The sequence below is a fragment of the Cricetulus griseus genome, unplaced genomic scaffold (genome assembly GCF_003668045.3).
Source record: "Cricetulus griseus strain 17A/GY unplaced genomic scaffold, alternate assembly CriGri-PICRH-1.0 unplaced_scaffold_56, whole genome shotgun sequence".
NCBI lineage: Eukaryota > Metazoa > Chordata > Mammalia > Rodentia > Cricetidae > Cricetulus > Cricetulus griseus.
Genome location: NW_023277319.1, coordinates 72,735 through 144,823, shown reverse-complemented (window position 1 = coordinate 144,823; position 72,089 = coordinate 72,735). Strand labels below are relative to the sequence as shown.

The 72,089-nt window shown below is 41.4% G+C and overlaps 8 gene segments (V, D, J or C); all 8 read right to left on the bottom strand.

The window, feature by feature from the left end:
* Positions 1 to 5,519: 5,519 nt before the first annotated feature.
* Positions 5,520 to 6,043, bottom strand: LOC100751409. The segment is given in 2 exon segments: positions 5,520 to 5,863; positions 5,968 to 6,043. Coding segments are annotated over 2 exon segments (390 nt in total).
* Positions 6,044 to 13,629: 7,586 nt separating this feature from the next.
* LOC103164449 lies at positions 13,630 to 14,205 on the bottom strand. The segment is given in 2 exon segments: positions 13,630 to 14,078; positions 14,160 to 14,205. Coding segments are annotated over 2 exon segments (495 nt in total).
* Positions 14,206 to 20,000: 5,795 nt separating this feature from the next.
* LOC103163292 lies at positions 20,001 to 20,570 on the bottom strand. The segment is given in 2 exon segments: positions 20,001 to 20,419; positions 20,525 to 20,570. Coding segments are annotated over 2 exon segments (465 nt in total).
* A 12,344-nt stretch (positions 20,571 to 32,914) lies between these two features.
* Positions 32,915 to 33,479, bottom strand: LOC103164450. The segment is given in 2 exon segments: positions 32,915 to 33,336; positions 33,434 to 33,479. Coding segments are annotated over 2 exon segments (468 nt in total).
* Positions 33,480 to 48,057: 14,578 nt separating this feature from the next.
* LOC103164452 lies at positions 48,058 to 48,525 on the bottom strand. The segment is given in 2 exon segments: positions 48,058 to 48,398; positions 48,480 to 48,525. Coding segments are annotated over 2 exon segments (387 nt in total).
* Positions 48,526 to 51,864: 3,339 nt separating this feature from the next.
* LOC100757836 lies at positions 51,865 to 52,276 on the bottom strand. The segment is given in 2 exon segments: positions 51,865 to 52,124; positions 52,231 to 52,276. Coding segments are annotated over 2 exon segments (306 nt in total).
* Positions 52,277 to 55,478: 3,202 nt separating this feature from the next.
* LOC103164453 lies at positions 55,479 to 58,680 on the bottom strand. The segment is given in 3 exon segments: positions 55,479 to 55,672; positions 58,159 to 58,515; positions 58,635 to 58,680. Coding segments are annotated over 3 exon segments (597 nt in total).
* A 3,358-nt stretch (positions 58,681 to 62,038) lies between these two features.
* On the bottom strand, positions 62,039 to 62,662 carry LOC113838568. The segment is given in 2 exon segments: positions 62,039 to 62,535; positions 62,617 to 62,662. Coding segments are annotated over 2 exon segments (543 nt in total).
* Between the last annotated feature and the right edge of the window lie 9,427 nt (positions 62,663 to 72,089).

The following is a 72,089-nucleotide window of genomic DNA, read 5'->3' as shown; positions in this document are numbered from 1 at the left end:
GGGAGTGGACACCTGTGGGGACAAAGGCAGAGTGGATGTCACTGTCACCTGACTGCATGGCCCCTCCTCAAGAATGGAACTTGGAGCCCTTACCTGTAGATGCTGTCACCAGGAAGAGGATGATCCAGCTCCATACCATGGTGAGGACCTGTGTGCTCAGTGACTGTGGAGAGGACACTGATCATATGTTGTTGGTGGTGTGGACATCCCTGTATTTACCAGCATAGACTCACATGATTTGCATATTCATGAGCAGGGTGCTTCTTAGATAAGGACCTTGTCCAGCTGGAGAAGGAGGAGGTGGAGGACACCTGGGTCAGTCAGCAGGATGCTGAGGTCCAAATCCTCATCCTGTCTGAGGAAGCAGTCATTCCTGAGACCTGTGTAGACATTGTGGTTATAAAATCATGGCCTAATCCCTCCATTCACAATAGAATCCCACCAGATTCATTAGTTCCTTTTCATGAAAAAATAGATACACAGGTGGTGATAGCAATGATGAGAATTGTCCATGGGAATTTAATCAATTCCTAAATGGTAGAATTTTCACTCTTCTTTCATATATAAGCTATTTATATTTTTCTGTTTCACCATATTTTAGGTGTATGCTCCTGGTGGCTTTTTTTTTCTTTTTGTTAATCCTTTTGTATTTGTTCATTAATTTCCTTTCTATTGAGAAAAAGAAAAGTTGTGGGTTTCTTGTAGGAATATGGAAAACAGCTAAGAGGAATTGGACATGGAATCTCATCAGAATACAATGTATGAAAAAGTTTTACGAAAATAAAAAATACATAGATATTTTAAAATTAAGGGAGAAAAATGTATATAATATTTAACATTGATTGTTTTCTCTGTGTGAAAATTGTAGACTTCACATATCAACTGTAGCAGATGTTGTTCAGCTAAGACTTTAAGAAGGGAGTGCACAGAGGCTCTGGAGTTCCCTGCAATCCTCCAATCCTCAGCAGATTTCCATCTGATTTCCTCTGATTAATGGCTCTATTGTGCCCCCTGCTGTCCTTACAATTTTTATATTCTTATCATCCTGAGTTCAATAATTTGGATTGCTAGCAATTAACTTGTAAAAACTTCAGTCTTGTTTGGTTCCCTCCATCCTGGCCTGTTTGAAATTTAGTTCTTGACAGTTTTTGGCAAAGAAGCTAAATTTATGCAATGGAAAAACAGAAAGCATCTTCAACAAATGGTGCTGGCATAACTGGATTTGGCCATTAGAAGATTGCAGATCGATCCATATCTATCACCATGCACAAAATTTAATTCCAAATGGATCAAAGATCTCAACATAAATCCAACCACAGTGAACACATTAGAAGAGAAAGTGGGAGATACCCTTTAACAAATTGGTACAGGAGACTACTTCCTGAACCTAACACCAGAAAACAGACATTGAGAAAGATAATTAATAAATTTCTCTCCTGAAACTAAGAAGATTCTGTAAGGCAAAGGACACAGTTATCAAGACAAAACCACAGCCCATGGAATGGGAAAAATATCTTCACCAACCCCTGATGGGGAATGTACTGTATATGTTTATCTTATTGATTGTTAAATAAAATTCTGTTTGGCTAATGAAACGGCAAGTTAGGCAGGACTAGGAGTCAAAGAAGATTCTGGGAAATGTAGTAGAGAAGTGCTGATCCAGGCAGGAAGTGACATGGCAAGGAGACTCATATTTAAGCTAAGGAGAAACAGGAGGGGACTTTTTCCCCCTCCACTCCTCCTCCAGTGGCAGGATGTAATCCACCTTCAAGGAGGGACGCCAATAAGGCGTCCAATAAGATAAGTCTTATAAAATATATAGATTTATGATAATTGAGACTGAACTAACAGATGAGAATCCTAGTCATTGGCCAAGCAGCTTTGAACCTAATACAAGTTTCTGTGTATTCATTTGGGCTTAACTCGGGCAGGCAGCTGGCGTAAAACTCACACGTGACAGTGGGGCTCAGGCGACATTTGGCAGAAAGATTTATCGTAACAAATCCCACATCTGAGATGGCTGATTTCCAAAATATACAGTGAACTCAAGATGCTAGCCACCAAAACATCAAACAATGAAATTAATAAGTAGGGTGCAGAACTAAATAGATATTTCTCAACGGAGGAATCTAAAGTCACTGAAATAGACTTAAGAAAGTGCTCAACATCTTAGCCACCAGGGAAATGCAACTCAAAACAACTCTGAGATACCATCTTACACTGGCCAGAATGGCTAAAATCAAAAACACCAATGATAGTCTATACTGGAGAGGATATGGAGAAAAAGGAACACTGCTCCACTGCTGGTGAGAGTGCAAACTTGTAAGACCACTTTGGAAATCAGTATGGTGGTTTCTCAGGAAAATTGGAATCAGTCTACCCAAGATCCAGCAATTTCCCTCTTGGGCATATACCCAAATAATGCACATTCATACAACAAGGACATATGTTCATCTATGTTCATAACAGCATTGTTTGTAATAGCCAGAACCTGCAAGCAACCTAGGTGCCCCTCATCGGAAGAATGGATACAGAAAATGTGGTAGATTTTCACAATGGAGTACCACTCAGCAGAAAAAGAGAAATGGAACCTTGATATTCCCAGGCAAATGAATGGAACTAGAAGAAACCATCCTGAGTGAGGTAACCCAGTCACAAAAAGAAAAACATAATATGTACTTACTCATATATGAATTTTAGACAGAGCAAAGGATTACCAAGCTACAATCCACACTGACAGAGAAGCTAGGACACAAGGAGGACTGTAAGAGAAGAATGAATGCCCCACCCCCACGCCCTACCCCTCACCCCCAGAAAAGGGGAAGGGGATAGAATTTCCTGAGCTAATTGGGAGCATGAGGGTAGGGGAGAGGAAGCTTGGAGATTGAGTGAGAGAGAGAGTAGAGGAGGGGAGTGGAGGAAATGGGGGAGCAGGCAGGTTAAGTTGTGGGAAGAATAGAGGAGAGCATGATGAGAGATACCATAGCATAGGGAGCCATTAGAGTTTCAAGGAGAGATCTGGCACTCGGGAAATTTCCGGAGATCAACAAGGACAACACCAATTGACAATCTAAGCAATAGTGGAAAGGCTACCCTAAATTCCCTTCTGCTATAATGAGACTGATAACTATCTCATATGCTATCCTAGAGCCTTCATCAGTGGCTGATGGAAGCAGAGGCAGACATCCACCGCTAAACACTGAACCACACTTCTGGAATCCAGTTGCTGAGAGGGAGGAGTAAAGAGCAAAGGGGACAAGACCAGGCTGGTGGAACCCACAGAAACAGCCGACCTGAACAAGGGGGACCCCATGGACCCCAGACTAATGTCTGGGAGGCCAGCACAGGACTGACCCAGACCCCTGAACATGGATGTCAATGAGGAGGCCTATGAACTCTGTGGGGCCTCTGGCAGTGGATCAGGATTTATCCTGTTGTGAGAAAGGACTTTAGGAGCCCATTCTACATGGAGGGATGCTCTCTCAGCCTGGACACAAGGGGACAGATGGGGCGGGGCTAGCCACTGCCCAGGATGACATGACAGACTTTGGGGATCACCCATGGAGGGCCTCTTCCTCCCTGGGGAGCATATGGGGGTGAGTTTTGAGAGGAGTTGAGGAAGAGGGAGAGGGATTGACTGTGAAGCAGGCTTGTTTCTAATTTGAATTAATAAAAAAATTCTTTGAAAAATATATTAATACATTGTCTCAAATTGCATTGATTCCTTATTCTGTTAAAAATTTCAACACACACATGAACTGCTTGACCTGCCATCTGTCTATTCTGTCATGTGGAAAGCTTTCACTTGTTATCACCACAGAAATCATATTGTCTTGTAGTATTTTCATTTTGTGTAAGTGACACTTGATTTCTTCTTGTCACTATTTTTAATATAAATGTCTATAACAAACTTTCACAAGTCTCTGGTGGGGCCAGAGTCTACCTCTTCAGAGATCTTTCACAATACCACAAGCCACTAAGCACAATGTGTCTTTGTCAACTGTGTGGCAGAAGCTGAGCTGTCTGCAGGGCACAGGGGGTAGTGCAGAGATTCAAAGGTGTTGAGTCTTTCTCTACTGCAAATGAGAACTCTTCCATCTTTTCACCATGAGCAAGGAGTTACTTAAAGATGGATGTGTGCAGTTTATGAATGGGCTTCCCAGTTGTCCACAGATTCAGGCATGAAATTATGTAGATGTTAAACACATGTTTTGTGAATGAAAGCTCTTCCCACACAAATACTGTTCAGTGAAAATGTTTGATTTCTACTGATAATGAGGTGATGATGGGAAAATAAGAAACTATTTTCTCCTTTTCTGTGAGGTAGGGTTAGTGTGGGGGCTCCTGGAGAGAGGACACCTGGAGCAGAACTTTCCTGAGGCAAGGTTCAGTTGCAGGTGGGCAATTATCAGGAAGAAAGACAACTCACCTCACAGAGACCAGGGCACTGAGTCCTAGAGTTCAGTGCTCAGCAGGAAATCTATCTGTCAGTGTCTGCGAACTGCCTCAAGATGGAGGAACGGAATAAAATCATAAATAGTTCTTCGACAGATTATTAATATTTTGACTTAGCAGACATATCCCCAGTTTAACCAGGACTCTTTTAATTTTTAAGATTCTATGAAAAACACAGAAGAAAAAGTCAGGAAAACTGGGACAGACCATTTTCCTACAACTGTCCCCAATGGGCATGGGAGCTGCAGGCTGAGCCTCAGCTGAGTTTAATGTGAGCGGCTCCCATCAATGCTGAGAACTCAGGTCAGAGGTTGTTCCAGAGGAAACAAACTCTGGTAGGATATATGATGATGATGAACGGTATTCATTAAGTAGCAGATAATGGCTCAGGTCTGTTACTGAGGTGCACAGGTCTCAGGAAAACAGACATATGTGAGACCTGTTAGGGTGTCCAGTCACACAGTGTGCCTTCTCTGAACTCCTGTAGTAACAAACACTGACCTAGTCAGAATATCTTAGGATTTTAGGATTTCCCCTGAATTACACCAGGCAGAAGCCTTAACAACACCCAGGACCTTCACTAACATTTGATCTTGGTGACATCAGCAGCCATTTCTGCAGACAGGGGTGATTTTTAGCATTTAGTTCATTTAGAAATTGTGTGTGTGAGAGAGAGAGAGAGAGAGAGAGAGAGAGAGAGAGAGAGAGAGAGAGGGAGGGAGGGAGGGAGGGAGGGAGGGAGAGAGAGGGAGAGAGGGAGGGAGGGGGGAGGGAGAGAGAGTCCGTGCGTGCATGTGTGCGTGCGTGCGTGTGTGTGTGTGTGTGTGTGTGTGTGTGTGTGTGTGTGTGTGTGTTTATGGAGGGAAAACAGAACTTTGTTTTTTCCTTCCTTACAGACAGCAAGTGCAGAGAGCATTATGGGAAATCATCAGATGGAATGCCAGCTGAGACTGAGAACCCAGGAACACTCAGTTACATCTGCACCTGTTCCTGCAATGTGCTGGTTTTCCATGTGCGCAGTGCGCCCCCTGCTGGTTCTGAGCGCTCCTGCAGGGAGGTTTTTGTCAGTGTTCACACTGAAGTCCTCTCACTGTGTCTGCAGCACAGTAATAAATGGCGGTGTCCTCGGCTCTTAAGCTGTTCATTTGCAGGTAGAGGCTGCTTTTGGAGTCGTCTCTTGAGATGGTGAATCTGCCTTTCACGGACTCCGCATAGACTGTTGCATAATTATTATATTTATGTTTAATTACACAAACCCACTCCAGCCCCTTCCCTGGAGCCTGGCGGACCCAGTGCATGTAGTAACCACTGAAGGTGAATCCAGAGGCTGCACAAGAGAGTTTCAGGGAATTTCCAGGATGCATCAAGCCTCCCCCCGACTCCACCAGCTGCACCTCACATTGGACACCTGCAAACACAGAGAATCCTGTCAATAAACTCTCACAAATATCCATTGTTTCTTTCACTCACAACCACTCACACACTAGGCATCTCTTACTACAAATAAATTACCTTGTAAAAGCGCAACAAGGAAAACCCAGCTCAGTCTCATCTCCATGCTGAGTGTTGACTGCTCAGTGATGACCACAGAATGGGAGGACCTGTGAGTCCAGATCTGGGTACCTCTGTCAGAGCTGTGGGGTCAGGGCTGGTTTTCATGGGCAGAGGAGAACAAAATTTGCATGTCTTCCTGCTCTATCATGAGCTGAGGAATGTGACCTTAGATGACACAATAAATGGTGCAGATGTCTGAGATGACATAAGGGACAACGTGGCATTTATAGCTTAGTGTCACTGATGATTCTGTGGACAGACTCAGTTGGTAGAAAACGTATTTTCAAGGTTGAAGCTCTGTGTTCACCTCCACCATTGCATTTTAAAACAGTTGTGGAAGCAGGAGAATTTTATGCTTGGGTTATGCTTGGGATACATGAAACTGTGTCTAAAAATAGAAAGGTGTTAGGCAAGAACTTTAAATAGTCTTATAGCCACTTGGCAGGTGCCTTTCCAGTAATCAGAGTCCCCTTCCCATTCAATTCTGAGGCCTGAAGAGGAAGATTCCCTGACCTTCTGGTCAACCTCTACTTTCTAGTTGAAGGAAGACAGGAGGATGTCTTATCAACTCACTGGTATTTCAAACACTATTTTAAACTCAATATAGGTTTGCATAATCTTTAACATAGAATTGGCCTAGGGTGTTCACACCAGCCATAATGCATTCCTCACACATTTGCAAACATATTAAACACATGACATTCATATTTGTGATAGGGAGGGAATGTCTGCTAGAGAAACATGTGAAATGAATTATCTGAGATAGAAAAGACACTGAACCCTTGGGATTATCCAGTACCCCAGCATTTATTCAAAACCCAATCAATATGGAATAAATGCAACCAAGCATGAACTGTGAGATGTGATGCTGTGTCAGTGTAGGTCCTTGTTTTGTAAAGGCTGGAGACGGTAGGGAAAGACACTGTGACTGGGATGGATTCACATATGGAGTCCATAGAACACTGTATGATCTCAGAACCTATCTCAGTTAGCATGCACACACACTGAATCCCTATGTGAAGTCTGTGAAAAGTGATTTACTAACACCTTTAACCAACATACAGGAATTATACCTGTAGGGATAAAATGGCCAAGGAAAAAAAAAAAACACCCTCTCAATGGCTTGACACTAAGTAGGTGATCTTCCATGTCTCTGACTATTGATTGTGTTTTTATATATCTTTCATTTGCTGAAAACACTAAAAATGGGTTTGGATAAATCTTAGAAAATGAATATCCAGAATTGTTGAAGAAATCATACAGATATTGTTTGATAAATAATGTTTGTAGTCTGTTTATTATTTGAGTCCGTTGGGGTCTCTAAAAAGGAATCACCCCTGTTAATGTGTGACAAAGATGACCTCATCTCCTCTGTTCATAGACCAAGCTATACCTTCCTTCCATGCCCACTCTGCAGTATTGAGTCTGAGGATTGGCTGTTATTAGAAAATCCTTACCGCTGAGGACAGTCTGTGGGACTGGGATTGCCTTTTTGGGTGGTCATTCACTTCTTCATCTCTGGAAATCCCACATCTGATTCTTTGATTTTTATGAATGACCTTTAGGCTATGGGTTTCCATGGTGGGAACCCATTCTTCTTATCAATGGAGACGCAGTTGTCCAGTGTAGTTTCTGAGGGACTCTGCTTTCTCTGCCACTGTGTGTGATACTACGATGGTTTGGGGGACATTTGATTCAGACATTCTCTCTCATCTTTGGTTTGTTCAAATTTTCCTAATGTTCAGAGAGAATTTGACAAAAATATCACAGAATGCAATATAAGACTTCTTAACTAAAGGTTTGATATGTGACCACTTACACTGCTGATTTTATTTTAATTACATAACTGGGGCACTGTTTTTCATGGTCTCTGTTTGGCTTAGGTTTCCATTCCCATGATTCTGTGGCAGGAGAGCACAAATCACAGGCCAGATCAATCTGATCACATGACTTTCAGTTCTCTTCTATGAAGTCAGAAATGAATTCTCCTCTATTGAATTTAAGGATATTAAGGATCAGTGTGACCACTTGAGTAATTACTTAATATGTTGTTTTCTTCCTATCACCAATTGATATAATTTCTCACACAGAAGAGTCCATCTCTGGGAGGCAGTAACCATCGACAGCCCCACAAAGGTGACACCAGGAAATCCCCGTCTGTGCATTGCATGGTGGGTAATGCAGCTGCAGGTGTGTGGACCCCCTTGTCACACTGTGTCTCATTTCCTAGGCATCTCAGCAACTGCTTTGTGTGAGCAGGCTAGGATGAGCTCTAACATACAGATATCACTGAGAGTGCAGTGTGTGAGTGAGAAATAATGAAATCAGATTTTTATTTGAAAACTATTGCCATGTGTGATCAGCTGAGTTCCAAAAAGTTGTTTTCATCAAAACATTCCTCAACACAGAGAGACTGCTCAGCCTGTAAAGACTCCTAACACATTCAAAATGACAAGAATATTACTGTACACCCTGTCCTGAGACACACAGTGAGACACAAACAAATGTGACTTCACATAAACACAGCATTTCAGCATCAGAGAGAGAAAAGACCCCAAGTCTTCTCCCTGCATGGGGAGTGGGAATCAAAGACAGAGGAAACCAGGTGTTTTTCTTTCCCTGTTCTAAAGACTTAGAGTTCCTGGGCTTCCTTAGGGCTGAGCGCCCCCTGCTGGCCCAGAGCTCCTCTGCAGGGAGGTTTTTGTCTGGGCTCATGCTGAAGTCCCCTCACTGTGTCTCTTGCACAGTAATATGTGGCTGTGTCCTCAGTGGTCACAGAGTTCAGCTGCAGGAAGATCTGGTTCTTGGCTGTGTCTCTGGTGATGGAGATGCGGCTCTTGAGGGATGGGTTGTAGTCAGTGCCACCAGTATAACCTATGAACCCCATCCATTCCAGCTTCTTCCCTGGGAACTGCCTGATCCAGCTCCAGCCGTAATCACTGGTGGTGATGGAGAAACCAGTGACAGAGCAAGTGAGGGACAGCGACTGTGAGGGCTTCACCAGGCCAGGTCCTGACTCCTGAAGCTGGATCTGGGACAGGACACCTGCAGACAGGAAGAGTCAATTCTGTCAATCACATGTTGTCACATCCCCTCATGGACACATGTATGAAATGGTCACACTCACCAGGAAGGGCTGTCACCAGGTACAGAAGACCCAACAGTCTCATCTTCTAGGCTACACCCCCTTTTCTCAGAGGTCAGCCTCCTGTGAGAGAGATGTGAGCTCCCACAGCCCAGGAGGGGATTTAACTTAGAGCTAGAAGATGCATTTGCATGTGGGGAGTCAGCCTTGTCCTTATAAGAGAGGAGGGTGGATACCACTCCATTTCCTCATACAACACAGCCATCACTGTGTCTCATTTTCTATAGTGTGTGTCTGAGGTAAGACAGTTTGGGGACCACAGGGCTCACAGGACACACACACTGGCATGACCCCACCTCCATTTCCTAGACCAATGCCCCCAATCTTCTGCTCCTATGTATATTTTTGCTTTTTTCCATTCATTTGTTTCTTAACATTTGATATATTATTATTCTTTAATTGATTAATTTTATATTCAAATTCCAGTTTCTCGTCCCTCCTCTCCCTGTCCCTCTCCCACTCCCCCCACCTCCCATCTGCTCCTTGTAGAGTATAAGTCCTTCCCTAGGAATCTACTAATTCTGTCCATCATCTCCTTGAGGCTGCACCAAGGTGCCTCTCCACCCCCTGGCACCCCTGTGTCTAGGCTGGGCAGGTTCTCTCTCCATGTAGAATGGGATCCACTAAGTCTGATTGTGCATTAGAGTTAGATCTTGTTCACACCATCAGTGGCCTCATGTATTGTCCCAGCTGCCCCACTGTCACCTATATTAAGGGAGTCTTGTTCAGTCTTATGCAGGTTCCCTGTTAGTCAGACCAGAGTCACTGATCTCTCACTGTCTCAGGTCTGCTGATTCTGTGGAATTCCCCATCATGGTCTTGACCCCTTTGTTCATATCATCCTTCCTCACTTTGATTGCACCCCAGGAGCTTGGCTCATTGGTTAGTTGTGGATTTCTGCATCTGCTTCTCTCTGTTTATGGTAGAGGGTTAAAGCTTCTCTGGGGTTGAGGATTGTAGTCTGTGTATCTTTTGCTTCATTTCTGGTATCCACTTATGATTGAGTACATACTATATTTGATTGTGGGAATGGGTTTCCTCACTCAGGCTGGTTTTTTTTTCTACCTTAGACAATTGTCTGCAGATTTTAGGATGTCTTTGTTTCTTACTGCTGAGTAGTACTCCATTGTGTAAATATATCAGTTTCTTCACCCATTATTTGGTTAACAGGCATCTAAGTTATTACCAAGGTCTGGATTTTATGAATAATGCTGCTATGAACGTAATTGCTGCTTCTGTATTTTTAGGTCTCATGCCAACTCCAATCTACTATTCACACTTGGCTTCCTGAGTTCCTGGTTTCTGATTAGGAAGACCACACTGCTCAAGTTTTTCTTCCGTTTTCCAGCCAAGTAATGTTTTCCCATCTTTCCTAGAAAGTTAGCACACTGTCATGTCATTGTAGCATGGGGTCCATACCTACTTCTGTTATGATAAATCTTTCCGCCAAAAGCCACCAAGCCCCCACCGCCACGTGTGCACTCTACGCCAGCCACCTGCCTGAGTTAGGGCCACGAATAATGCACAGAGACAGTTGTATTAGGTTTGGCCAATGACGAGGATACTCATTGGTTAGCTCAGTCTGAATTATCATAAATCTGTATATTTTATAAGACTTATCGGACAACTTCCATTGGCACCCTACCTTGCCTGTGGATAACAACACTGCTGGAGGAGGCAAAGTGGAAAAAATGGATACTTCCTGTTTCTCCTTGCTTAAATGAGTCTCCTTGCTATGTCACTTCCTGCCTGTATCACCACTTCTCTACTACATTTCCCAGAATCCTCTTTGACTCTTAGTCTAACTGGCTGTCTCATTGGCCACACAGTATTTTATTTATCATCCAGCAAGACAAACACATACACAGAAGCACTTCCCCATCATACTTCTTCCTCCTTCCTGACTGCAGAATGTAGAGGAAACACACATGCTGATGGGAGAAGTTCTTCCCATACTTCCTCCTCCCTCCTCAACTCCAAAGTCCCCCGATCCATATTCACCACCTTGCTGTCTTTTACAAACAAATAGTATTCTAGTGAATAAAATACAATAAAGTAAAAATAGATGAAAATAACACATTTGAACAGGACAAAGCAAACAAAAAACTGAATGACAAGAGTCCAAGAAAAGGCACAAGAAACAGGTGTGGTTGCAGAGACCACCAGATTTATATACTCAGGAATCCCATATAAAGACAAAATGAGAAGCTGTACCATATAGGCAAAGGAAGTCTAGGATAAAATAAGAGATAAATAGATAAATATATAAAAAAGAAATAAGGCCATATGACATCATGACACAGAGAACCTTCCAACGGCATTTCTGTTATTGTACCATTACCAGGCTAGTGACACAGATTCGAGGAACTAACAGATCCTGTATCCTTCTAGGGGAAGGTTCTAACTGCCATAGGAGATGGTCTCCTGGGCCTTGTATGTGGTTAACTGAAAGGAATAAACTCTGAGTAGAGTCAGGAAACACCCTTGCTGGCCTCTCTGCACTTACTCCCCAGGCTCTGCATGATGGCCTCTCTGCACTTACTCCCCAGGCTCTGCATGAATAATTTATTTTGGTTTTCCTTTTTGATGCCTCATAGCAAAAATACTTAGCAATGTTATTCATCATATGGACTTGTTGTTATTTGAAAATCATAATGCACAATATCAGACTGTGTACCTCTGTGTTTTCTTTGACAGAGCATGGTCTTCAATTGATTATTTTCACCCCATGTAGGAATTGCTCTGAAATGTTTGTAGACAGTTTTATTCTCTGTCAGCAATCCTTTATAGGTCAGGAAGGTTGTCTGAAGAGCCTGGTGTTACTGTAATGCAGCAGTGTAGACATAAGATAGAGTTCTGTGGAGAATGGAAGCTTTGACTATTCTTGAGAAATCCAGTCTCTCCCCACAGAAATCAGCCCTATGAACCTTGCATTATTCCAGCAAGTTCACGTCTAACAACAACCCAACCATCATATCACTGTTAGTCTTTCTGCTGAGAGTTCCCAGGGATATACAGATAAGGAATCCTCTTTCCTTTATATCCTGAGGCTGTGGTTTATATCTGAGCAAGAGAGATCATGATGCTGATGAACCTTTATACTGCACATAAACCATTGGGAGGACACTGGACCTTGGAGGAAAAAACTTTTTTGTAATTAAAATTGTCAGCTCGTAGCCATGCTATCAATGGCAGAATTATTTTTTCCTGATATTCAGCTTATGTAGAGCCAAGGAATTGTATTCTCCTAAATAAAACAGAACAGAAACAAAAAGCCCACATAGACAGAATTGCTTAGATACAGATATATGAAAGTTATAACTGAGTCAAAATTAAGAGTGGATATAGCAGTTGTCCTCTGTAGTATAGTGGTGAGTATCCCTGCCTGTCACTCGGGAGACCAGGGTTCGATTCCCCGAGGGGGAGATTATCAGCCTCTTGCAGGGCATTGGAGGCACATGCTTTAACTCCAGCACTCGGGAGGCAGAGGCAGAGGCAGAGGATCTCTGTGAGTTCGAGACCAGCCTGGTCTACAGGAGGTAGTTCCAGGACAGCCTCCAAAGTCACAGAGAAACCAGTCTTGACAAACCAAAAACACACAAGAGAAAGAAAAAGAAAAAGAAAAAATGCATATAAATTGGCATGACACCTATAAAAATAAATATCTCTCAATCTCTCTCTCTCTCTCTCTCTCTCTCTCTCTCTCTGTGTGTGTTTGTGTGTGTGTGTGTGTGTTTGTGCATGTGTTAGTGTGGGGGGTGTGGTTATCATGTGCAATTCACTGTTGTCCAGTCAGTGTCAATCAGTGTGAAAATAAAACTTGTGACAAAGACAATGAAATTGGGGGAAACAGGGGAATGATCAACTGGACTCCTGATGACATCAACACCTTTTACATCACCAGTTTCCAATCCCACTCCTCTGGCCCATGTTATATGAACAGAAGCCCAGAATGTCTCCATAGTGACAGATTCTATATGGAGAGGACTTCACAAAATGGTATTTGGCTCCATCATAATCTCTCAAGTGATACGAAATTTGATTGCTACCAACAAAAGCAATACAGGATTAGACTTACCTATAAATGATTATATAGTGTTTACATTATGAGGAAACATAAAGAGACTCCCACTAATCTATGGAGAAAACTTCCACCAAAGTATTTGGTGAGCTGTTAGATACATTACTGAATTTTTTTGAAAGTTGTTTTGTTTCTTCAGCTATTGTTGACTTTTATTTTCCTAGCAAAATTCATATTATAGTGTATACCCAGATACGCCAATAACAATTCTAGTATCTTAGATTTAAAAGACACACACACACACACACACACACACACACACACACACACCTCATAATGTATTGTCACGGCGTCTTTTTCTCTGTTTTTTAAAGCAGAAGCATGTCAATAGAGGTGGTCACTGATAAAGTTCTCCTCAATGTCTAGTTATTGCAGGACCACATTGCTTACTCAATCAGCACCACAAAATTCTCAGATGGCATTTGCAAAGCACTGTCCCTCCCTCCATGTGCGCAGTGCGCCCCCTGCTGGTCCTGAGCGCTCCTGCAGGTAGGTTTGTGTCAGGTTCACACTGAAGTCCTCTCACTGTGTCTCTAGTGCAGCAATAAATGGCGGTGTCCTCGGCCCTTAAGCTGTTCATTCGCAGGTAGAGGCTGCTTTTGGAGTCGTCTCTTGAGATGGTGAATCTGCCTTTCACAGACTCCGCATATTCTGTTGCATAATTATTATATTTATGTTTAATTACAACAACCCACTCCAGCCCCTTCCCTGGAGCCTGACGGACCCAGTTCATCCAGGCATCACTGAAGGTGAATCCAGAGGCTGCACAGGAGAGTTTCAGGGACTTTCCAGGCTGCACCAGGCCTCCCCCCGACTCCACCAGCTGCACCTCACATTGGACACCTGTGGAAAACTCTCACAAATGTCCACTGTCCCTCTCACTCCTGTCCACACACACATTAGCTCTCCTTATGTATAAATTACCTTTGAACAGAGCCGCAAGGAAAACCCAGCTTAGTCTCATCTCCATGCTGAGTGTTGTGTGTTCAGTGATGACCACAGAATGGGAGGCCCTGTGAGTCCAGAGCTGGGCACCTCTGTCAGAGCTGTAGGGTCAGGGCTCCTTTTCATGTGCAGAGGAGAACGGAATTTGCATGTCGTCCTGCTTTTTCATGAGCTGAGGGATGTGAGTCTTACTTGAGACACAGTTTATGGTACAAATACACGTGATGAAATAAGGACCAAAGTGGCATTTAGAGCATCATTGTGTCACTTACTGTCCTGGGGAGAGATCTCAGTTGGTAGAGTGTTTTGAATGCATGAAGCCCTGTCTTCCCCCCTAGTCCTGCATAGTGGGCAAGGAGTTGGAGGAGGATAATCATAGTTTTGAGTTGTGATTTGTGTATATGAAACTGTGTGTGAGAAAACTGAGTTTATGGTTTTACATTTAAATATAAGTTTTCAGTCTTACTTTATCATGCTTGTATTTTTAAACTCCCTTATGGCCTTTGCATAAATTATTAAATAATTTCATAGGAAATTAACATAAGAAAATTAAAACATAATAAGTTAAGAAATTCTGTATAATGCTCAGTGAATAATGAATGATTACATTAAATTGAATTAACAATATCTGATTGAGAACACAGCTTAGTGCTACAGTATATCCTGCTTAAATCTCTAAGATTGATTCTCAAATCAATGAAAGAATTACTATACAAATATAAATACTAATTTGAGACTATCCTTTGACCAATGATAAAAGTGCCTTTTGAATACCTGTGTTCACGATTTAGCTCCACCAGGACTGACCAACCCCATCTACCATATAGACCAGCTCTTCACCATCACAAAGGTGCAGACAGCTCTTCTGTGACCTCCCTAAAACCCCCAGGGGGCCTCGTTCCTTCCAGCCACTTCCTTCTACTCTCGGGATCCTCAGTGATGTGTCTTTCTCTCACCACCAGCTAGGCCTGTACAGATCAGGATTGTTGTCCTGGGATTCTTGTTTGACTGGGAAGAATCATGGCAGTCATAAGATGGGGTTTTGTGGAGATGGAAGCTTTGTTTCTTCTTGACACATCCAGTCTGTCTCCACAGAAGTCAGCCCTATGCACTTTGCCCGAGTCCCACTAGTTCATATCTAACAACAATCCAGCATTCATGTTACTATTAATTTTTCTGTTGACAGTTCCCCAGAATTCACACCTAAGGGAACCCCTCTTTCCTTTCTATCCTGACTCTGTGGTTTATATCTGAGCAAAAGATTTCATGATGGTGTCCAACCTTTATGCTGCTATAAGACATTGGGAGGACAGTGGGCTTTGGAGGACAAGAAATTTCTGCAATAAAAATTGACAGATTGGAGCCATTCCATCAACGGAAGAATTATTTTTTCCTGAATATTCAGCCCTTGCAGAGCCAAGGTGTGTGGTTCTCCTAATTAAAACAGAACAAAATAAAAAATAGCCTAATAGACAGAATTGCTTATATACAGATATGTAAAAGTCATAGCAGAGTCAAAAATCAGTAGAGGTCATAGGTGTGCTTGACACCTCTAAAAACAAAAATCTCTCTCAGCCTCTCTCTGTGTCTCATTCTCTCTGTCTCTGTGTTTCTCTCTCTCTCTCTCTCTCTCTCTCTCTCTCTCTCTCTCTGTGTGTGTGTGTGTGTATGTTTGTGTGTCTGTGTGTGTGTCTGTATGTGTGTGTGTCTGTGTGTGTGTGTGTCTGTGTGTGTGTCTGTGTGTCTGTGTGTGTGTGTCTGTGTGTGTGTGTCTGTGTGTGTGTGTCTGTGTGTGTGTGTCTGTGTGTCTGTGTGTGTATGTCTGTGTGTGTGTGTGTGTGTGTGTGTGTGTGTGTGTGTGTGTGTGCTGTGTGAGTGTGTGTGTGTTGTATGGAGGTGGTGGAGTTATCCTGTGTCATACACTGACGTCCAGTCATTGTCAGTCAGTGTCAATCTAAACGTGTTGCAGAGACAATCCAATTTCAGGAAACAGGCAATGATCACCCAGGGCTCCTGATGACATCAAGGCCTCTCCCATCATCAGGTCAGGATCCCCTGCTCTGGCCCAGTGTTGTGTGAGCAGGAGCCCAGAATGCTGAGAGAGTAACAGACTCTATACCAGAGGACTTCACAGTGTGACATTCGGGTCATCTTCATCTCTCAATTGATAATAAATGTGATTACTACTAACAAAAGCAATCCAGGATTAGACTCACCTATAAATGATTACTTAGAATTGAAATTATGAGGAAAGGTAAAGGGACTCCCCACAAATCTTTGGTAACAACTTCTACTAAAGTATTCGGTGTGCTGTTAAGTACATCAAACTGAATTTTGACATGTGTTTATGTTTGTTCTGATATTGCTGATCTATTTTCCTAGTCAAATTTTTATTATAATATATTCCCAACTACTTTATCAACAGTTCTAATGTCTTTAATTTAGATCACAAACACACACACACACACACACACACACACACACACACACACACACACACCATAATGTATTGTCACAGCTTTTTATATTTTGTTTCATTAAAGAAGGCGCATATCAATGGAAGTGGTCACTGATAAAGATCTCATCAATTTGTGGTATAATGCAGGGCACACTCAGTCATTTTCAGATGTCATTTGGAAAAACTGACAAACACCTCATAGGACCATTAGGAGGAGGCTGAAACAGGACAGTCAGATTCATTATTTCTTTGTAAGTCTCCAGGCTGCTCTTCTGTGTCATCTCAGTCTCTGCTTCCTGCTCCTCCAGGTTTCCTGACACACTCAGGATATGATTGCAACACTGTGTCTCTCGCACAGTAATAGACTGCAGAGTCCTCAGATGTCAGGCTGCTGAACTCCATGTAGGCTGTGCTGGAGGATGTGTCACTGGTCATGGAGACCCGTCCTTGGAACTTCTGTGCATAGTTTGTGCTACCAGTTCTGGGGTTGAAACTTCCCATCCACTCCAGCCCCTGTCCAGTCTTCTGCTTCACCCAATGCATATAATACTCGATGATGTTGTAGCCTGAAACCTTGCAGGACACCTTCACTGAGGACCCAGGCCTTACCAGCTTAGACCCAGACTCCTGCAATTGGATCTCGCATTGGACACCTGTGGAGAGAAGGAAAACTGGATGCTACTGTCACATGAGCCTCTACTGTCAACCAATAGGCTACAGATGAGAGACAGGAGCGTGTGTTCATGAGAGGTCTACACCAACATCTGCAGCTATTGCAGGGTCATTCCTAGGAGTCAAGATAAGAAAAGGACTTCACTATGAAGCTGAGAGTGTTTTGTTGGGTGTGGGAATTGAGGAGTTAATGGGATGATTGGCTGATCACTATCATCAAAATATGTCATAGATACATAAAATGACTAAGTAACAATACAATAAAATGATTCAGAAGAAATTATTCACAGTATTTGAGGAATAAGCCATTGACAAAGAAAGAATGGCAAGAGAATCTGAGAGAATACTGTGATGTGGTCTTGAGATGAGGAAAACTCTGTCCTGTGTGTGAAACTGAATGGACCTGAGTGAGTTACAGCAAGTGAGATAGTCCAGGGACAGGAAGACAAACGCTGCCTGAACTGAGACACATGGAGAATGTGGAAAAGGTGGAAATCCTGGCATGGACAGCATTGTTTTGATTCCCAGAGGCTGAGGTGAGAAGGGGAGGTGACAAGGAAGAGAAGAAAGTCAGAAAACACACTGGGAATTCACATTACAAAACTGTTTCATGATGTAAACTCAGTATTTGAAACAGAAAGAATGATATGAGATAGTAAGTTCATTGCCCAGGCTTCTGTTTTCACACCAGCTCATAAATTTCATATAAGGCAATGTTATTGATATAGAAATTAGTGATTTGAAGCCTATGACTTTTGAAAACCCTAATTTCAAATACTGGTGATAGTGTACAAATTCCTTGTTGATGTCTACTCTACTCATGATTGTACATGAATAGGACACAAGTATCTAATATAATTACTGCATCCACTGCCTGGGTGTTTGCTTACACACATGCATTTCTCACTTTAAATTAATTCTCTAATTTTTTTCTCCATCCTTAATGTCCTACAGATTTTACAATACCTCCCAACCTACCTTCTTTCATCTTTATTTCTGTCACTTGAAATGAAAAACAGAAATAAAAATTACAAATACAAAAATATTCCATAAAGTCGCTGTTTTGTTGTCAAACATTTCTTCTGAAGTGTGGTTGATGTAACTTGTGTCTCTCTGCTGTGGAAAACTGACTTCCTCCCAGCAGTTGTCAACTGTGAATGGCTTCTTTGCTAAGATTGGGACTTAGTGCCCACTGCCACTACTCCATGGTTGGATTTTGTCTGACTTGTGTTAATGGAGGTCTTAATTGTTATAAATGTTTAAAACCTGGAGTCAAATGTAGAGAAAATGCTGAGCTATTAGAGAGAAGGAGCAAGGCAAAGCCACTTTGACCTCTTTAGCATCCCAGGTAAAACAAGACCACCTTCCTGTTTCTTCCCACTTATATCCACTCTGCCCAGCCACCTCACTTCCTGTCTGTCTGTACAGACTTCCAGACCTGTGGTTAGCTAGTGACATGCTGCATCCTCTCATCTTCAGAAAAGCTTTATTTGTCCAAGCAAGAAGTCACCTCAGGCTTGAGCTTCTCCATGTCTTGTACACAGTGCCCAAGTTCATATGTGTGTCTGCTATAGTGTCCCTAAAAACTGTTTCCTTGATGCTGCCAAACATTGTGATTCTTGCAATCATTCCAGCCACTCTTCTTCATAGGTTCCTGAGCACTGAGGGGAGGGTTGTGACAAAGACATCCCATTTAGGAATGAGCATGCCAAAGGCTCTCCCTCTCTGAAGGTCGTCATGCTGTGGATTTAATGTTGCTCTTCTTAAACACAGCAAGTAGGAAACAGAACTTTGGGGCAGCGAACTGAGCTCTGCAGAGCCTTTCCTGTCCCTAAGATATGACCTCATCATACAACAGCACCTTCCAGTTTTCAAATTAGTAGATTCTTGTGGAACTTTTTAGTACACATTTGTAACATCACATCTGTGGTAAAATCACTTTTCATGGACAGGACTAGGTCTGTACAGGATTCCTGGCCTCAGTTAATGGAATCTGTCATTTTTTGCTTTTCATGACAGGACTGCCAATTTCTCTTCCAAAATCCATGTTGACTGTAGATTACTAACTGCCAATCCCGCATTCCTTTCAGAGAGATTTTCTAGGTCAGTAGATCTCACTTCTCAGGACCATTTCCATGTGATCAGATGCACATGTTCAATACAGTCCTGGTTGTGGAATCCCATATTCACGTCCTGTAGAAGACAATAAACCATCCTTGAAAGGCCATCTCCACACAGACACTGAACTGACTTTACTGAAGGACCAGCTGTTAGAAAACCCACGTATGAACCTGATGTGCACCATTGCCAGGGAGAGGAGGGGAGGTTTGAGCCTTGGTAGGGTTTATGCTCCTATATATGGGCTCCATCTTTCTCTTGATTTACCCTTAAATATAAGTTCTACTCTAATAAAGAAATCTGTACAATGATCTACGTGGATATAAGAAAAAAGACACTGGAACAACCTTGAACTTCCTGCTGTGATTTCAGTGATATAATGGAGATGGTTTTACCCTCAGAGCTGTCACTTTGCATTTTAGTCATCTGAGACTCTGCCTCCTATTCTTAAATAACAGCAGAAACACAAGAGATGTATTGAGTCACCCTCAGCACAAATATTCAGAGAGACTTTCTGGGAACTGTAGGATGAAAGGATCATTAGCTGCTGATGAACGTACACAGTTATGTCTTTATGCTCTCCTGGGACGTTGTGTTCTGTGAGTTGTGTGCGCCCCCTGGAGGCCGTGAGCGGGTTCACAGTGAGGTTTATATCTGGGTTCACACTGAGATCCCCTCACTTTGTTAAGAGTACAGTAATAAGTGGCAGTGTCCTCAGACTTCACACTTTTCATTTGCAGGTACAGAGTGTTCTTGGCATTGTCTCTGGAGATGGTGAACCGGCCCTTCGCGGACGGTGCATAGTTTGTGGTACTGCCATCATAATTAATTTCTCCAACCCACAATAGGCCCTTCCCTGGAGCCTGGCGGACCCAGTGCATCCAGAAGTCACTGAAGGTGAATCCAGAGGCTGCACAGGAGAGTTTCAGGGACCCTCCAGGCTTCACCAGGCCACCCCCAGACTCCACCAGCTGCACCTCACATTGGACACCTGCAAACATAAAAATTCCTGATAACGAAATCATCACACATATCCATTGTCCCTCAGATTAATGTCCACTCACACAGTCAGCATCTACTGCTCTCCATAAATTACCTTTTAAAAGAGCAACAAGGAAAATGCAGCTCAGCCCCAACTCCATGCTGATCCCTGAGTGAAGTCTTGGGATCAACAGCTGAGCTCCTTTCTCTGAGCTGTAAGGTCAGGGCTGGGCTGCTTTTCAGGATCAGAGAGAGGACCCATTTGCATGTCTTCCTGCTTTATAGCAAGCTCTGTAGTGGAGTCCGGAGGTGTCAGGTCCTGGGTTATATGTTAATGTTCTGGAGGAATCTGATAATGAAGTTAATGTTGGGGAAATATTATTAAATTAGATCATTTTCAAATCATCTCCTATTATCCCTTTTTCTATAAAGACTCATTTTAATGTTTATTTCAACTCCCTTCTCCACTTCTGGGATTAAGAGAGCAGTGACATTGCTTTGCAGTGCTCATTTTTATGAAGTCAGCACTATTATGTTGATCTCTTCCCTGATGAATATAAAACTTCTAATATAGCTATAGCTTTGTGTAAAGCTGCTTCCTGAGGTTGGAAACTCCCTTTCTGTATGTAGGTCATGTGACATGCCTGAATTCCAGTGTTTAGCTAATCACATGTAAAAGCCTTTTCCAGATACTGTGTGTATTTCATGTGTTATTGTCTAATTCAGTTTTCCTTTGCTGCATGATTACTTATTTGACCCTAGAAATAGGGAGTGACTGAGAAGCTGAACTTCAAAGCAGAGCTCAGCATTTGACTTCTGTGTCTGCAGGTGGCCCTGTCAGAGGGGCAGACTGTGGCAACTGAAGTTCAGGAGTCAGGCCACCAAGAGGTGAATACATGGGGGATTGAATATCTGATAGGAAAAACCTAGAGTCCACAGACCCCAGAATGTCTTTTGCCTTTGCTGTTCTGTTTCATTTTTGCTGCTGCTATCTTTCTCTGGTACCTGGCATGATGTGAATAGGTCTGGGGAGATCCCCACTGCCTGTAATATAGTGTGTTCTCATGTGGAAACATCCCATTCTTTGGACATTTTTACCTGTGCATTATTGTTAAGATAATTCCATCGCAACACATACTGTCTAATTGATAATAATAATAAAGTTAGTTTAAATCGACTAATGATGTTGAAAAATAATACAAGGGAGCTTCATACAGGGAGGGCCTATGAGTTTCAACTCCACAGCTGCATAAATTGTAGTTCTGGTTAATGAATAGGGAAAACACTTGAGTCCCTGGAATCCAGGCTGTCTCAAATTCTTTCAGTCTTATTGTTGAAAGATGCATTCACAGGTCTCTGTAAAAGATATTGGAATCCAAGTTAGGAATACTTATATTAGGAGATGCTATGAACTCACCCTTTCATTTAAAGCCTTCTCAACAGAAGGAAATCCTGCCTGGTGCTGGAAACCTAGTCAGCTGCCCAGGGATTCTCACATCATAGATGGTGGAGGAAAACATTCAACTGCCACTAACTAGCATGATTTCTAACTACACTCCAACTCTTTGTCTTCAAACTTACAAATATGTGTTGTTATCTCCACTCATCAAGAAAACTTGTCTTGGCAAAAGTTGGAGGCCATTACAGAAAACCACAGCAGATAAAATGCAGAGTAGTTAAACCTAAACCTCACCTGATGCATCTACAACCCATCTCCTGCATCATAGGCTTAGGGATTGTTGTAGAAGAGGAAGTAGAAAGAGTGTGCACCTTAGGAAGGGTAAGCCCGCTCTGAGATTGTGTCTCCTGTACATATTAGAGAAGATGTGTCCATCTAGTCTACCTGACAAGGCTCTTGAAACATGAGTCAAACAAGAATGAAAACAGCAGACACACTAACATGGAATGAGGAGTGTTTACCAGGCCTCAGCTCTACTCAAAATTTTATAGGCACTAAGGAACCCAGAGCAGGAGAAAGAGTCTTCAAGAGAATAGAGTTTACCTCTAGGTTTTCCAATACCACAAAACCCTGAAAACTTATTACATAAACTGAGGTTGAATTTCATTATTTAGAAATACAGAAATCACACACACAGACACACAGAGAGAGAGAGAGACAGAGAGAGAGAGAGAGAGAGAGAGAGAGAGATCAATATTAATAAATTAAAAAAGAAAGAATTTGAAAGAAAACAGGAATCTCCAAAGGAAGGTTGGTAGGGAGAAAAGGGAATAGGAAAATGAAGTATATTATAACCTAAAAAGTATTCATATTAAGTGACAATAAAAACCAAACTCCTTGTTTCCTGAGTTTCTTTAATTGTCAGATAGACATAAACATAGTAGAAAATGCATGAGTGATTGCCTAGTAGGTATAAAAAAAAAGACACACCAGGAATATTCCCTGTCCTGGCACATGCATTAAACCCTAGAATTCTGGGGTGGTATGTTAGGATCAACAACTCTAAAAACTCCTTGTATTTGTAACATTAGTGAGGCAAGCCTGGGACTCATGATGCTGGTTTCCCACAAAATATAATAAAAAAATACTTTTAGAGGTGATTTCACAACACATATTAAAGGAAGAGATAATTGCCGGCACAGGAAACAAATCTTCTGCATGCTCTGCACTTGGTTCATGCACTGTCTTCCAATGTGTTCTCTACAGACTTTGGCAGACTTGGAACCTTCTTCAACCCTCAGCCTCTAGGGAGCCAGGGACACAGTTCTCATCAGGTTGCTTCCTTTGGATCTTCTGTTTGGGCCTCCTCTCTGCTGTTCATCTTCCTGCCCAGTCATGATCAATACATGACTGTCTGCCTGTGTTTTTATGCAAGTTTTCAGTCACTTGAAATTTTGAGAAGATATAAAAATATTAAATTTAATATGTGTGACAATTGCCTTGCAATGCATGAGCTGCAGTGTCATCCAGCCATTAATAGTTGAGTCAGGAAAGAAAGTGAATACCTTAAGAGAGAGAAATCACCATTAATCTCAGGAAGCCAAAATTTTACAAAGCCAACAGTGGAGCTGATTCCTGACCCCTAATAAAATGTTCTGGAAATGAATCTGAACACCAGGACAGGTCAGGTACATACACCTGGGACATCACACCTGACTGAAGGACTCTCATTCTCTAAATACAAGAAAGGACCATGATGAAACTGATCCTGGCTGAGTTCTAGAGTGTTGTGAAGAGATGAAGGTAGCCTGTGCATCAGGATATCACATGAAAAATTTTCAGAACTCATGTGTGAGTCAGAAAAACATTTAATAGGCTATGTATTATCAATTTGACTTAAAAATCTTTCCTTTTAGAAAAATATGCATGGAAAAATGAGACATGGAATCCTAAATGCAGTGAAGAATCATTGTGTTTATCCCCAGCTTTTTTTCTCTCCTTCCCCTGAGTTGAGGGCTGCACAGGGATGTAGGGGAAGCTGTAGCCACGCCTTCTTAGGGGCTGGCTACAGGAGTACCTGAGGGCTTGTGAGGGCGTGGTCAGAGTGACATAGTGGGACTGCGTTTCGATTTCGGTTTCTCTTTGCTTCTTGCTGTACAGACTACCACCGGCTGGCTGGTTCGCTCTGTAAGTAAGGCTTTTCCCTATTAAATACCCTTATATTTCTACCTGACTCCGTATTGGTAATTTCCTACTATATCTGGTTGTCAGAAGTGGGATATTGGAAACCCACACCCCATTTGGGACAGGCTGTGGGTTCCATCGGGCCCGCCGCCTAGGCCCGGAAAGCACCCTCACTCCACAGGCGTTGGCTAGCAGCCGACCCATGGCAGCTGAGCTGCTCAGAGCCATCCACCCAGTTTCTAGCTGCCTAGAGGTGAGTAAGTTTCGGCTTTCAACAGAGGCTTCCCCTTGCCGCTGAACGGGAAAGCCAAAGCTAAAAAGCCGTATACTCTCTAAGATAAGCGCAGGTGCTTTTGTGACCGCTCTCCACTGCTGACCAACTGCTGCCAAACGCCTCGAAATAACTAAAGGCCTGTGCTACCTGCTGGTCAAATATATTTACTGCATCTGGAGTAGAAATCAGGTAAAATCATGGCGGAATATTTATCATTTGCTAAAATTGGTAATGTTTTTGCTTATTACGTGAATTCACTGTTTGAGGAGGATGCTAATTTGCCAATTATTGGCCTATATGCTGTCATGGCAGTTAGCTTGCTGGTACAAATAGTATTACTAGCCAGAGGACTCAGAAACAGGGACAGAAATAACCTCACCACCTGCTTACAGGAAATAAAAGCTTTACGATTAGGTCAGACCACAATTGTGCAACATATGGAACAAAAATTGGATGATAAGCTTGGCTCTGTATCCAATACACTAAAGACAGAGCTGTCTGATGATATACAGCGGATTTATGATAAGATAAACACAGAGAGATCCTCCATGTCTGAGGCCTTAGAGGCTAGGCTGTCAGAAGACCATGACCAGCTAAAGAATATCTGTAGCCAGCTAGAAACTCAGATAGGCAATGTTACTCATCAACTAGATACAACGGTGCAAAATACCCAGCATAGGGTTAAAGAATTGGACAATGCCATTCAATCAGTTATTGAAGCATCCAAGGTAGCAGATCAGAAATTTGAGTCTAGATTTGAATGTTTGGAAGATAATTTACAGTACAGGGCTGACAGATTACATAGGTCCATACGGTCGATTGCTGAGGACTCAAAATCAACAAATCATGACCTGGAATCTAGACTCCAATACTTAGAAGGCAGTTTCCATGCCATCCAGATGCTGTCTAAGGATGATCGTATAAAAGACCTAGAAAAACATGTAGATTAGCAGTTAGAGCAATTTACAGATTCACTAATGTGCTTGGAATCTTTTATGATTAAGGAGATTGAAACTTTTCAAAAGGATATCATTGCTAGGCTTAAAGATCAGTGGGATGCCTCAGAAGCAGAATCACTCCAATCCCAGGCACCTACTCCACCCAGGTATCGTGACTATTCTTCTAAGGTTGTTACTCATACACCATTAGTGTACCCAGCTACCATGGTAGAAAAGCCATCTTCTAAGAAACACCCTCATGGACGAATGGTTTATGAATGGCAACCTATACAGCCGAAGGATCTTAAGAATATTAAAAAATCAGTTGTCTCATATGGTCTCCATAGCCCATACGTAAAACAGCTATTACATTCATGGGCAACCTTTAACACGGTGACACCCACAGATTGGGAATGATTGGTAGCAGCTGTACTTGAGAATTCATGCCAAATCCAGTGGAAGGCATTGGTAAGGGAAGAGGCAAAGCTCCTTGAGTGTCAGGGCATAAAGGAAGGTTTTGAAGCCCCTCTAGATAAGCTTCTTGGTCAGGGTATTTATGCTGACCCACAGGTTCAGGCTGAATATGATGACGATATACTGTCTCTATGCAGGAAAGCAGCATTAAATGCCTGGGATAAGGTTTGTGAGCCAGGAGAATGCCTAGAAGCTTATACCAGAATAGAACAGGGACCTACAGAACAGTTCCAGGACTTCTTACAAAGGTTAACTAGGGCAGTAGAATTACAGGTAACAGATCCAGAAACAAGACAATCAATTATATATACAATAGCTTATGAAAATACAAACCCTATATGCAAAAGAATACTTTTGCCTTTAAAGATCAGATCAGCTCCGTTAGAAGAATGGGTTTTATATGCAGCCAACATTGACTATAATGTGAAAGATACTGGAGCTTGGGTAGGAGAAGCCATCTCCAAAGGTTAAAACGGCAACAGGAAATTAAAAGTTCTAGAGGTGAGGATGTAAGGGCTTGGCAAGGAGAAGCACCTTACAGAGGTTAACATAGGTAGCAAGAGGCTAAAGGTTACTACTACTATAAACCTGAACCCTGGGGAGGAAGATCCTTCCCCTTGAGACCACAAAGGCGCCAGGAACCTAGATGTTTCAACTGTGGTAAAATGGGACATACTAAGAGAAATTGTAAACAAATGAATTCTAACAATGCCTCATATGGAAGGCCACTGCCTTCTGGATTGTGTAGAAGATGTGGTAAGGGTAGACACTGGACCAATGAAATAGATCGACTAGGGACATACAAGGAAACCCCTTAAGGTCGGAAAACCCCGAGGGGGGGTCTCAAGAAGGCCCCCACATCGAGAAAGGTCAGGTCATTCCCAATAGCAGTGGAAGACAATCTCTCACAAGAACAATAGATAGTTCTTTATATATTATAAAAAAAGATATTGCTCTAGATGGTAGTTTAAATAGTGATAAAGAATCAAGTATGAATGGACAAAATGAGAAACACATATTTTGACAAGCTTCTATTAATGATAAAAGGCCTCAGTTAAAAATAAAAATTAATAATAAAGTTATTTCTGGCTTAGTGGACACTGGGGCGGATGTAACTATTATTACTCAAAAGTCTTGGCCTCAAAAATGGCCTCTTAGAGAGGCAAATGTACAATTTTTAGGAATTGGAACTCTATCTAGAGTTCAACAGAGTGTTAACTCAATGGTCTGCATTGGACCGGAAGGACAGAAAGGGATACTAAAACCATACATGGCAGATATAGCTATAAATCTCTGGGGTCATGATCTCTTACAGCAATGGAATACTCAGATTAATAATCCTCCAGTGTCAGATACAAATTATGTACAATCTTTAGAAAGTAGAAAAGATCTGGTAAGACGCTATGGAAAACGGTTACCAACCATCCATGCTGTACAGAAACTAGATACAAATGATGGACCTTCAGAAGAGCCAAAGGCCCTGCCATTAAAGTGGCTTACAGATGAACCAGTTTGGGTAGGACAATGGCCTATGACCTCTGAGAAGCTAGAGGCTTTAGAAAAGTTAATACAGGAACAGCTAGATGCTGGACACATAGAGGAATCTACCAGTCCTTGGAATTCTCCTGTCTTTGTCATCAAAAAGAAGTCAGGTAAGTGGAGAATGCTGACAGACCTGAGAGCTATAAATAAGGTAATTCAACCAATGGGCTCTCTGCAACCTGGAATGCCATTACCTTCCTTAATACCTAAAGGATGGCCTATCATAGTCATTGATCTAAAAGACTGGTTTTTCACAATACCGTTACAGAAAAATGATAGAGAAAAATTTACATTTACTGTACCAACTCTTAATAATTCACAGCCAGTTAGGAGATATCAATGGAGGGTTTTGCCACAAGAAATGCTAAATAGCCCTACTTTGTGTCAACACTTTGTACAGCAACCTTTGGAAATAATTCGAAAGAAATTTTCACAATCTCTTGTTTATCATTACATGGATGATATTCTTTTATCAGATTCTAATAAGGAAACTTTAAAACGTATGTTTAAAATGGTGAAGGAAGTTCTGCCTCATTGGGGATTACAGATTACACCAAAAAAGACACAAAGAGAAAATTCTATTAACTATTTAGGTTACAAGATAGACTTACAAAGAATCAGACCTCAAAAGGTACAAATTAGGAGAGATTGATATCAAACTCTTAATTCTCTTCAGAAATTATTAGGGGAAATTTCTCAATTACAGACAATTATTGGTGTAGGAGGACATGATTTAAAGCATTTAAAAATGGCCCTTAAAGATGATAAGGACCTAAACAGTCCTAGAATATTATCGGATGAGGCAGAAAAAGAGTTACAATGGGTAGAAAACAGAATATTGAATGCACATGTAGATCGGATAAACCTTAATTTAGATTGTATTCTGGTTATCTTGCCATCCAGAGAATACCCTTTTAGAATTCTGATGCAGAGGGAAGACACTATATTGGAATGGATATTTCTGCCACATAAACAAAATAAAAAGTTAAAGACATATATAAAAAAGATTTTTGATTTGATTTTAAAGGGTAAATTAAGACTTCGCCAGCTAACTGGAAAAGATCCAACAGAAATTATAGTACCTTTAACTAATAAAGAAATTTCTTCCTTATGGAAAGATAATGAATATTGGCAAATAGCTCTTACTGGCTGACTTTTTGGGAACAATTAGCAACAACTATCCCAAAACTGACAGAATTAAATTCATAAAAAAGACAGTCTGGATTCTTCCACGTATTGTAAGACAAACTCCCATTTCTGGAGTTCTTACCTTCTACACTGATGCCAACAAATCAGGTAAGGCAGGTTATAAAGCAGGTGAGGTAAGTAAAGTAGTTCAAAGTCCATATACATCTGTACAGAAGGCAGAATTATATGCAATTCTCATGGTACTTAAGGATTTTACAGAACCTCTTAATATAGTTACTGATTCTCAGTATGCAGAGAGAGTCGTGTTACATATTGAGACTGCAGAATTTGTTCCTGATAATACAGAATTAACTTCTCTGTTTTTACAATTACAGGAAACTATCAGAAACAGAAGTAATCCTATGTATATTACACATATCAAATCCCATAGGGGTCTGCCTGGCCCGCTAGCACAAGGCAATGATGAGATTGATCGTTTATTAATTAGAAATGTGCTAGAAGCCTCAGAATTTCATAAGAAACATCATGTAAATAGCAAAGGTTTAAAAAAGGACTTCTCTATCACTTGGCAACAAGCCAAGGAGATAGTGAAAAACTGTCCTACTTGTTCCTTTTATAATCAAACTCCATTGCCAGCAGGTTGTAATCCTAAGGGCATTCGGAGAAATGAGGTTTGGCAGATGGATGTCTTTCACTTTACAGAGTTTGGAAATTTGAAATATGTACATCATACCATAGACACATTCTCAGGGTTCCAATGGGCTACTGCTCTTAACTCTAAAAAAGCTGATTCTGTTATTATACACCTGCTAGAGGTGATAGCAGTTATGGATATACCTACACAAATAAAAACTGACAATGCTCCAGCATATTTCTCTACGAAATTGGAACAATTTTTCAAATATTATAACATAAAGCATGTTACTGGTATACCACACAATCCTACAGGACAAGCAATGGTTGAGCGATCTAATAAAACACTTAAGGAGATGCTCAACAAACAAGCTTGGAAGACTAAACCCCCCAAACATAGGTTACATAATACTTTATTAACACTAAACTTTCTTAATGCCAATGAAAAATGACAAACAGCTACAGAAAGACACTGGACCACGAAAAAAACTGCTAAACTCAATCAGCCAATATACTTCAAAGATGTACTAACCTCTACATGGAAACCAGGACGTGTATTACGTTGGGGTAGGGGTTTTACATTGGTTTCTACAGGAGAAGAAAAACTTTAAATACCATCAAAGTTGATCAAGATTCGACTAAAAAAGGAAAAACCTCTCGACAAGGACAAATGACAGGTATTCTACTAAGGTATATCTTATAAACTAAATAGAAACCTCCCAAAGGAAAGGGAAGTGTTTTGCTTTTATCTTCACAAGAAAACTAATCTTCAGAAGACAAAGGACACTACATGGGTAAATACTTAAGAAGACAAGGTAACTATAACCATCAAATAAAAGGAATGTGCCATACGGTAAACTTTACAGCTATCTCTCAAAAAACTCTATTTCTCTTTATTTCCTAGTCCCTATTCAATTAAACCAATGCTGGATTTAGAGATAGATTTGGCTTTCCTCCTCTAAAATCCAAGCACATTATTTAACTAAGCTTTAATGTTTCTGTGTTATATCAAAAAGCCAATTGATGTAATACAAAATAAAAGAAAAATTTGGGGACTGTCTTTGTCTTTTCTTAGATCTTTCTCTCAAGGTGTACACCCTTTCATAATTGCTATGCTCTCATGGTTACATTCCCTAGCATGTGTACATACACAAGCAAACATTTCTCTGCTAACTGTTCATGTTTGAGTCCCACACAGCCAATAAAGACCTGCCTAACAACAATCCCTGGACACCCTAAAAAGAAAATGGGCCACAGCTCCTCGACTGCACTAGATCCAACTTACTCCATTTCAGCTGACACTCCGGCCAGAGGTTCGGGTACTGACTTCAATCAAGTTGAGGATTTCAAGCGAGATCTTCAATCAAGTAAATCCCATCTAACATGGATGGATACTAACATTTTCTTTCTACAGGACCCCACATGACTATCATCGTCCCATTTCAGCAGGAAGTAACTTGGAGAATGCTACGCCCCCTTTCCCCATTGTTGTCACTTAGGATAGTGTATATACCTTGTTAGGAATAGCTTCCTATTGTTTATGGTTCGGTTTGGAAGGAGGTGTTCAGGCTTGGACACCTCTTTCAGATGACTTTAGGGTTTAGTTAAAATAGATAGTTATCTTCTTATATTTTACCTTTATACTGTTAAGTTTTAATCCTCTTTTAGACTAAAAGGGGAATTGTAGGGGAAGCTGTAGCCACGCCTTCTTAGGGGCTGGCTACAGGAGTACCTGAGGGCTTGTGAGGGCATGGTCAGAGTGAGTAGGGGGACTGCGTTTCGGTTTCGGTTTCTCTTTGCTTCTTGCTGTACAGACTACCACCGGCTGGCTGGTTCGCTCTGTAAGTAAGGCTTTTCCCTATTAAATACCCTTATATTTCTACCTGACTCCGTATTGGTAATTTCCTACTATACAGGGCAGTGTATCACACCTGGGCACAGGTCTCTCACAGCAGAGCTACGTGGAATCAACACTGTGACTGGAGCATCCAAGCCTGAGATCCCAGATCACAGTCAAATATTCCAGCTGAGAAAACCCCTCCCTCAGGGGACAGAAGTTACAGAGAGAATTACAGATGCTGCTGCTGCTGGCTGTGATGACGATGACTGGGTGTCTGACACCTCATGTGTGAAAATGTGTGGCCTTGTTAGATGTATGTCCAATGGGTGTTGACCTTCCTATAAGGTTTCCATGTGTGAACTAAAACATACATGGGCAATATTAATTAACGAATAATTTTTAGTCTACTAAGTTGGAGTCTTATCACATTAACTACATCGAGTGTATCACGTGGTGTCTGCAGTTATTTGAGGTCAGGACAGGAAACCTTAGGGTCCCTGAGGACTTATCACTCTCCAGATGTTTCTCTCACCTACTACATTTTCTTTCCCAGTGAAAGTTGGGTCTACAGCGCCCCCTGCTGGTCCTGAGCATCCTCACATTGAGGTTGTTTCTGGGCACACAGGGAACCTGCTCACTGTGTCTGCTGCAGTGTAAGGCAGGGCTGTGTCTTCAGTGGGAGCAGAGCTCAGCTTCAGGGAGATCTGATCCTTGAATGCATCACTGACACACTATGGACTTCTCAGTGATAGCTGCAAAGTTTCTCCAGCCATTGACCTCCATTCTCTCATGTCATGCAGGCTCTTCCTGAAGGGGAACGCCCAGGAAGAGGATCTCAACTCTAGAGACACAGGTGTTTTGTTTGTGACCCATTGATTCATCCAGGACCCTGGAAGAAATCCAGATAGTAAGACTGTTTAAAGGAGCCTCATGGTTTCCTTTTGTTCCTAGTTAAAACAAGGTATCAAATGGTCACAAGTGCCCTGGAACCAGCTGTGTCCTGAGACTACCCTTGACCTGCTAATCTTCCTTGTCTACACAAGGTGCTCAGATTGTGAGCTTCATTCCAATAAGCCAATGATCACCAAATACAGCATTTTCTTTATTTTACCTTGTAACTAATTTTGTGAGTTTGTGAGTGGCTGTTTTCTTCCATATATATATATATATATATATATATATATATATATATATATATATGTATATATATATATCTTTATGTTTTCATAAGATATATATATCTTTATGTTTTCATTTGCAAGTAAATATGAGAATTTCCACATGATCAAAATATTTTCTCCAAAATATTTGCCCAATACTGGTAGACGCATAAGCTCACATTATTACCAACATGGAACTCTGGGGTCACTGTTGTCAAGTTTAAACTGCTCGCACTCTGAGTCCTGAGTCCTTGACCAGGAAACTTCTTAATATAGTGAGAATGGATTCCTAACCAAAGGCAACCATATCAGGATCTGAGAATCCAAAGTAGAAGCTCACAGGAAGGACACTGCCCAGACCACACAGCAGCCATCCCTTAGCTCCAGGTGAGCGGCTGAGCTCTGAGTTACTGCAGAGAGGTCAGAACTAGAATATTCTAATTCAACACAGAAGCAGAAGACACCATGTTGAATGGAGTAATGAAAATAAATAAAATTTCAGTGCTATCACTTCTTAGCCTTATATGCACTGCTGTGCAGAAGAGGAGAGTGGTTTGGACAACACAGATGCTTACTGTGACTGAGCCAGGCTCCACTTCCACTTGGTTCCCTCTGAAATACTAAAACTGTTCCTGTCCAGGGTCTGCCCCAACCTCAGTATGAGGGAAAAGTCCATGTGAGTCTCCAGAGCTTCCCCAACGCCTGACCACAGAGAATCACTCTTCCCTCATAGACACTTTCTGCATTTGTTCAGAGAGTACTAGGTGGCATATTTGTTTTAAGAATATTTGTCAAAACAGAAGCCATAAATTTTAGAGGCGCTGGTGAATTCCAGAGTCTATAATTATTAAAAGGATCCCAAAATAACAGTAAATAGAGAGGACACCCAGATAAAACAGAAAAATAAATAAATCAATTATGTCTGAATCTGGGCTTTATGTGTGCTGAGCGCCCCCTGCTGGTCATGGGAGCCGGGCAGGGAGGTTTTTGTCTGGGCTCACACTGAAAACTCCTCACTGTGTCAGCTGTACAGTAGTAAGTGGCCGTGTCCTCAGTTCCCAGGTTGTTCATTTGCAGGTAAGCCATGCTTTGGAAATCATCTCTGGAGATGGTGTATCTTCCTTTCACCGAATCTGAATAATAGGTTGCATAATTATTAGGTTTAGTGTTTATGTTCGCAACCCACTCCACCCCCTTCCCTGGAGCCTGGCGGACCCAGTTCATCCAGGCAGCACTGAAAGTGAATCCAGAGGCCGCACAGGAGAGTTTCAGTGACCCTGCAGGCTTCACCAATCCTCCACCAGACTCAACCAGCTTCACCTCACAGTGGACACCTGCAAACAGACAGGAGCCTGATGAAGAAACTGTCACAAAGTCTACCGTCTCTCTCACTCGTGTCTCCTCACACACTCAGCATCCCGTGTTATCTACCTTTTAAAAGAGCAAAAAAGAAAACCCAGGGCAGCCCCAACCCCATGTTGATTGTCGTGTTTTCAGTGCTGCTCACTGAATGGGAAGACAGGGCTGGAGTCCTCTGCCTGACCTGCGGGGTGAGGCCAGGCTGGTTTTATGAGCAGAGGGAGGCTGTATTTGCATATCTTCCTGATATATATTATTCTCTGGTGTGTGAGAGCATTAGAGGCAGCAGGTAATGGTGCAAATTTCTGAGAGAAAATGAACCGGCGAGGGCGATGATTTCATTAAAATATTTTCATAATGTGTTTATAAAAAGATTCAACATCCTTAACTTAATTATTTTCTTTTTATACATGAACTCTTCACCGTGTATCTTACCAGATATTATACAGTAAGTTCATAGAAGTTTAAAAATTATACATTGCAATTTGAATTCAAGGGGAACTAATGTAAAAATGGATGAATACTGAAGTGTACATTAAATTACAGCATTGAAACTGGGCTGGGACATGACAGTGGGAAAGTTTAACATGCACAAGGTCACAAGTTTCATCCTCAGTATAGTATATCATATATATATATATATATATATATATGTATATTAAATAAACATTAACAGTACAGAGGCTATTCCTTGTTAAATACTAAACACATCACAAAATGCTTTTACATATATGGCATATGTTTGTGTATGAGCTGTGTTAGTTAACATCCTTTGCATTTGTGCCATTAGATTTCATCAAACTATATATGGGTTCCTTGTGTGTTATTACCACAGGAAGAAAATGAGTCTGTTACCTGGTCTTCAGTGCCATGGTTTTAATGTATTCCCATCTCTCCAATTTTCTGAGGATGCAGGACTTTCCTGGAGATGTGGGGTCAATCTCAAGAGGAGGACCCTTGGAATAGTCACCCCTGGATTAGAAAGGGGAATTGTGATGTAATTGTTTAAGTGATTAATTAATTACAGAAACCCTGTTATGGCTAAGAGTTCTTATGGACTATGACTTTTCTGTTTCTGTGCCATTTGCAGGAAAGTGACTTCATTTAGAGCAACTAAATGAAGGGAGCTGCTGATTTGGAGTCATTTCTGCTTTGAGTCCTTTGGTGACCATTCATGTCTCTGACAGGTGTCACTCAGTCAGCCCGGTTATGTGTGGATAGCAAAGTGAATAAACTCCAGACAGACGCGGGGACCTCCCTGCTGTTTCCACTTTGCATCTGTCCCACAGTCTCCATCACACAGCAAGTCTCCATGGCAACAAGAAAATTAAAATAACTCCCTGGGATCTACCATGGATTTAAGTTGGAAATCAACAACTACCGAAAAATAGAAAGCCTACAAACTCATGGTAACTAAACCACTTCCTCCTGACTGACTCCTGGGTCAAGGGAGAAATAAAGAAAGAAATGAGAGACCTCCTAGCATTCAATTACAATGACGGCACAACACATCCAAACATTGGGACACTATGAAAGGAGTGATAAGAGGAAAGTTCATAGTACTATTTGCTGCATAAAGAAATTAGACAATTCTCACACAGCAGACTTTATTGACCACCAAGCGTGTGAATGGGTCTGACCTAGGGTCTCTGCATATATGTGTCAGATGTGTAGTATGCATGGTCTTCTTGTGGGACACATGAAAGTGTGAGCAGGGCTGTCTGTGACTCATCTGCTGACTTTGTGACCATCTTCCTCATGCTAAATTGTGTCATCATCCTGACATGCCATGTTTTGTTGATATCCATGGGAGGCATGCCCTCCACTGAAGAGAAGTGGATGGGGGGTAGGTGAAATGGGCAGGGTTTTGGAGGAATGGAAAGAGGTTAAACAACAGTTTGTTAAATAAATTAATGAATAGAAATAAATGCATATGTATTTATAATGTCATATTGAAATAAGGATCCTGAAACATAAGTTATCATATAACTGCAGAGGATATAGAATCCATATGGCACAACCAATCAAATCAGGGATACTGTGAGTAATCCAAAGTGGACTATGGAGTAAGAGAAACATAAATTAGGAAGCTATTATAAAACAAAAAAGTTTGGATAATCAACAGTTCATAGATCCATAGTTTTGTATTTCAGATTTTCTTTAGTTTGGGGTAAACTTTTTGGTTCAGATTTTGGTGTGTTTTTATGGATCTGATGGTGTATTATTGTTACAAAAATAATAGATTTCAGAAAATTGTATGGAAAATTAGTGATGCCGACGAACTTCTCATTTAGTTATTAGTGTTGTCCCACTGCTTGTTCTGATCATGCTCTAGTTTTTTGTGAGATATGTGCCTGCAGAAAGATGAGAGAAAAGAACATGGATGAGATTTCTGTTTATATTAACTTCTGAGTCTTTGAAAAGAGGTAAATGCATGGTGGACAGTGCAGATCACAGACGACCTGAGTGATTAAATGAAGACCACTGTGATGGGCACATGAAAACTCCCTATGAGGCAAAGGTCAGAGATGCCCCAGAGGTCCTGAGGAGGATGTGAGATATTGCATTGCTCTCACTTCCCCACTATAACTCCATAGACCAGTCTTGTTTCTAAGAACAAAATGCAAAACTGAAGAGATTGTAAGAGCCAGAGACAGAGGACGACTCCAAGGAAACAGTGTCTTCTAGAGAAATCAGGATTGATCGATACACACATGAACTCAGATACTGTGAAAGCCTCACAGTGCTGCCTGATTTGGAGAGTTGACTATTATAAGTTTGTTTTTGGGCTCACACACAATGCCCAAACTATGACTCTGCCTTCTGTCTTCATTATCTATGTTCTTTTGAGTAAATATTTCAAGGATGAATGGTGAGCTGTGCCTCAGTTGTTTTCCAGATCCATGAAACCCAGTCTGTTCCTTGGTGTTGTTGTACCTAGATGTAGCTATGACCACTAATGATGAACTGAATTGACAGACAGCACAACTGGTGGACGGTGTCTACAAGTACTCTACCAGGCCAAATTCCAAACACTCTGCAGAACAAATTGAGCACGTGGTATCTAATGGCCTCTGAGAGTTAATGGTGCATCAGTACAGGTCCATGGTCTATAAAGGCTTGAGACTGTGGGAGAGGTGATTGATATTGGGAATCAAATAAATGTGGGACCAATGAATACTCTATGACCTCAGAACCTCCCTCAACGAACATGCACATACATTGATTTGATTAAAACATTTTGTGAAAAGTAATGTAATAATACTATTGAACAACTAATAGGATTTATAGTTATGTGGTGGTGATGTTGCATTTTGATACATAGCTCACATTTGAAGAGACTGGAAATTCTGCTTGGTTACACAGCAAGAGTTTATTATAACTATGATTCATATACTGGTTTATTAAAATCAACACTAACAAAAATCCCAGTAGAAGATTGTCCAGAGATATTTTTACTATAATGCAGAATCACACTTTTTACTTTTATTATTTTATTAATGAAGAAACAAGTCAACAGAGGCGGTCACTAGAGAAGAGATTGTCAAGGTATGCTGTACACTGGGGCATCCTAAATCAGATTCACCTCATGCAGAGTTGTGATTTTGAGATATTAGTAGGACTGTGTGAACTAACAGCCAAAGGGACACTCAGTATGTTTATTTTTAAGTAAGACTCCAGGCTGATCTTCTCTATCATCACAGTCCCAGGGCAGCTTCCTGCTCCTCCAGGGTTTCTGACACACTCAGGATGTGGTTGCAACACTGTGTCTTTCACACAGTAATAGACAGCAGAGTCCTCAGATGTCAGGCTGCTGAGCTCCATGTAGGCTGTGCTGGAGGATTTGTCTACAGTCAGTGTGGCCTTGCCCTGGAACTTCTGATTATACTTTGTATTACCATTTCCAGGATAAATCCATCCAATCCACTCCAGACTCTGTCCAGGCTTCTGTTTCACCCAGCTCATAAGATAGCTAGTGAAGGTGTAGCCAGAAGTCTTGCAGGACAACTTCACTGAGGACCCAGGCTTCACCAGCTCAGCCTCAGACTGCGGCAGCTAGACCTGGGAGTGGGCACCTGTGGGGACAAAGGCAGAGTGGATGTCACTGTCACCTGAGTGCATGGCCCCTCCTCATGTCTGGAACTTGGAGCCCTTACCTGTAACTCCTGTCACGAGGAAGAGGATGATCCAGCTCCATCCCATGGTGAGGACCTGTGTGCTCAGTGACTGTGGAGAGGACACTGATCATATGTTGTTGGTGGTGTGGACATTCCTGTATTTACCACATAGACTCACATGATTTGCATATTCAGGAGCAGGGTGCTTCTTAGATAAGGACCTAGTCCAGCTGGAGAAGAAGGAGGTGGAGGACACCTGGGTCAGTCAGCAGGATGCTGAGGTCCAAATCCTCATCCTGTCTGAGGAAGCAGTCATTCCTGAGACATGTGTAGACATTGTGGTTATAACATCATGGCCTAATCTCTCCATTTACAATAGAATCCCACCAGATTCATTAGTTCATTTTCATGACAAAATAGATACACAGGTGGTGATTGCAATGATGAGAATTGTCCATGGGAATTTAATCAATTCCTAAATGGGTAGAATTTTTCACTCTTCTTTCATATATAAGCTATTTATATTTTTCTGTTTCAGCATATTTTAGGTGTATGCTCCTGGTGGCTTTTTTTCTTTTCTTTAATCCTTTTGTATTTGTTCATTAATTTCCTTTCTATTGAGAAAAAGAAAAGTTGTGGGTTTCTTGTAGGAATATGGAAAACAACTAAGAGGAATTGGACATGGAATCTCATCAGAATACAATGTATGAAAAAGTTTTACAAAAATAAAAAATACATAAATATTTTAAAATTAAGGGGAAAATGTATGTAATATTTAACATTGATTGTTAACTGTGTGTAAAATTGTAGACTTCACATATCAACTGTAGCAGATATTGTTCAGCTAATAGACTTTAAGAAGGGAGTGCACAGAGGCTCTGGAGTTCCCTGCAAAACTCATCAGATTTCCATCTGATTTCCTCTGATTAATGGCTCTATTGTGCCCCCTGCTGTCCTTACAATTTTTATATTCTTATCATCCTGAGTTCAATAATTTGGATTGCTAGCAATTAACTTGTCACAACTTCAGTCTTGTTGGTTCCCTCCATCCTGGCCTGTTTAAAATTTAGTTCTTGACAGTTTTTGACAAAGAAGCTAAATTTATGCAATGGAAAAAAGAAAGCATCTTCAACAAATGGTGCTGGCATAACTGAATTTGGCCATTAGACGATTGCAGATCGATCCATATCTATCACCATGCACAAAATTTAATTCCAAATGAATCAAAGATCTCAACATAAATCCAGCCACAGTGAACACCTTAGAAGAGAAAGTGGGAGATACCCTTGAACAAATTGGTACAGGAGACTACTTCATGAACATAATACCAGCAAACAGACATTGAGAAAGATAATTAATAAATTTCTCTCCTGAAACTGAGAAGCTCTGTAAGGCAAAGGACACAGTTATTAAGACAAAACCACAGCCCATGGAATGGGAAAAATATCTTCACCAAACTCTGATGGGGAATGTACTGTATATGTTTATCTTATTGATTGTTAAATAAAATACTGTTTGGCCAATGAAACGGCAAGTTAGGCAGGACTAGGAGTCAAAGAGGATTCTGGGAAATGTAGTAGAGAAGTGCTGATCCAGGCAGGAAGTGACATGGCAAGGAGACTCATATTTAAGCGAAGGAGAAACAGGAGGGGCCTTTTTTCCCCCTCCACTCCTCCTCCAGCGGCAGGATGTAATCCACCGGCAAGGAGGGACCCCAATAAGGCGTCCGATAAGATAAGTCTTATAAAATATATAGATTTATGATAATTGAGACTGAACTAACAGATGAGAATCCTAGTCATTGGCCAAGCAGCTTTGAACCTAATACAAGTTTCTGTGTATTCATTTGGGCCTAACTCGGGCAGGCAGCTGGCATAAAGCTCACACGTGGCAGTGGGGCTCAGGCGACATTTGGCAGAAAGATTTATTGTAACAAACCCACATCTGAGAGGGCTGATTTCCAAAATATACAGTGAACTCAAGATGCTAGCCACCAAAACATCAAACAATGAAATTAATAAGTAGGGTACAGAACTAAATAGATTATTTCTCAACAGAGGAATCTAAAGTCGCTGAAAGAGACTTAAGAAAGAGCTCAACATCTTAGCCATCAGGGAAATGCAACTCAAAACAACTCTGAGATACCATCTTACACCGGCCAGAATGGCTAAAATCAAAACCACCAATGACAGTCTATGCTGGAGAGTATATGGAGAAAAAGGAACACTGCTCCATTGCTGGTGGGAGTGCAAACTTGTAAGACCACTTTGGAAATCAGTATGGTGGTTTCTCAAGAAAATGGGAATCAGTCTACCCAAGCTCCAGCAATTTCTCTCTTGGGCATATACCCAAATAATGCACATTCATACAACAAGGACCTATGTTCATTTATGTTCATAACAGCATTGTTTATAATGGCCAGAACCTGCAAGCAACCTAGGTGCCCCTCATCGGAAGAATGGATAAAGAAAATGTGATAGATTTATACAATGGAGTACCACTCAGCAGAAAAAGAGCAATGGAACCTTGAAAATCGCAGGCAAATGAATGGAACTAGAAGAAACCATCCTGAGTGAGGTAACCCAGTCACAAAAAGAAAAACATAATATGTACTTACTCATAAATGAATTTTAGACAGATCAAAGGATTACCAGGCTACAATCCACACTGACAGAGAAGCTAGGACACAAGGAGGACTGTAAGAGAAGAATGCTTGCCCCACCCCTACGCCCTACCCCTCACCCCCAGAAAAGGGGAAGGGGATAGAATCTCCTGAGCTAATTGGGAGCATGAGGGTAGGGGAGAGAAAGCTGGGAGATTGAGAGAGAGAGTAGAGGAGGGGAGTGGAGGAAATGGGGGAGCAGGCAGGTTGAGTTGTGGGAAGAATAGAGGAGAGCATGATGAGAGATACCATAGCATAGGGAGCTATTATAGTTTCAAGGAGAGATTTGGCACTAGGGAGATTTCCGGAGATCAACAAGGACAACACCAATTGACAATCTAAGCAATAGTGGAAAGGCTACCCTAAATTCCCTTCTGCTATAATGAGACTGATAACTATCTCATATGCTATCCTAGAGCCTTCATCCAGTGGCTGATGGAAGCAGAGGCAGACATCCACTGCTAAACACTGAACCCCACAACTGTAATCTAGTTGCTGAGAGGGAGGAGTAAAGAGCAAAGGGGACAAGACCAGGCTGGTGAAACCCACAGAAACAACCGACCTGAACAAGGGGGAGCCCATGGACCCCAGACTAATGTCTGGGAGGCCAGCACAGGACTGACCCTGACCCCTGAACATGGATGTCAATGAGGAGGCCTATGAACTCTGCGGGGCCTCTGGCTGTAGATCAGTATTTATCCTGTTGTGAGAAAGGACTTTAGGAGCCCATTCTACATGGAGGGATGCTCTCTCAGCCTGGACACAAGGGGACAGATGGGGCGGGGCTAGCCACTGCCCAGGATGATATGACAGACTTTGGGGATCACCCATGGAGGGCCTCATCCTCCCTGGGGAGCATATGGGGGTGAGTTTTGAGAGGAGTTGAGGAAGAGGGAGAGGGATTGACTGTGAAGCAGGCTTGTTTCTAATTTAAATTAATGAAAAAATTCTTTGGAAAAATATATTAATACATTTTCTCAAATTGCATTGATTCCTTACTCTGTTAAACATTTCAACACACACATGAACTGCTTGACCTGCCATCTGTCTATTCTGTCATGTGGAAAGCTTTCACTTGTTATCACCACAGAAATCATATTGTCTTGTAGTATTTTCATTTTGTGTAAGTGACACTTGATTTCTTCTTGTCACTATTTTTAATATAAATGTCAATAACAAACTTTCACAAGTCTCTTGTGGGGCCAGAGTCTACCTCTTCAGAGATCTTTCACAATACCACAAGCCACTAAGCACAATGTGTCTTTGTCAACTGTTTGGCTGAAGCTAAGCTGTCTGCAGAGCACAGGGGGTAGTGCAGAGATTCAAAGGTGTTGAGTCTTTCTCTACTGCAAATGAGAACTCTTCCATCTTTTCACCATGAGCAAGGAGTTACTTAATGATGGATGTGTGCAGTTTATGAATGGGCTTCCCGGTTGTCCACAGATTCAGGCATGAAATTATGTAGATGTTAAACACATGTTTTGTGAATGAAAGCTCTTCCCACACAAATACTGTTCAGTGAAAATGTTTGATTTCTACTGATAATGAGGTGATGATGGGAAAATAAGAAACTATTTTCTCCTTTGCTGTGAGGTAGGGTTAGTGTGGGGGCTCCTGGATAGAGGACACCTGGAGCAGAACTTTCCTGAGGCAAGGTTCAGTTGCAGGTGGGCAATTATCAGGATGAAAGACAACTCACCTCACAGAGACCAGGGCACTGAGTCCTAGAGTTCAGTGCTCAGCAGGAAATCTATCTGTCAGTGTCTGCGAACTGGCTCAAGATAGAGGAACGGAATAAAATCATAAATAGTTCTTCTACGGATTATTAATATTTTGACTTAGCAGACATATCCCCAGTTTAACCAGGACTCTTTTAATCTTTAAGATTCTATGAAAAACACAGAAGAAAAAGTCAGGAAAACTGGGACAGACATTTTTCCTACAACTGTCCCCAATGGGCATGGGAGCTGCAGGCTGAGCCTCAGCTTAGTTTAATGTGAGCGGCTCCCATCAATGATGAGAACTGAGGTCAGAGGTTGTTCCAGAGGAAACAAACTCTGGTAGGATATATGATGATGATGAAAGGTATTCATTAAGTAGTAGATAATGACTCAGGTCTGTTACTGAGGTACACAGGTCTCAGGAAAACAGATATATGTGAGACCTTGTACACTTCTCTATGCTCTAGAACCCCATCTTCTATGGACCCTTGCAGGTCCTACTTTTCCTATACAGAAACTGATTCCACTATGAGAGAAATTGTCTTTATAGTGAGTGAGACAGTCTTTGAACTGGGTCATTTCTGTTATTGTAGCAATCCCAGGAGAGTGGCATAGATTATAATAACTAACTGATCTTGTGTCCTTCTAGGGGAGGGTTCTAACTGCCATAGGAGATGGTCTCCTGGGCCTTGTATGTGGTTAACTGAGAGGAACCAACTCTGAGTAGAGTCAGGAAACACCCTTTCTGGCCCCTCTGCACTTACTCCCCAGGCTCTGCATAACTAACTTATCGTTGCTCTCCCTTTGTGCTGTCTCATGACAAACATATTTAGCAATGCTGTTGATTTTATGAACTTGATGTAATAATGGGCTATGTCCCTTTTTGTTTACTTTGACAGAACTTTGCATCCAGTTGATTAATCTCACTCCCATGTAGAGATTGCTCTGAAATGTGTATTGGCAGGATTGTACTCTCTCAGATATCCTGCACAGGTTATGGATGCTGTCCTTGGAATCTATTGTAACTGGGATGCATCAGGGGAGCCATAAGATGAAGTTCTGTGGGGGATAGAAGCTTTGTCTATTCTTGAGAAATGCATCCTGTCCCATATGAAGTAATACTATGAACCTTGCATAGGTCCAGATGGTTCAAAATTAACAACAACCCAACAATTATATCAGTCTTAGTCTTTCTGTTGCTGTTTTCCCAGAATTCACAGATAAGGGAACCCTTATTTCCTTTCTAATCTGACACTGGTTAAGTTTGGAAAAAAGAATTCATGATGGTGTTGACACTTCATGTTGCACCAAAAAATACAGGGCAGAACTAGGCCTTGGAGGTCAAGGAATTTCTGTCCACCATTACTTGGTGCAAGAGACACTTCCTGAGTATCATGTGATCTTTGGGAAAAGGCCCAGAGGATAAGGAGGGATAATGATGACGTATGAGAGTAAATAACCCTGAGTGTTGGCAAGAAATTCCAATCAACGCTTAACCTGAGAGTGCTCATGTATTTGAGTAGACCCAGGTCAGATGGGGAGCAAATTGGGTTTTCTCACCACAGGGTTTTGTTTATATTACTACTTAGTGTTGTTCAGAGTTACTAAACCAACAAACAAGTGAATGGAATGAATGAACGAATAAATAAATAAATCTATACACACAGAGAATCCCACTATCAACTGTTGTGGTGATATATTGTTTTTGATCTAATATAGCCACTGGTAAGCATTTTACAAAGCCAGCCTCACTAGTTAGCTCTAGAAACTCTACAGTGGTGGCACACACATTTAATCCCAGGACTCAGGATTAGGAGATGGATCTCTGAGTCCAAAGTCACCCCTAGCAACAACACAGTGAATCAGAGTTCATGCTTCTAATTCCAGGATTTGACAGATATCTATGGTAGGGTCATTCAGTGTCAGGATTATTGTTTGGCCAAGTTGAGAAGACCATCAGAGTTGGAGTGAATCTGAGTATCAGTGAAGTCTGGAACAGTTTGAGCATAGGGAGTGGCCAGCTGTTTTGCTTCTCTGATCTTTAACTTGAAACTTAAACCCCACTATCTGTCTCTGGGTCTTTTATTTTTCATGTCACACACTGTATTATTACTTTTTATTATTGTTTTAATTAAAGTAGTCAGATTGAAGCCATGTTATCAATGGAAGTATTGTTTCTATTCCTAACATTCAGCCTTTCTGCAGCAAAGACTTATGTGTTTTCTCCAAATTAAGCAACCCAATCACACAGTCACACAGTCTCTCTCTCTCTGTCTCTCTCTGTCTCTCTCTCTGTCTCTCTCTCTCTGTCTCTCTCTGTCTCTCTCTCTCTCTCTCTCTCACACACACACACACACACACTCAAACACACACAACAAAAGCATACAAAGAAAGAAAATTTTGGAATCAGACATGTAAAAGTTTTAACAGAGTCAAGAATCAAGAGAAGTCATAATTTGGCCTCATTGCATTTAACAAAAAAGTTTATGTTTGTACATTAGAAGCATGGAGGGCATTTTGCACCTTACAGTCGCTGATGTCTAGGTTACAAAGACAATCAAGCTTCAGGAAACAGGGAAGTGAGTACGCAGGCATCCTGATGACATGAACTGGTCTCTTACAGTCCCAGTGTGGAATCCCATTGCTCTGTCTGAAATGTTATCTGAGAAGGGGCCAAGTTGCAAAATAATGTATTGACACAGGTTGTCTTTGTTTTTCTTCATTAAAAAAAAGAAGTCAATGGAGGTTGGCACTGAAACTGGTGCCCACAGAGAATCATTCTTCCCTCGTAAACACTTTCTGCATTTGTTCAGGTAGGAATAGGTGACATATTGTTTTAAAAATGTTAGTCAAGCCTGGCATTGGTGACGCATGCCTTTAATCCAAGCACTCTATTGACAGAGGCAGGCAGATATCTGTAAGTTCAAGGCCAGGCTCCAAAAAATGCAGAGAAACCCTGTCTGGATAAACAAACAAAAAAGTATGTTAGTCAAAACAGAATTTGTGATTGTTAGAGGCATTATCAATTCCTAAAGTGTATAATTATAAAAGGATCCCCCAGAAAACCAGCAGGTGGAGAGAGCACCAAGATAAAAAAAAATCAATTATGTCTGAACCTGGGCCTAATGTGTGTTGAGTGCCTCCTTTTGGCTATGGGATTCTGTCAGGGAGATTTTTCTCTGGGCTCACACTGAAGACTCCTCATTGTGTCCCTTGTACAGTAATAAGTGGCAGTGTCCTCAGTTCTCAGGCTGTTCATTTGCAATGCTTTTTGAATCATCTCTGGAGATGGTGAATCTGTCTTTCACTGAATCCACGTAATAGGTTCCATAATTATAACTTTAGTGCCTATGGGAGCAACCCACTCCAGCCCCTTTCCTGGAGCCTGGCGGACCCATTTCATGGCAGCATTACTGAAGGTGAATCCAGAGGTTGCACAGGAGAGTTTCAATGACCACTGAGGCTTCACTAATCCTCTACCAGACTCAAGCAGCTGCACCTCACAGTGGACACCTGCAAACAGAGAGGATCCTGATGAAGAAACTGTCACAAAGTCTACTGTCTCTCTCACTCATGTCTCCGCACACACTCAGCATCCCGTGTTATCTACATTTTAAAAGCACAACAAAGAAAACCCAGAGCAGCCCCAACCCCATGTTGATTGTCGTGTTTTCAGTGCTGTTCACTGAATGGGAAGACAGGGTTAGAGTCCTCTGCTTGAACTGCCTGGTAAGGTCACAGCTGGTTTTCCTGAGCAGAGGGAGGCTTTATTTGCATATCTTCCTTCTTTATCTCAAGCTCTGTTGTGTGTGAGCCCTTGGCTCAGCAGGTAATGTTGCAAATGTCTGACAGAAGTAGTGAGGACCATGATTTCATTAAAATGTTACTCATATTGTATTTGTAATAAATATTTTAGCAGCATTAATTTATTTTCATTGTGCTTTCTGTATAATATCTGTTAGGAAAGGCAATAAAGAGTTTATGTGCCTCATGAAGGAGAGGAGTCTGTTACCTCATCTCCAGTTCCAAGGTTGTATGTCCTCCTAGCTCTTCAATTTTCCTGAGAATGTAGGACTTCCTTGGTGGATGTGAGATCAGTCTCATGTGGACCCTTGGAATATCCACCCCTTATTAGAAGGGAGAGTTGGGTCCTAATTGTGCAACAGAGTAATTAAATCTACTGTTAGAGAAACTGTGCTTGTTATAGATAAGAGGGTTGGTGGATTGTGGCATTAATGTTTTTGTGGCATTCTCTGGTAAAGGGACCTTATTAAAGCAACTAAATGCAATGAGCTGATGATGTGAAGTCATTTATGCATCAGCCCTTAAATGATCAAATCATTTCTCTTATAGGTTTCATATATATCATGGGGTTATATGTGGGAAAGTGAAAGGAGGAACCTCAGAGTGGATGCAGTAACCTCCCTTGCTGTCCCTTGTTGGCACCTGCTCCTTGAGGCCCTGAGTGTCTGAGATGCCAGCATTGCCTGTGGACCTGCATTCCCTTGGCATCAGGTTGATCTTGTCTGGATTTGCTCTGAACCAGAGTCTAGCTGATGTGTAGGACTCACCAGGGTCACCAGTGTGGATATGGACTTCTGCTGCCTGGCTCCCCTGGAGCTCTCTGCCCCTGTGCACAGTAGGTGTTGCCATATCAGTGACTTTCTTCTCACAGCTGGACAATTCTCCAGGGATGATTATGACAGATGTGTAACAGAGTTGAAGGGAACCATGTGCACATAAAAATGAACCTGCAGGTCTAGATAGGCCACACATGTCTCTGCGGAGTTGAAGGCATTTGGATATATCAATTTAATAACCTTAGGAATGACTGTAAGAAACAAAATGATCAATTTCACTTCACCAGAGAATTGATAAGAGGAAAGAATTAGGGGAATTTTCAGTTGATGTTTCCTCAGCTGATTTCAGGGTCCTGGTGCCTAGGTGTTCTATAGAGAGAACCTTGTTCTCAGCCCAGACACCTGAAGATCCAGGACTATGCTTTGTATGCAGTGATGACTTGAAGCAAATCAGGCTCCTAATGAACTAAGGGCTGACAAATCCTTGGCCATAAATTTGTTTCCTGAATGTTTGTCTCTCAAATCCTAACAAAGAAAATAAAATTTTTCCAGTCCCATGGACTTCTATGTATTTTATTTTTTCTCTTTTTTTAAAAAATATGACATACCATGTATTTTGATTCTTCCCACCCATGTCCCACAATGCTGTGTCCTCCCAGCCCCTCCTCACTTCCTCTGTCCCTCCCTCCTGGTACTTCCTGTCTATTCTTCCTCCTCACTGTTCCTGCTGTAGACTCCAGGTTTCTGCGGATGGTGATTCTGGACTTAAGAAGAAACCCTATGTAGCCTTAGTGCCAACTGGGTCTATAAGGAGGCTTCTGTGTGGACAGGAGTGGTGGCAAGAGCAGAAAGCTGAAAGCTGATGTCTTCAATGCAAACACAAAGCAGAGAGCCAATCAGTGGACGGTTTATGTCAGAGCTCACATGGATGTCCCCTCTCGGTGACTCCAGCACAGCAATACACAGGAGTGTCCTCAAATCTCAAATGTTATTGGAGATAGACAGTGTTGTTGGACTTGTCTCAGGAATCAGTGAGTAAGTCCTTCGGAGTCTGGGTAATGTTCACTGTTACCATCAGTAACCACTGAGATCCTCTACAGCTCCTTCCCTGAAGCCTGGCAATCACAGATCATCAATCATTGTTCCTACTGATGACTAAACTGGTTTCAGGTAATGATTGTAGCTAGCAATCCAGCCTGAGATAAAAATACACATTCAGTTTCTTAAGACTTAAAAATATGTGAGGTGTTTGGTTAGGTCGCATGTTGTTTATTTGGACTTTCCCTGTAAAATTCATATTCTATTTTTTTCAAAGTTACTCCATCTGATATTCCACTCTCCTCGAATACAGAGGTATCTTTTTCACTATGCATTATCAGAGTTTTCCTCTTTGTCTTTCATTACAGAAGGAGCACGTAAATGGAGATTTTCTCAGGACCTCATTCAGCATCATTTTCTTTATAGCTGTAACTATGAAAAGTTGACAACCACAGTTATGACTCTGAGGAAGAGGAGGAAGGAAAATCGTCACTCAAATGATTATATCTGAGCTAGTCTCCAGGGTGATGTCCTCTGTCACCTCAGTCCCAGGGCAGATTCCTGCCCCTCCAGGGTTTCAGACACACTCATGATGTGGTTGCAACACTGTGTCTCTTGCACAGTAATAGACAGCAGAGTCCTCAGATGTCAGGCTGCTGAGCTCCATGTAGGCTGTGCTGGAGGATGTGTCTGCAGTCAGTGTGGCCTTGCCCTGGAACTTCTGGTTGTACTGACTATCGCCATCTTCAGGATCAATCCATCCAATCCACTCCAGACCCTGTCCAGGCCTCTGCTTCACCCAGTGCATAAAATAGTCAGTGAAGGTGTAGCCAGAAGCCTTGCAGGACAGCTTCACTGAGGACCCAGGCTTCACCAGCTCAGCCCCAGACTGCTGCAGCTGGACCTGGGAATGGACACCTGTGGAGAGAAGGGCAGAGTGGATGTCACTGTCACCTGAGTACATGGCACCTCCTCAAGTCTGGAACTTGGAGCCCTTACCTGTAGCTCCTGTCACGAGGAAGAGGATGATCCAGCTCCATCCCATGGTGAGGACCTGTGTGCTCAGTGACTGTGGAGAGGACACTGATCATGTGTTGTAGTTGGTGTGGACATCACTGTATTTACCACCATAGACTCACATGATTTGCATACTCATGAGCAGGGTGCTTCTTAGATAAGGACCATAGTCCAGCTGGAGAAGAAGGAGGTGGAGGAGACCTGGGTCAGGCAGCAGGATGCTGAGGTCCAAATCGTCATTCTGTCTGAGGAAGCAGCCATTCCTGAGACCTGTGTAGATCCTATTGATATAACATCAAGGCCTCATCCCTCAATTTACAAATAGAATCCCAACCTGAGAAATTATTTCATTTCCCTGACAAATTCACAGGTGTTGGTAGTGATTAGGAAAATAGTTAATGGAAATTACAAAACCTCCTAAATTGTGAGAAATTTCACTCTTTCATCTGTAAGATATTAATGCTTTATTTTTCAGCATGTTGCAGGGTGTGTTACTGGTGAATTTTTTTCTGAATCTAAATAATTTTCTTTTTGTATATTCTTTTGCTTTCAATACAAAAAGGGTTTAGGGTTCTGGTAGGAATATGGAAAATATCTGAGAGGAGTGGGTATAGAATTTCATCAGAATATTTTTCATGAAAATAAAAGTTTTACAAAAATCAAAAATAAATATTTTATAAACTGAGAAAATACACATCTGTGCAATATTTAACAATGAATTTTTACTGTGTTTGAAAATTCTTGACTTCACATATCAACTGTAGCAGGTGTTGTTCAGCTGATAGTCTTTAAGAAGGGAGTCCACAGGGGCTCTGGAGTCCCTCCAATCATCATCTGATTTCCATCCTAGGGATTAATATCTCCATGGGGCCCCCTGCTGTCCTTACAATTTTTATACTCTTATCTTTCTGAGTTTGAAAAGAATAAACTTGTCACAGTCTCAGTCATGCTGTGGCCTCTCCATCCTGGCCTATTTAAAACTCAGTTCTCACTGACCATAATCAGGAGACCCTGGCTGGTGCTTTTAAGGTTTGTATCAACTGGACTCATATAGTTGTTGAAGAATTATTTGCCCAAATACAAGCAAAAATAGGTCATCTCACATTCATTAGATATTGCTCAAAAATGTGTGTCTTTTATTCAGTATATCTAAGACATATTGAGTAACTAATCTATAGACTTCTTGTGTCAAGAGTCTGCCCAATCTCCAGGTTCACTATGTTCGCCCTATGTAACTGGCTGCCATGTGGCCTGACCTCTCCCTGGTGTCAGGGAATAAACAGTGGATATCTTGGTTTTCACCCTCACACTGTACTGTTCAATGAGTTGTGATTGTTTGGATCTCAGTAATCCAACATTCTATAGTCTGTTTCTTTACCAAAACTTCTTAGCACATGGCCGAGTTCACTATCATAGTATCCAGAGAAGGCTAATCCCTGGAAAAGTAGACTTTCTTTTCATTTTCCAGATTCTTCAAAACAGTAATCCTTAACCCTGAACCAACACCAACCATCTCTTCTCCCATTGATCTTCTCTAACTCACAGGTAAAAGCTCCAGCTCTCCTACCTTCAGCTGCATCAGCGATCACAGCAGTGAGCATGCAGGCAATGTGAACAGGAAAACACTAGCAGAAAACTGTGATGAGGACCTCTGTGGCCAATGGAAGGGAGTGAGAGAGACTGTAGGTGACATCATTTGGCATGAGCCTAACAATTAATGCGGATCACAGTGGAGTCAGAACTAGTGGGAAAAACAGGTTGCTTATTAGGAAGTACTCAGATTACGGAGCCAGTCCTTTACCACAAGGCAGGAGAGGGAACAGAGAGCAGCATGCAGGTGACCCTCATTTTAAAGCCTTGCTACATCACTCTGACCACACCCAAGTGTGCATGGTCAGCGTCACCTTGCCAGCCTTCAAGTCGGTGTTCCCCCTATACCCAATGGTCACTTAATCATTTCCAAAAGCTGAAGGTACAGAAAACATCTTCAAAGGCATCACTACACGGGACACTGAGTCAGAAAGTAATCTTTACAAGGATGCAAACCTCAAACAGTAATTGTGTGAAAAATAATAACCATGTGTGCCCTATTACAGACACATGTTGGAAGCCTGAAACATAGACCACTTGTTCCACCAACTGTGTAAAATAACATTAATCATGGAAGCTCTGGCTACTCTTCAACCTGTGATAAAATAAAAAGAATGGTTTTCAGATGATTTAGAATTCCCTTAAATTTCCAATTGAGCTAACCACCATCACCAACTCTTAGAATTACAGACACATTGAAAAATATGGAAAGGTTTATTCATAAAATGTTTATTTCGTCAAATACAATGTGCCACATGGATGCTTTGGATTCCCCATAGGTAAAAACTGATACACTTATTAGAAACTAAACAAACAGTAGTTAATAAAATATTATATTGCAGGGAGCCTCCAAAGGATTGTTAGAGCAGGAAGGGGAAGCCACTTATTCCAACATCTAAACAGCTGTAAGCCTGTTTTTGAGGAAATCATGGGACAGCCCCCAACCTCCTTTACTCCAAGGGATGTCTGCTAGTTCCCAGCAGCCTCAGTAGTACTTCATTGTCTCTACTGGTCTTGAGCACAGGGAGGATTGTGTCTGTGTTCACACTCAAATTTCCTTCCCATGTCTTTGCAAAGTGAGACATAGCAGGTGGTTTATATTTTAACTATTGACTCTTGGAGATATCCCTATTAATACTGGTTTCAATGAGAAGCCACGTCTCGAAAAATTAATACTATAATACCTGTAGATCTTGACTTGGCTGAGTGGATGTCTATCCATTTATTCATTCCTGCAAATCTCATATTTGTGTCTTGTTTATTTATTCCTGATCTTTGGGTTATGAGTATTTGACATACAGGTTTCATAGCAATGTTGAGGCAGCTGTCGACTACAGACTGTAAGGTAATATTTGTGCACCTGTAATGGGCCCCGTCTTGTCCTTGATTTCCCCTTAAATATAATGCTACTCTAATAAAGAAATCTGACTGAGGATCTGCTTGAATCTGAGAAAAAAAGACACAGGAACATCCATGTTTCTTAAATAACAGCAGAAACACAGGAGATATTTTGATGACAACATTCACCCACAGCACAATTATTTAGAGAGACTTTCTTGGGAACTAGAAGATGGAAGGAGCCTAAGCTGCTGAGAAGATTGCTCAGTTATGCCTTCATAGTCTGTGGGATTATCCTGTGTTCTGTGCGTGCTGTGAGCCCCCTGGTGGCCGTGAGCTACCTCACAGTGAGATTTTTGTCTGGGTTCACACTGAGATCACTCACTGTGTGTGTATCTAGAACAGTAATAAGTGGCGGTGTCCTCAGACTTCACACTGTTCATTGCAGGTACAGAGTGTTCTTGGCATTGTCTCTGGAGATGGTGAACCGGCCCTTCACAGATGGCGCATACCTTGTGTAACTGCTATCTTTATTAATTTCTCCAACCCACTCCAGCCCCTTGCCGAGAGCCTGGCGCAACCAGTACATCCAGTAGCCACTGAGGGTGAATCCAGAGGCTGCACAGGAGAGTTTCAGGGACCCTACAGGCTTCACCAGGCCACCCCCAGACTCCACCAGCTGCACCTCACACTGAACACCTGAAAACACAGAAAAATCCTGGTTAAAAAATCATCACACATGTCCATTGTCCCTCAGATTAATGTCCACTCACACAGTCAGCATCTACTGCTCTCCATAAATTACCTTTGAAAAGAGCAACAAGGGAAATCCAGCTCAGCCCCAACTCCATGCTGATCCCTGAGTGAAGTCTTGGGATCCACAGCTGAGCTCCTCTCTCTGAGCCCAGCCCTGACCTTTTTTAAGGTCAGGGCTGGGCTGCTTTTCATGAGCAGAGAGAGGGCCCATTTGCATGTCTTCCAACTTTATAGCAAGCTCTGTAGTGGAGCCTGGATTTGTCAGGTCCTGGGTTATTTGTTAATTTTCTGGAGGAATCAGATCATAATGTTAATGTTGGGGAATCAGATAATGAAGTTAGTGTTGGGGAAATGTTATTAAATTATATCATTTTCAAATCATCTCATATTTCCCTTTTTCTATAAAGACTAATTTTCATGTTCATTTCATCTCAATTCTCTACATCTTGGATTAGGAGAGCAGTGACATTGCTTTGCAGTGCTCATTATTTGTGAAGTCAGCACTACTGTGTGGACCTCATTCCTGATGAACTTAAAACTCCTTCCATAGCTATAGCTTTGTGAGCAGCAGCTTCCTGAGGTTGGGAAACTCCCTTTCTGTATGGAGGTCATGTGACATGCCTGAATTCCAGTGTTCAGCTCATCACATGCATGAGCTTTTCCAGACAGTGTGTGTATTTCTTGTTTTATCATCTAATTCAGTTTTCCTTTGCTGCATGTTTACCTATTTGTCCCTAGAAATGGGGAGTGACTGAGAAGCTGAACTTCAAGGAGAGCTGAGCTTTGACTTCTGTGTCTGCAGGTGGCCCTGTCAGAGGAGCAGCCGGTAGCAATTGAGGTTCAGGTGTCACCTCACCAGGAGATGAAGCCCAGATGGATGAATCTCTGWMAGGCAAAACCTGGAGGCCATAGACTCCAGAATGTCTTTTGCTTCTGCTGTTCCTTTTCATTTTATCTGCTGCCATCTCTCTTTGGTATCTTGAATGGTGTCAATGGGTGTGGGGAGACCCCCACTGCCTGTAATARAGTGTGTTCTCATGTGGAAACATCCCATTCTACTGGGCATATCTACCTGTGCATTATTGTGAAGATGATTTCTTCTTAAGCTTTACTGTCTAATTGATAATAATAAATATTTGTTTGATAATGAAAAATAAATACAAGTAAGTGTCTAACAGCTAGGGCTTCTGAGTTTCACCTCCATGGCTACATAGTCTGTAGTTCAGGTTAATGAATAAGGAAAACAATTGAGTCCCTGGAAYTCAYGCTGTSRCAAATTCTTTCAATCTTAATGTTGAAAGATGCATTCACAGGTTTTGGTGTGCATCGTAGCTTCAACCAAGCCTGAAAATAACTGCAGGTTGAATTAGATGATTTGATAATAGCTTTGAGATTAGATGTAACAGAAAATATCTAAACATAACAAGGACTCGTAGTTGAGTTATAAATTCATTAGGTTAGGGTCAAAAATACAAAGCAGCTTCATTTTTATTGGCTGACATGCTTTATCCTCAGGGTTATCTAAGATGATGATTAGTATCTTGTACCAATTTCTTCCTTCAATCTCCTGATATAAAAAGTGWCAATGCTGGTTTTCAAGTACAAATTTAGATTTTTCATTCTTTTAAGATTTCTTACAAGATTACCWTTCAAGGTAAAGATTGAAATGATTGGCCCTTTCCTTGTAGCCACAAATTGCAGCCTGTCAGTTAAAGAACTGTCTGAGAACACCTTGGTAGCTTATGCTGTTAATCTATAACAGGGTGCTGGGGTATGGTTGTACATGGGTTACATCAACAACTTTCTTTTCATCTGTAATATGTATAATGTTAAGCATATAAGAGATGTGGAAAATACGCTATTCTATTTGCTTTTATTCACTGCAATTATTCTCCTGAAAGTTTCAGTGTAACCACATTGTAATGTTTGTATTGCTTGAAAGATTATGCAGGGGTATAAACACTGTAAGGGAAAATTAAGAATCAGGAGGAGGGAAACATTACGAGAGAAAGAAAGGACATTTCTGGATAGAAATGAGACAAGAGAATAGAACTCAGAAAAAGCATAAAGAAGGAAACCATCAAGAGAGTGTACATGTSTTTTCCCTTAACCCCCTCAGTTAAAATGCCATAGACCTTGACTCCATGGATTCTGTCTGAGCCTTGTGATGCTGTCGTCTGTCCCCCAGGCAGGAAACAAMTCCTCCAAGTGACCTGCACAGKCYKCCAGAAGGACGTCCTCACTTCCATCCCACATRCATTTGTCTTTTATTCCTCAGTCTCATTCAWGCTCTATCCCAGGCAGTTATAATTCCTAATTTTACCAGGGATCCTTAAGTTAGTTTTTTTTTCTAGAGGCTACAGAAGTTAACATACAGGATGCATGTCTGTTTGATTTATCAGTCAGTATATTTAATTATGAAGAATGACACAGGATTGCTTTGTGTGCAGCCTCCACTGTTTGAGTGGTGACTGACATGCTGACAGGACACTTGAACCTGTGGCTCTTATATCTGTTAATTTACTAATTCACATTTGAATGGGCTCCAGGGTCCAGAACTGTAGATTACCCAGCTGAGCTCTAGGATATCATGGGAGAACAGTGTTGGTCTCTGTGTTTAGCAACAAGAGTCAAGCAGACTAGAATACAGGTCAGCTCATAGATTTCTGCACATGATACAGACAAAGGAGGGACAGTGGTATTGGGAAGCTTTGGTTTAGAAAACACAGATCTGGGCAGATCTGAACCTGATGGACACTGCAGGGACAGAGGAGGAGAGAGAGAGGATTCCAGACCAGCTAGATTTTATGGTCTAACTAACTTGGTTCTGCATAAATCCTGGCTTTTTCTTAAACACACATTCTATGAAAATTATAATCATGAAATCTGACCAAGCCTCTGCCTAGAATGTGAAAATATTCAGGAGTGTCCTCCAACTTCTTCACCATGTGATTTCATTGACAAAGGCGGGGTCCTTTATGTCCTCATCTCTATCAGTTTGCATTTAGTTCATGAGGGACTATGCCTCATATTTTTATACTAGTACAAAAATATAATGTTTTGAGATCATCATATCACTTCAGTACATACATGTAGAGAGAATTCCGCGGAAACTTGTTAGATTAAAAAAAAATGGAGCCCATATACTAGAGAGGATCATGTCTGCATTATTTGCTGTGTTCTGTGTGTGCTGTGCGCCCCCTGGTGGCTGTGAGTGGCCTCACAGTGAGGTTTATGTCTGGGTTCACACTGAGATCCCTGACTGTGTCTATAACACAGTAATAAGTGGTGGTGTCTTCAGACTTCGCACTGTTCATTTGCAGGTAGAGTGTTCTTGGCATTGTCTCTGGAGATGGTGAATCGATACTTCAAGGACGGTGCATACTTTGTGGTACTGCTATCTCCATTAATTTCTGCAATGCACTCCAMCCCCTTGCCAGGAGCTTGGCGGACCCAACCCATCCAGTGGTCACTGAAGGTGAATCCAGAGGCTGCACAGGAGAGTTTCAGGGACTATCCAGGCTGCACTAGGCCACCCCCAGACTCCACCAGCTCTGCCTCGCACTGGACACCTGCAAACACAGAGAATCCTGTCAGTAACTGACAAACAAGCTTGGTATTTATACCACTCTTGTACACAAACATACTCAGTACCTATTAACAGAGCAACAAGGAAAACCCAAATCAGCCCCAAATCCATGGTGTGGGTGTTGTTTAGTGCTGCTCACTGAATGGCGAGACCTGGAAATCCAGGGCTGGGCTCCTTTGCTTGAGCTCAGGGTCAGTGCTGGGCTCGTTTTCATYAGAAGAGACAGGCCTTATTTGCATGTCTTCCTGGTATATGATAAGTTCTGTTGTGGGAGCCTAGAAATGTCAGGTCCTAGTTTGTGTATAATTGTGCTTTGGATAGTCTGGCAATAAAGATAATGGTTGGAAAGTTTTGTATCATATTAAGATATTCTCCCTGATAAACACAGAGTCTCAATCTATTTCATTTATACTGGCAAACAGAAGAAAGATGCATTTTAGTGTTAGTTTCCCCCAGTTCTCCATGTTCTGGATTATACAGGGCAGTGGACATTGCTTTGTCATGTGCTCTGTAGCTCTTTTCTGTAAGCATTGTCCCTACTGTGTGAGCTTCAACCTTGATGGACATGGCACTCCCTGAGTTGTATGTAGCCCTGAGTACTGCTGTCTGCTGAGGTTGGGAACCCCTTTTATTGTGACAGAGGTTAGTTTGGTGGAAAAGTTACTATAAATAAAGATAGGATGAAATGTTGCCCCTAGTAAAACAGGGGCTTCAGAGGATAGAAAATAAGTACAATGAAATGTCACACAGTTAGAACATGTGACTTTCTACTGCGGAGTCTTACAGACTGTGGCTTAGGTTAATCATTAAGAGAAAGATCTGAGTCACAGAAGTCCAGCTAGCCCAAATTCTTTTAATCTTAGTGTTGGGAGATGTGCTTACAGGTTTAAAAGTGCATCCACACTGAAAGAAATCTTTTGGAATGACTTAAGCCTAGTTGAAAGTATTTTGCTAACAGCTTCAAGGTGAAAACCTTGGGAAATAACCTGAAGTTTAAAAAGGCACAGAGTGGAATGAAAGATCTCATTAAGGTCCAGGAAAAAATATACAGCAGCCAGTTATTGTTGGCTGACATGCCTTCCTTGCTAGGATTGGTTAGTGACAAGAGGCAATGATTAATTCCTTGTGCCATTTTCTGCCCTTACCCTTACTGATCTAATATATAATGTATATGCATATAAACAGATCTGTTAATGAATGGGGGTGCACGCTGAGGATTTAAAATAGAGATGTTTCTTTTTCATATATAATTTTTAGGTTTATGATTCTTCTAAGATTTTTTGAAAAATTATCTTTAGAGATAAATAATAAAATTATTGGTCCTTTCTTTGTAACTGCAAAATGCAGCCTGGCAGTAAAACAATAGCTTTCTTGCTTGGACATTGTTAATCTGTAACAAATTGCTTGGATATGAATGTATGTTTTCCTTGGGCGATTTGTTTTTCACCTGTAAAAGCTAAAAGGTTAACCATGTAAGGAATATGGAAAATGTGTTATTTTTTTTTACTTGATTCATTGTAAGAATTCACTTGAAAAGTAGAATGTAACCACATAGTAATTTTTGTATTGCTGGAAAGATTCTACTGTGGTAGGTGAGAGCTGTAAGGAAAGAATGAAGACAGGAGAAGGAAAACACCAGGAAAGATGTAGAAGGAGATTTAGGAGCCAGACAAGAGGGATAGAGGGGACGGATCCAGATACAAGTAAGAAAAGAAAGGAAGAACTGAGCCAGAAGCTGACACAGAGACCTTCAATGTGTGTGAGTGTGTGTGTCAGTGTGTGTGTGTGTGTGTCAGTGTGTGTGTTAGTGTGTGAGTATGTGTGTGAGTGTATGTGAGTGTGTTGTGAGTGTGTGAATGTGTGAGTGAGTCTGTGTGCCTATGTGTGAATGTGTGAGTGTGTGTATGTGTGTATGTGTGTGAATGTGTGAGCATATGTGTTAGTGTTTGACAGTGCGTGTGAGTGTGTATTTGAGAGTGTGAGTGTTTGTGTGTGTGTGTGTGTGTGTGAATATGTGTGTGTGTGTGTGTTCATATGTGTGTGTGTGTTCCTTCCCTTCTTTACCATCCCCAGAGATTTAAAAGCTGTCCCCCTCACCAGCTCCAGATAATTCAGAAAACTCAGGTTTATTGGTAGTGAGCTGACATCGTAGGTTTCCTGTCAAACCGTAAGATACTGGAGACTGGTCCTCAGGGAAGCGATACTGGGGTAGTAAACACACAGTGTGTGCAGACTGCTGAGGTGGATCTGGGCTAGGAGACATGATATGGCAGGGACTTGGTAGCTTCCGATAAAGCCTGGAGTATATTAAAGGCAGAGACACTGGTCTACAAAGGAGGTTTGTAAGGAAGAAAGAGGAGGGGAAATGTGCCCCCTGTTGGTACAAACCTCCCTGCAGTGAGGTTTGTGTCTGGAGTCCCCTCATTGTGGAGTCCCTTACACAGTAGTAAGTGGCTGTGTCCTCAGGTTTCAGGCTGTCCATTTGCAAGTACAGGATGCTTTTAGAATTATCTCTGGAGATGGTGAACCGGCCCTTCACAGATGCACTGTACTGTGTTGTGTAACTACTCGCTTTGTTTCTACTCTCTGCAACCCACTCCAGCCCCTTCCCTGGAGGTTGGCGGAACCAGCTCATGTAGTAATCACTGAAGGTGAACCCAGAGGCTGCACAGGAGAGTTTCAGGGAATCCGCAGGACGTATGAAGCCTCCCCTAGTCTCCACCAGCTGCACATCACACTGGACACCTGCAATAGGAGAGAACCCTGGTCAGGAAAATGTTACACACATCCATTGTCCCTCTTACTCACGCCCTCTTCTTACTCGGGCTCCCACACACTCAGCATCTCTTGTTCCCATAAACGACCTTTATAAATAGATACGAGGAAGATGCAGCTCAACCAGAACTCCATGGTGAGAGGTCTGTGTTTAGTGCTGATCCCTGAATGGGAGAGAAGGGAAGTCAGGACTGGGCCCCTCTGCTAGAGCTACAGGCTTGGTCTGGGCTGGTTTTCATGAGCAGAGGGAGACAAATTTGCATTTCTTTCTGCTATATCATCTGTGCTAGAGTTGAAACAGTAGAGGAGGCAGTCATTAGAACAGAAGGCAGAAGTTAAATGGATGAGTTAGCAGTAACAATGTTCAAATGTCACTTATTGTGTGTGTGCTAAACTCTTCAATGTTTTGTCCTTTAAACATTTCAAAAACTCATTCTGCTTCAGAATTATAATAAAATATCATTTTGAAAATTTAGTGACAATTGAGATAAAGCTGAGTTAATGTTGAATAGAAATARTAAAATCTAAAGCCTCCTTTGAGGACTGAATTCAGTATTGTAGCATGCTCCATTGCCTAGACTTGATCCCCTTTTCTGAAGAATATATACTTGAGAATTATGACTGTTCTCCAGAGTTAGATTTTGTTAAGTGACAAAGCTATTCAAATGCATAATTTATATATTTGTTGGAGCAAGCCAACATTTTGCTTGGGTGTGTTTATCATCCTTAGCTATTAACTCACTTTTAATTTTAATATCCTTAGAGGAAGCAYAGGTTCCATGTCTGGGTTAACCAAGTCATCTCCTGCCTGGTCTCTAGGTTGTGTTCAGGTATSGTTCCYTCTATCTGTACTCTTGAACGTGTGGCATTTCCATAAYATTAGGACAATAAGTCATGAGATGAGGAATCTTGAAATAATGACATCCTACATGAGAAGAAAATGTTGAATTATAATATTTCACTTGTTGAGTTTATTCTGAAAGAAGGAAAGGAACTTCACAGTGGGTTTTGGATCTTGTGGGTTGTGTCTCTACTGTGTCTATGGTTGTCCCAGCAAAGTGACTAAGGTTTAAGAAACAACTACAAATCTGTATCAGTCTTGCTTTTGAAACTTCGAGAKACACCATATTCATAGTGATTATGGAATAGAATCATTCTAGGTGTACATAAACAGATAATGTGAAATAGAAATCTGATAAATATGAACAGATTAATTGCATTTGCAAGTAAAGAAAAACAAAATCGATTTCTGGATAACTGGTTAAACTGAGGAACAGTTTTGAGTGAAGTAACCCAGATTTCGACAGACAAACATCATGTCTTTTCACTCATATTTAGACCTTAGTTTTAAATATTACTTTGATGTAAGGGTTTTAAATTATTATGATTCTATATACTAATGTATCTTAAACACAAGTTATAACAGGTATGCCTACCATGAAATTTGAATAGTTTTATTAAACAATATTTTGGAATTTTTCATACATGTATGAAATGATAACCCACTCCCTCAGTGCCACCAGACCCCTTTAGTTTTAAGGTCTCAGGTCAGTGCTAATGTTCTTTTCATGCTTGTATTCCTGAGTTCCTGGTTTTTTGATCAGGAAGCCCACACTGCTCAATTTTTTCTTCCCTTTTCCACAAATATGATGGTCTTCAATCATTCCCAGAAAATTAGCTSGCTGTCATCTTGTTGTAGCACAGGCTCCACACCTACTTCTCACTCCATCCAGACTGTGGAATGTAGAGGAAACACCTGCTGATAGAAGCAGCTGCATCCCACACTCCCTCCTCATTCCTCAACTCCCAAGTCCTCCCCATTCATATTGAATACCTTCTTGTCTTTTGAAAACAAATAGGCTTCTAGTGAATAAAATAAAATAAAGTAAAACTAGATAAAAATAACACATTGGAACAGGACAAAACAAACAAAAAAACTGGAGGAAAATGCCCCAGAAAAGGCACAAGAAACAGGCGTGGATGCAGAGACCTCCTGATTTACATGCTCAGGAATCCCATAAAAACACAAAATTAGAAGCTGTTCTATATAGGAGAAGGAACTGTATGATAAAAATGAGACAGGGAACCTCCCAAATGCATTAGAATTGGACACCTGACGACATCAGCTGATGGACCTGCAGACTATGCTTATGGGTATTTGGTTTTCTCAGTCAGAATCCCTCAGATAATCTAATTTTTCATTTGAAAGATGCTATAATTGGATTTTGATTCTGGGTTAGGGATAGGACCACAAGTACATTTGCCCTTTCTGCTCTAAAACCCCATCTGCTGTCAATACACATGGGGCCTAGTTCTTCAATAGAGAAATTTATTCCACTACGAGATAAACTGTCTTCATGGTGATTGAAGAATTGGGTCATTTCTGTTATTGTAGCATTCCCAGGAGAGAGACATGGATTCTAGGAACTAACTGATCTTGTGTCCTTCTAGGGGATGGTTCTAACTGCCATAGGAGATGGTCCCTTGGGCCTTGTGTGTGGTTAACTGAGAAGAGTAAACTCTGAGTAGAGTCAGGAAACACCCTTGCTGGCCCCTATTATCCCACTTTGATGTTTTTCTTGTCTTTGTTGTCTTAATATCATCAGATTGTTCCCATTACATCAAGACAGAATTATTTCTATTCATGATAATCAACATTTGTACCATCAAGGTGTATGTGGACTCTACTAAGTAAAAGCAAAACTAAAAGAAAAAAGATTCTTAGACAGAAATTATTGACTTCAGACATGCCAAAGTTATAATAGAGCAAAGAATAAAGAGAAGTCATGTCTTCCTTGCTGCCACTTAGAACAGAAATATTGTGTATGGAGGAGGGCACTGTGCACCGTACAACAATGTCCAGTCAATGTCAATGCAGAACTTATGTCAAAGATGATCCAGTTTCAGGAAACAGGAGAATGAGTACACAGGGTTCCTAATGTCATGAAAGGTCCTCTTACATCCCGAGCTGGGAATCCCACAGATCTGGCCCCAGTGCTCTGATCAGGAGCCCTAAGCAGCAAATTCCACACCCTGAGGCCTCCACAGCATGACGTTCAGCTCCATCACTAAGACTAAAACAATAAGAAATTTGATTACTACTAACAAATACATTTCAATTAGACTTACTTATAAATAAAAGTTTAAAATTAGATTTGCAAGGGAAAGGTAAAGTGACTCCCCACAAATCTTTGGGAACAAATTGAAGCAAAGAACTTGGTGTATTATCAATACAGCAAAGTGGGATGAAATAGGTTTTTGTTTGCCTGATATTGTTGATTTGTATTTTACAGTTCAAAATCATATACTCGTTGTTTATTCCCATTTAGTCCAGTCTCTTAGATTTAAAGGATGTTTATGTCATAAAGTACTGACACAGCTAGTCTTTATTTTTGTTTCATTAAGAAGCATGTCAATGGAGGTGGTCGCTGATAAAGATGTGGTCAAGCCTGGTGCATTGTAGGGGGCATCTTGGATCAGCTTCACATCATTCTCAGACATCCTTTGCTTTGGAAAAGTGAACAAAGTCACTATAGTACTGTGAGAAAGAGACAGTCCAAGTCACACTTAGAATGATTTCTGAGCAAGTCTCCAGGCTGATCTTCTCTATTATCTCAGTCCCAGGGCAGCTTCCTGCTCCTCCAGGTTTGCTGACACACTCAGGATGTGGAATCAACACTGTGTCTCTCTCACAGTAATAGACTGCAGAGTCCTCAGATGTCAGGCTGCTGAGCTCCATGTAGGCTGTGCTGGAGGATGTGTCTGCAGTCAGCGTGGCCTTGCCCTGGAACTTCTGATTATACTTTGTATCACCATCTCCAGGATAAATCCATCCAATCCACTCCAGACCCTGTCCAGGCTTCTGCTTCACCCAGTGCATAAAATGATCAGTGAAAGTGTAGCCTGAAGCTTTGCAGGACATTTTCACTGAGGATCCAGGCCTCCTCAACTCAGCCCCAGACTGCTGCAGCTGGACCTGGGAGTGGACACCTGTGGAGAGAAAGGCAGAGTCGATGTCACTGTCACCTGAGAGCATGGCACCTCCTCAAGTCTTGAACTTGGAGCCCTTACCTGTAGCTGCTGTCACCAGGAAGAGGATGATCCAGCTCCATCCCATGGTGAGGACCTGTGTGCTCAGTGACTGTGGAGAGGACACTGATCATGTATAGTTGGTGGTGTGGGCATTCCTGTATTTACATTCATAGACTCACATGATTTGCATATTCATGAGCAGGGTGCTTCTTAGATGACCTAGTCCAGCTGGAGAAGAAGAAGGTGGAGGACACCTGGGTCAGGCAGCAGGATGCTGAGGTCCAAATCCTCATCCTGTCTGTGGAAATTGTGATTCCTGAGACCTGTGCGGACCCTGTGGATATGTCTTAAACCTAATCCCTTTATTTACAAATAGAATCCCAATCTCAGATATTTAGTTCTCTTGGTTAAAATGTTGGTTTCAGTTGGGTGGCAATAATTGTGATTAGATATTTCAAAAGCTCCTCATTTGGGAGAATTTGTGTTATTATCTCATTAACTAACAATATTTACTTTCCCAGCTTGTTAACACTGTGTGTTACCTGTGTGTGTGTGTGTGTGTGTGTGTGTGTGTGTGTGTGTGTGTGTGTGTGTTTATGTATGCAGTTTTATCCTTTTCTTTTCTGTCTATGTGCTGACTTTTTATAGAGACATTGTAAAGTTGAGTGGTAAGGAGATATTAAAGATGAGGGAGGAACTGGGTAGTGAAATTGTGATCTAAAAATAGTATAGGAAACATAGTTTTCAAATATCCACAACAAATCTTAATAAAACAAACACAAAATAAAACATGCAATATTTACCAAAGAGATTTTACTGTGTTTGAATATTGGAGATGTCCCTTACCAACTACATCAGGTGTTGTTCAGCTAACAGACATTTAAAAGGAGTCCACAGAGAGAGTGATGTCCCCTCCTGCCCTCATCTCATTTCTATCCTGCTGATGTGTGGCTACACTGTGACCCCCTGCTGGTCTTGATATGCCTTGGCTTACAATACAGTTTCAAAGTGTAGCTTGAGCAGCAACATATTCCAACTACTTCAATCTTCACAGATCTCATCTTCAGGAAAATAGGCTCTTGTTTTCCTGGAAGCACTGAATGATGTGGCAAAGACTGATTGTAAGCGGTGCCTCTATTATTACTAATAATTCTCTCAACACCATCGACTTCCCTGCTGGCAGCTGGATCCAGCTCATCCCTACACACTGTTACTGCAGAGTGACCACAGAGAATCATGGCATGCTAAGTCACTGTACCTTTGAAAATTAATCTTCTTTTTATTGCTTGACCTTTCACATTTTGCCTGGAATCATGGAGTTGTTCCAGTCTAGCTACATTGAGAGGCACATGTCATAGGTTACCAGGTCAGAGTCCTTGGCCCCTGGGACACTGTGTGTCTTCCAGTTCTTGATAAACCAAAGCACTCCCTCAGTAAGAGAAGCTTTCAGGCAACGTCTGCTTCTCTGTGTTCCCTAATATTCCTGCTTACTTTCCCTACTCCTGAGGGTGGGATGTCCTTCACTCTGTATGTCACTGTCTCTGTCTCTGTCCCTGTCTCCTGCTCTTGGCCCCCCTCTCTGAATCACAAGGTCCATGGAACTAAAACAGTTTCAAATATACACACAGACAAAAATCCCCCAAAATTCTTATTTTACCCTTTCTCTAATGTAGGAAATTACCAATATGGAGCCAGGTGAATATACAAGGGAATTTAATAGGGAAAAGCTTTACTTACAGAGTGTCCTAGCCAGCTGGTGGGACAGTGGTAAGTATATCAAGCCAAAGATGAAAGCAAAAGCAGAGCACCAAGTAAGCATCCCTCACTCTAGGTCACCCTGACCACGCCCTTGCAGGTGTGGTTAGGCACACCTGTAGCCAGACCCTAGGTAGGCAAGGCTACAGCATCCCCTACAATTCCCCTTTTAGTCTAAAAGAGGATTAAAACTTAACAGTGTAAAGTGTCCAAAATTAACAATCATAAAGGAGAAATATAAGAAGACACAACAATCTGCTTATGTTACACCCTAACTATCTATTTTAACTAAACCCTAAAGTCATCTGAAAGAGGTGTCCAAGCCTGAACACCTCCTTCCAATCCCAACCATAAACAATAGGAAGCTATCCCTAACTATGTATATACACTATCCTAAATGACAACAATGGGGAAAGGGGGTGTGGCATCCTCTAAGTTACTTCCTGCTGAAATGAGACAGAGATAGCCTTGTGGGGTCCTGTAGGAAGAAATTGTTAGTATAGTAAAAGTCTTGAATGTATTGTATCCAGTCCATGTCAGATGGGATTCGCTTGATTGATGATCTCACTTGAAATCTTCAACTTGATTGAAGTCAGTACCCGAAGTTCTGTTCGGAGTGTCAGTTGAAACTGAGTAAGTAGGATCCAGTGCAGTCAAGGAGTTATGGCCCAGTTTCTTTCCAGGGTGTCCAGGGATTGCTGTCAGGCAGGTCTTCATAGGCTGTGTGGGACTGAAACATAAATCTTAGTAGAGAAATGTTTGCTTGAGTAAGTATGCATCCTCAATGTCAGACCTGAGACAGTGGCCCCAGTGTGTGACAAGGTTATCAGATTAATTTACAGATGGTGGCTGTGATGGTGATGGCAGTGACAGGAAATTTAAAACGTGCTAAGTTTGAAGTTCACAACCTCCATTCAGATATATGTAATGAATATTTGCCAACAAATTGTATACTAAGAATCCCTCCCAATTGAAACAAAGCAAATGTACCACAGAAATATTTGCTCAACAATGACTATTGTAGCAGCATCACTAAATTGTGAATGTAAACTATGTATCTGTCAAGAGAGGATCTCATCAAGAAGACATGTTTAAATAAACAACAAAACAGAAGTTTTTCTTCTACAAGGAATATGGAAATTACATGTTATAGATAAATGGATGCAGTTAGAGATAAATTGATTAAGACCATCTCAGAAATCAGACATTAAGTGAGATTAAAATCAGCAGATTTTAGATATTGCATGCTTGTATATAATTATGAATAGAAATACATGATGAAGCATGAGTGAAATTGTCTATTAGAATAAGGGTAAAGTAGGAGGGGAAAGAGAATGAAGAGAGGAGATTATGGGAAAAATAATAGTATATAAATTACATGAGTATGAAACTTCTAAAGATAGAAAAATTGCTATTTTTATATTTTATAATTTTTGAAAATTTAATCCATGTATAAAATACAGTATGATCATATCAATATCCATTATGTCACACTGGTTCCTCTTGGGGCCTTTCCTATGTCTCTGTCCCTCTTCATGACCTCTTTTAATTCATTAAATAATAACATCTATATACACATAGGTGGAGTCTTTCACTAGTACACCAGAAACCTCCAGAAAATTTCCAAATAAATCTGATTACATTTTCCTCGTCAAATATCAATGCCAATAGATTCTCAGCTCTGTGTGGGTCCTCAGGAGTTTCTCTCCATCCATGTAATAGTTTTAAAAATTGTTATACTGTCTTCAGTGGTGTGAACAGGGGAGACATGGACCAAGGTGCATGTGTGATCCTCAGAGGACAACTTATGGAATTCAGTTCTTGTGTCCTATCATGTGGGTCCAAGCAATAAAACTGATGCTGCTAAGTTTGCCAGTAGACACCTTTACATGCTCAGCTACTTCACAGGCTCTGACAAAAATGTGCTCAAGGGTATTTATTAAAAGGTTTTCAATCATATCACTTTGTGCATTTTTGTTTCACTATATCTGACTGTGTATCATGATTACAGAGTTGTGTTTTGGATTTTGTGTGTGCGTGTGTGTAAGAGTATTGGCTGTTTTATTTTTGTTTGGTATTAATCACGTTCCTAAATTATTTTTGTCTATTTGTTTTTTTTTTCTGGAGAGAAGGCAGTGTGTAGAGTTGGTTAGGAGAGGATACACGAAAATATAGGAAGAGCAGGGGGTGGAATCAGTGAACAGATTACATTGTAAAAAGTTTTTCAAATAAAAAATATAAAGTGTAAATGCAAACTGAGTAAAATAAGCAAGAAAATAGAAACCCATAGAAAGTTTGACAAAGAATCTTTACTGTATTCATGCATGGAAACATCACAAGTCAACAACAGCAGGTGCAGGTCAGCTAGTAGACCATAAGAAAGGAGGTCCCCTCCACACACAGAGTCCCCTCCACACCAACCTCAGCTCTCTTCTGGGGAGTCTTGGCTCCATTGCGACCCCTGCTGGTTCCAAGCTCCCCCGCATGTTGGTTTGTCATTGCTTACACTGAAGCTACACTGTCTGTCTTGATCAGTAATACATCCCTAAACTTCAGTGCTCACAGAGCTCAGCTGCAGGGATAAATGGCTTTGTTTACTGGGAGATGCTGACGGGATGTTTCAGAGATGGATTTCATGTTGTGTCAATATTACTGTCAGTGTCCCCCTCAAAGCCAGGCTCCTCCCATGTTTCAGTAGTATCCAGCTCTAGCAGTTCCCAATATAATAAATAGCAAGACCATAGATCAGGGCCTTTCTGCCTTCATCAGGCTATACTTCCGTCTGAGCACCTGAGGTCAGAGACACACAGCAAATATTCAGGTCAGATGGAGCCCCTGTATTCATTTATGAATTTCTGAAAAATTCAGATACAGAAGTCAACAGGAAGAGGCAGGAGCTTGGAACTCACAGATCAGTAAACAACACTAAAAATATATTAAATTGAGAAGAAATCAAGCAAATTTACACTGAATATCAAGCTATTTTCCATCCGCCATTTGGCGGAGGAGAGGACATATATTTTTCAAGATTCCTCAAGGATGAAGGTCCATGTCCTTAGACAGATCTCTCTATTTTTCTCTCAATTGGGCTCTCTCTCTCTCTCTCTCTCTCTCTCTCTCTCTCTCTCTCTCTGTTTGTCTGTCTCTCTCTCCTATTCCAGGTCCATCTCTTATTCTTGGAGAGGGCATGTGTCATTAAAGCTCTCCAGGAGTTGACAGTGTTCATTCATGAAGCATGGATTTGGAAGGTGCTCCCAGGAATGAGAAAAGCTAATATAACCGTGTATAATGTTGTTTCCAATTCAGTATGAATCTCTGAATTATTCTTACACACATTAGTACAATAATATATGCTCCAGAGAGTCAGATAACTCTTGTCTGTTTAGCTCTATCTTCAATATCATAAATGAGATGGACTTAATGTTGAAGGAGAGAAGCAGCTGGAACCAGTCAATTGCATGGCTTCTGTTCTATCAACACCGCAGTCTCTGAATGTGATAATTCTGGCAATGAAATCCACAAAGGCTGCTAGAATCCCCTCTGTTACGATAAATCTTTCTGCCAAAAGCCGACTGAGCCCCATTGCCACATGTGACCTTTACGCCAGCCTCCCGCCTAAGTTAGGGCCCAAATGAATACACAGAAACTTATATTAGGTTCAAAGCTGCTTGGCCAATGACGAGGATTCTCATCTGTTACCTCAATCTTAACTATCATAAACCTATACATTTTATAAGACTTATCTTATTGGACAACTTATTGGTATCCCTTCTTGCCGGTGGCTCACATCTGCTGCTGGAGGAGGTGAACAGGAAAAGGGGGACACTTCCTGTTTCCTTGCTTAGATATGAGTCTCCTTGCTATGTCACTTCCTGCCTGGATCATCATTTCTCTACTACATTTCCCAGAATCCTCTTTGACTCCTAGTCCTGTCTAACTTGCTGTTTCATTGGTCAAACAGAACTTTATTAAACAATCAAAAAGATAAACATACACAGAAGTAATTCCCCTATCACCCCTCAGTGCACAACTTTCTTTTTTTTCCACTCCCTTTGTACAGGCAATTACATTTTATATCTTGTCATTCATTTTTTTTCATTCATTTATTTAGCTCATAAATAAAGGCATGTACAATTATGATACAGAATACAGTATGTTCACAATGGCATGGCTAAATTAAACCAATGAACATGTTATATCACACATATTCATCATTTTTGTTTTGAGAACACGTAAAGTATACTATCTCACAACATTTAAAATATAGCATATTGTTATCAACCATATTTATCATGCTCTCAGTAGACCTCAAGACTTCAGAGAGTCCATGCCTCTTGTCCAACTGCAGTTTTATATCTTTAAACCAATAGTTTCCCTATTGTTAAGAGACCGCATTGAAGCCTAATAGCCACAATTCTGCTCTCTGTTCCCATAAGTTCATCATTTCTAGGTTACACATAAAATTGAAATTGTGTCACATTTGTCTTCCAGTGTGTCAATATTTTCCTGGTAAGCATATAACTTTACTACTTACTAAAGATGAAATCAAATTTGCATGCACAGGAGAACACTCACTGAAACACCATGGAATCATCACACATATGAGATTCAATTAGCATATATATACATATATTATATAAAAAGAACAATAATGGCAATATGTTATGCATCAATAGCAGCAAAAGCTTTTCCAGGTTGTTCAGTCCTTTGAACAAAATTGTAGAGACTTCCAGCACACTCCAATTTAAAAAACAACAAACAAACAAAAACAAACAAACAACAACAACAACAAAGTAAAAAACGAAATCCTAGAAAACAGCACAGTTCTATTACTCTTGTGGTACTTGGCACCATTTTTTTTATTCTTATCAGCTTCTGATACCATTTACTTCTAAGGCACAGTTGTCTCTACAGTGCTGTCTGCTACTTTGGAGAATCTAATATTATAAGTTTGTCTACAGGCTCATGCACAGTTCCCCAACTGTGGCTCTTCTTTCTGTCTTCATTGTCTATGCTTCTGTTGATCAGATATTCCAAGAATGAATGGTGATCTGTGCCTCAGTTGTTTTCCAGATCCATGAAACCCAGTCTGTGCTTTGGTGTTGCTGGATCCAGCTGTAGCAATGATCACTGATGATGAACTGAACTGATAGACAGCACAACTGATTGACAGTGTCTACAAATGCTCTACCAGGCCAAATTCCAAACACTCTGTAGAGCAAAGGAAACCACCAGGTATCCAATAGCCTCTGAGCGATGATGGAGTATCATACAGGTCCAAAATCTATAAAGGGTTGAGATTATCGGGCAGTTGAGTGACACTGGGAAGCAAATAAGTATGGGACCAGAGACTACTGTGTGACCTCAGAACCTACCTCAACGAACATGTGCATACATTGATTATATTAACAATTTTTGTGAAAAGTTACTTAATAACACTCTTGAAAACTTATAAGAATTATACTTACGTGGTGGTACATTATGATACATACCTCACATTCTAAGAGAATGGAAATTCTGCTAGATTACACAGCAAGAATTTATTATGACCTCATTCATATATTGGTTTATTAAAACCTAGGCCCACAAAGGTCCCAGTCTCAGACTGTCCAGAGATATTTTTACCATAATGCAGTTTCACACTTTTCACTTTTATTGTTTTTTAATAAAGAAACCTCTGAATAGTGGTGGCCACAGGTGAAGAGAATATCAAGGTGTGGTGCACACTAAGGCCTCCTAAATCAGCATCACTTCATGCAGAGTTGTGATTCTGAGAAGCTGGCAGATCTGTGTGAAGGAACAGATGAGGGACACCCAGAATGTTTGTTTTAAGCACATCTCCAGGCTGATCCTCTCTGCCATCTCGGACCACGGCAGCTTCCTGCTCCTCCAGGGTTTCTCACACACTCAGGATGTGGTTGCAACGCTGTGTCTCTCGCACAGTAATAGACAGCAGAGTCCTCAGATGTCAGGCTGCTGAGCTCCATGTAGGCTGTGTTCAACTGTGTATCTGCAGTCAGTGTGGCTCTGTCCTCAAAGGTCTGTGCATAGTTTGTTCTACCAATGCTTGGGAGTATGTTTCCAATCCACTCAAGCCCGTTTCCAGGCTTCTGCCTCACCCAAATCATATAGGCAATGGGGAAGTCATTAGGGTCAGAATCCTTGCAGGTCACCTTTACTGCAGCTCCAGGAGCCCTCAGTTCAGATGCAGACTGCTGCAGATGACCCTGAGAATGGACTCCTGGGAAGGAGAAACAGAGTGGATGCCACTGTCACTTCACCATCTCTCTCTCCCTCAGGCCTAAGACAGGGGATCCACTTAACTATAGCTGCTGCCACCAGGTAGAGGATGATCCAGCTGAAACCCTGTGTGCTCTGGGACTGGGGGCAATGGGGTAATAGCCTGCTGCTGTAGGGCATGGGGACATTATTTCCTTACAACAAGAACCTGCAATTTACATATTCATGAGGGAGGGTAGTTATTAGATCAGAGCTGATCCTGTTTGAGATAGATCAGGAAGACCTCCAGACCTCGATGCCTAACTAGTGTGTTAGACATCGAGGTCTGGAGGTCTGAGCTTCAAATGTGTCTGAAGAAATCATTTTGTGCTCCATCCTGGCACTTGTTCACACAGAGCTCTTCCATCCCACCGAGAGTCAGTTCACCACATCCAGGTTTGTAATGCAGAAACACCATTTATTTAATGGTTCAAGGAGCACCTGAACCAACTTAGGGTCACCATATATGTGATGATGAGAAGTCCACTGAGATCATGCTGGCCCAATAAGAAACTAGCACAGAACATTGGCTGCTGTCTTTGCCATACCAGTGAGTGATCAACAGGACGATGGATACCCCTGAAATCAGCTTGCAAGGCTTGGGACATTTTTTCCCAAAATGTTTCTTAGGGTCCTGAGGCCCACATTTATTTATTCTATGATTATAAATGGTTTGTACCTCTACAATGGCAATAAGAATCCAATGTGGCATTTGTTGGGTTCACACACATGTTCTGGTTAAGAAAGAACCTCTCCAGTGTAGAGCATGGAGATCTCACATTCCAACTACACAATGAGCTCTCCATGTATTATGTTGAAAATGAAATCCAGAGAGTCCCTTGAAATCTCAGTGCATAACTTCCTGCTCTACTTCCACTGCCTTTTACTTCTTAGGGATTGGTGGGTATGCAGTGCCCCCCTGCTGGTCTTAGGACACTGTTTATGTAAGTTTGTCTGTGTTCTCACAGTCCTCTCATAATGGTGCCTCCTTCAGTGCCTACCTGGTGATTTTGAGTGATATTTTGAGGACAAAGGTAAGCTGTACCTGAATTGTTTAGAAGATCTTCATAAACCACAGTTGTTTCTTTAGGTGTTGTTGCACCTTTCTGTATTATTAGCCACTCATGGGGAAGTGATTTAGCAGCACAACAGTTGGACACTGTTTATAAGGTCATTTGTCAACTCTTGGCGCTGCCTTTGGGACACAAAGCCTTACAACACCAGGGAGAGGATGAATCACAGCCTGCTACTTACAGATCACTTGGTATCTCTACAAAATGTTTTCACACTTGAGAAAGAACCACAATTTCAGAAATGGTAGACTGTGATTCCATCTTCTTTTCTAATTTATCATTTCTATCGTCAAGGCTGCATGATTGCATGTAAAGATTTAAGGGTGATGTAGTGGTCTCTTTGCCATAAACCTTTCTGAATGGAAGATGCTGTCTCTGTCCTCAGGCGGCTCTCTTCTGTCTTTA